Here is a 72,089-nt window from a genome sequence, read left to right as displayed (position 1 = left end):
TACTTTACACCATGTTGCACTAACACTTTGTCTCCTACTTCACTTTTTATGAGGTGCTGTGCACACGAAAATTCATAGAACAGTTCGTCTTCATCGACAGGAAAATTTGGTACAATACTTTTAACAAAAACACAACAGTCCTGAATATTATTTCTCTGTAGCTGCTCCTTTTCAGTATTAACCCAGTCACATGCTTTAAAAGGTGTGAGAAATGGTAAACACCATTCTTTAATATTTAAAATTACTTGCGATTTTTGACAGTTCGGTACGTGTTTGGGGTGTGCTGAAAGTCATCACACGCCTCCTAGCGCTAAATAATTGCGCAGTTAATGGCTAGTCAAACAACAAGTAATGTAAAATACTCTAGCCAAGCGGAATCATAAAAAAAGGGGACATTTGAGCGTCCCCAAAAAAACTTTCGGGACAGCGGGACATTTTGGTAAAAAACGGGACTGTCCCGGGAAAAACGGGACGAATGGACACCCATATATATATATATATATATATATATATATATATATATATATATATATATATATAAAAGCTTGAAACGATGCCAATATGGCGCCTCACAACTCTGTACCGAAGGGAGACGGCGTGCGTGTGACGTAGGTGGCATTGCGCCATCTCATTGGTCAACGCTCAGAATATCTGACATGCCAGATATTGCTCCGCACCTTCGGAAAGACTCACGAACGTGCTATTCCACGCTATGACGTCAGAAACTCGGCACGCTCTACGCTCAACGTTCAGATGCACGGTCCGTGTGCCGACGGCTTTAGACCACACGGCCAACATGGCGGATTTAGTCGATTACTTCTGTTGCCTATACCTAACGCGTAACTTGCCTTTGGAAAACGTAGAGACACATTGTATGACGAAGTGTGCCGAGCGAACAATGCAACGGGAGGTCTTTGTTTCAGGGCGGCCCAGCTGAAGTACGAGAAGACGGGTGGCTACGCCACCGGCGAAGGCGACCGTTACGAGGAGCGCTGCTTGGCCCTGCTGTTTCTGAGGGGCGTCCGGGAGGGCCTGCAGTTCGCCCTCTCGGCCAACGACGCCGCCGGCGGCAAGTTTGACGACGCCATCCTCTGCTGGAGCAGCAACCAAAGCCCCGGCGCGTGTACTCTGCTGGCGCAACTGAAGCACAAGACGTCCGCTAAGCAGACAACAGTTACCAAGGCGAGCCTCACGAGCCCCAAGGGGAACAAGAAGGGCGGTAAAGATTTCTCTATAGAGGCGTACCACGAATCTTACAAGAACATCAGGAACTCTTTAGAGGCTGCCAGTTACGCACTTGTATTGTCTACAAATCTCGACATGGACGAAGACGCACGGCATATGTTTGTGGAACACGAGGCGAAATCAGTTCCTGGGTTGCAACTTCTTCAAGCGGGCGGTTCTTCCTACAGACTCAGAGCAGACATCAAGGATGTCAGGAGTGTAGTGCACGATGACGAGCAATTTCTGCAAAACTTTTACTTTTTCTTTCGTCAGAGCAACGCTACAACAATAGAGAGCTACATTTATGAAGAGTTGAAACAGTTGCTCGGCGCCGGTGAAAGCTCCTGCGTACGTATGTGTGGAGATTTATGCAGAAGCGTAAGGGAGTGGATGAACGTGGAGAGCGTTTGTCTCACCGCCGACTGGAAAAACTGGCACAATATTGTTGGGGCGTACGTTAGGAATGACGTGACAACTTGCAACAGCGTAGTGACTCGAATAAAGTACGACTGTGTAGGACCTCTTGAGGCGCACATCATGGGTTGGAATCCAGCTTGGATCAGGCCATTGGCCGAGGAAGTGTCGCCGCTCACCGCAACCAAAGTTCATCAAATAATCTGCGGTGAAACACACGTCGTGGTCAGCGCGACGCGTCTGAGAGAGTTGGAAGAAAAAATTCTTTGTTGCTGGGGCCCGTTCAGCCGATGGCTGGTAAGTTTCAGTCTTGTGGTGTCCGTACTGTAAGACCTTCGGTACACACACCATCAGATTATTTGACTTGTCGCTCTACCGAAGTAGGCGAGTGTCAGCAATATGTCTCGTGGTCTTATCGTGACGTGTTTATCTTCTGCCGTTAGGTCAGACGATAGAAATGCCACTTGCACGCTTAGAGTAGCAGATTGACGGTGATCAACTTTAAACAGAACTTGATTAATTTTCACACACATTTATTAAAATAATAAGCATAAAAATTACTTAACTTGGTTCTGGATGCTATTTACAATTGACAATCTGAAGTTCCTTTGGTATTGGCACGTTAATCTTATTCTCACATATCTCTGATTCTTGACAAAAGTGTCTATACATTTATCTTCATGACTGTGTATAGTAATATGGTAACCTTATTAGGCACAGACTGAAACTAGACTATAGACTGGTACAGGCTAATGCAGACTCGTACAGACTGGTGAAGACAAATGCAGACTGACTAATCAGAGGTCTGTACACTCGTTATAATACCTCGAGCGTTCAGGTATCACTGCACGAGTGTGATCCGCGAAGAGAAAATGTTCTACGTTAGCAGCAATCTCCCTGGCTACATTACATATTAATACGCGGATCGGCGGAAGCAGAATTTGGTCCGTCTCTAAGGCAGTGCCATCTCGTAGTCCAGAGACGGACGAGCGCTGCGCCTGCGCTGTTGTGCTTAGCGGGGCGCCCTCTAGTGGGAAAGTTGTGTACGCGCTGACTACGCGGAACTACACTCCTGGAAATGGAAAAAAGAACACATTGACACCGGTGTGTCAGACCCACCATACTTCCTCCGGACACTGCGAGAGGGCTGTACAAGCAATGATCACACGCACGGCACAGCGGACACACCAGGAACCGCGGTGTTGGCCATCGAATGGCGCTAGCTGCGCAGCATTTGTGCACCGCCGCTGTCAGTGTCAGCCAGCTTGCCGTGGCATACGGAGATCCATCGCAGTCTTTAACACTGGTAGCATGCCGCGACAGCGTGGACGTGAACCGTTTGTGCAGTTGACGGACTTTGAGCGAGGGCGTATAGTGGGCATGCGGGAGGCCGGGTGGACGTACCGCCGAATTGCTCAACACGTAGGGCGTGAGGTCTCCACAGTACATCGATGTTGTCGCCAGTGTTCGGCGGAAGGTGCACGTGCCCGTCGACCTGGGACCGGACTGCAGCGACGCACGGATGCACGCCAAGACCGTAGGATCCTACGCAGTGCCGTAGGGGACCGCACCGCCACTTTCCAGCAAATTAGGGACACTGTTGCTCCTGGGGTATCGGCGAGGACCATTCGCAACCGTCTCCATGAAGCTGGGCTACGGTCCCGCACACCGTTAGGCCGTCTTCCGCTCACGCCCCAACATCATGCAGCCCGCCTCCAGTGGTGTCGCGACAGGCGTGAATAGAGGGACGAATGGAGACGTGTCGTCTTCAGCGATGAGAGTCGCTTCTGCCTTGGTGCCAATGATGGTCGTATGCGTGTTTGGCGCCGTGCAGGTGAGCGCCACAATCAGGACTGCATATGATCGAGGCACACAGGGCCAACACCCAGCATCATGGTGTGGGGAGCGATCTCCTACACTGGCCGTACACCACTGGTGATCGTCGAGGGGACACTGAATAGTGCACGGTACATCAAAACCATCATCGAACCCATCGTTCTACCATTCCTAGACCGGCAAGGGAACTTGCTCTTCCAACAGGACAATGCACGTCCGCATGTATCCCGTGCCACCCAACGTGCTCTAGAAGGTGTAAGTAACTACCCTGGCCAGCAAGATCTCCGGATCTGTCCCCCATTGAGCATGTTTGGGACTGGATGAAGCGTCGTCTCACGCGGTCTGCACGTCCAGCACGAACGCTGGTCCAACTGAGGCGCCAGGTGGAAATGGCATGGCAAGCCGTTCCACAGGACTACATCCAGCATCTCTACGATCGTCTCCATGGGAGAATAGCAGCCTGCATTGCTGCGAAAAGTGGATATACACTGTACTAGTGCCGACATTGTGCATGCTCTGTTGCCTGTGTCTATGTGCCTGTGGTTCTGTCAGTGTGATCATGTGATGTATCTGACCCCAGGAATGTGTCAATAAAGTTTCCCCTTCCTGGGACAATGAATTCACGGTGTTCTTATTTCAATTTCCAGGAGTGTATGTACACAAGTCTAGCATGCATTTATGACTACTCAGTTAAATAGAGTCACGTAAATGGAAAGTGTTGCACCACGAGGCACCAGTCTCGGGTTTCTCGAGCTTTGTGGAGATATTCATCACTTAATGGGCACTACATGATTAAGTGTCAGTGTCACATCTGGGCCCCACAGGCAAGAATACAGCCTCGTATTCTTCGTGCTGCGGAAGCCATCCGCCTCTGAATGTCGACTTGAGGAATTCTTGTCTTGCACGAAACATGTACCGTGTCTGTACGTGGAGAGGGCTGTCTCCCCATCGCTTCCCACTTGTGATTCGTGTGTTACAAATCAGGCTACTCAGCAGAAAAAAAAATAAAAAATAAAAAAAATGGCTTTGAGCACTATGGGACTTAACTGCTGTGGTCATGTGGTCATCAGTCGCCTAGAACTTAGAACTGCTTAAACCTAACTAACCTAAGGAAATCACACACATCCATCCCCAAGGCAGGATTCGAACCTGCGGCCGTAGCAGTCACGCGGTTCCACAATGTAGCGCCTAGAACCGCACGGCCACTCCGGCCGGCGGTACTCAGCAGACCAGTCGAGTATCTGTACACTCCTCGAGCATTTTGGTCTCTCATTATCCTGCTGGAATATGCTATTTTGTATACTACTGACTGACAAGAGAGTTTTTTTTTAAATACTTTATTGATACAACACAAGGTATTAATACAATTGAAAACAAGTATTATGATACAACATTATGTTATACACACTAACCCACCACCTTATTTAATTACACAGGGTGGCGCACCGGAACGGGAAATTTTGAACGTTACAGTTGGCAGCACTGTAACGCCGGCAGAAGTTCGAAACTTTGCACAATTGATGTGAACGCATTGCCATTTAGTAATCATGGAGAATTGGACTGGTGCGGAATGTGCAGTAGCTTTGAGATCGTTTTACAGAAACGGTGATAGTTCGACTGCCGCGCAGAGAACAATTCGACAGCATTACCATCTTGGACGTCATGGGCGTGTCCCATCTGCGCATGCGATTACAACGTGGGTGCGTAATTTTGAACAAACAGGATCTGCCTTGAAAAAGAAACCTGCAGGTGGCATTCCAACGGTACGTACCCCAGAGAACATTGCAGCTGCTAGAGCTGCAATTGAGAGAAGTCCTCGCCGCTCCGTTCGACAGCACGTATCTGCGCTAGGGATTAAGCGACGAAGCTTACAAAGAATACTGCACGAATTAGACTTCCATCCCTATAAGTTGCAGGTTGTGCAACTCACATGAACGAGACCCAGCGTCACGTATGGAGTTTAGTAGCCAGATATTGGCTAAAATCAACGAGGACGCGAATTTCCATTTCCACCTGAACAAACAGAATTTTTGTTACTGGGCGCAGGACAATCCTTGTGAGTTTCACCAGCGACCTCTACATAGCGCCAAGGTCACAATATGGTGTGCTGTATCATGTCATAGTGTTGTCGGCCCTTATTTTTTTGAACGTGAGGATGGTAGTGCAGTGACGGTAACATCCGCTCGATATGTTGAAATGCTTCAAACATTCTTTACACCGAGACTGTACGAGCTTAATCTTAACGTCGAAAACATGTGGTTTCAGCAGGACGGAGCCACGTCACACACTGCTCGACAATCGATGGCAGCAGTTCGTCAATTGTTTGGAAGACGCATTATTTCACGTAACGGTGGCATTGCATGGCCTGCGAGATCCCCTGATCTTAGTGTGTGCGACTTCTTCCTGTGGGGATATCTCGAAGGCAAGGTGTACCGTACACGTCCTGCAACAATCCATGAACTGAAGGAGAACATTGAAAACGAAATCACTGCCATTCCCCAAGATTTGCTACACCGCGCATTCCAGAGTTTTCATAACAGGCTGTGAACGCCGAATGGGAACACATCTTTCCGATGTCATCTTTAAAAAGTAAGCCGGCCGGTGTGGCCGTGCGGTTCTAAGCGCGTCAGTTTGGAACCGCGTGACCGCTACGGTCGCAGGTTCGAATCCTGCCTCGGGCATAGATGTGTGTGATGTCCTTAGGTTAGTTAGGTTTAAGTAGTTCTAAGTTCTAGGGGACTGATGACCTCAGTAGTTAAGTCCCATAGTGCTCCGAGCCATTTGAACCATTTTTTTTTACAAAGTAAAGAGACACTTTTGGACATTTTGATTGTAAAGACGTACTGAATAATGGCATACTGAATACATTCACATTCGTTAATAAATTACTAGTTTCGTGAATTTATTCATGGAAATGACGTTATTTCGAAATTTCCCGTTTCCCTGCGCCACCCTGTACATAACAAAGCAGCTTATACTAATTGGTTAATGATGGCACTTGCTATGGACAGGGTTAATCTAACTGTTTGGCTACACTGGGTTATTCTGAGACTATCTACCCTGCAGCGTTGCAGATGTGCCAGATGATGTACAAACCTACTATTAAGGCCTGCTCACAGAGCTAATCCAAGTGAGCGAGCCCCCAGCATTGGGCTGGCCATCTACTTTAAAATCGCTGCAGTCCCTACCAATGTTAGTAATGTTAAGAGTTTACCATTCGTGCGACATTCTGGCTATAATTCAGCCTCCCCGTCAACAATTACCGCATCAGTCCTGTTGACACATCCAGCACCCCCCGCTGCGTGACTGCACGGGATGGAGCGGTATGGGCATCAAGAATCAACCAGTTATTCTACAGGCACGCTGACATGGATCTGACAGTCAGCAGTTGAACCGAGTTTCATCTTCAAAGACCACAAGATGAAATTCAGTGTGCTAGCTGAGTCTGGATCCACACGTTGAAAGATTTTGTTGCTTGTAGTCTAGTGTGAGTGGTTAAAGTGCCATACCACCCAGTTTCCGGTAATCTCTTCCCGATAGTTCATGGTGACACTCTGCTTGTAATCTCTGCCTCGATTTCAGCTGTTGTCAACCATCTGCTCGTCAGTCAGGCAAACAATCGTACAGGGTGGCCCACTGGTCGTGACCGGGCCAAGTATCTCACGAAATAAGCGTCAAACGAAGAAACTACAAAGAACGAAACTTGTCTAGCTTGAAGGGGGAAACCAGATGGCGCTATGGTTGGCCCGCTAGATGGCGCTGCCATAGGTCAAACGGATATCACCTGCGTTTTCTTAAATAGAAACCCCCATCCACGATATTTCGACTGGGGCTCTCCGCCTAAGTACTTCTGATCTTTTAGCTAGTTTTGACGTGGTGTCTCTTTTTACAAAGGTACCTCTTGCAGACTCCTTGGCACTGATTGGCAATAAGTTTCAGGTGGGAATCACTGCTTTGTTTCGCCACGCTCTCTCCTCAACATATTTTATGTTCAACCAAAAATATTTTGAACAGATTGACGGCGTCGCCATGGGTAGCCCCTGGTCTCCCTTGGTGGCCAAGCTTTTTATGAAGGATTCTGAGGAGAGAGCACTTGAATGAGCAGCCCTCAAACCAACTGTTTTTTGGAGGTACGTGGATGACACTTTCGTAAAAAAATGGCTCTGAGCACTATGGGACTCAACTGCTGAGGTCATTAGTCCCCTAGAACTTAGAACTAGTTAAACCTAACTAACCTAAGGACATCACACACATCCATGCCCGAGGCAGGATTCGAACCTGCGACCGTAGCGGTCTCACGGTTCCAGACTGCAGCGCCTAGAACCGCACGGCCACTTCGGCCGGCGACACTTTCGTAGTGTGGCCTCATGGAGAAGAAAAATTAATGGAGGTTTTAGATCACCTCAACTCCATTCATGAGAACATTCGGTTTACCATGGAATTCGAGAAAAATGGTTGCCTCCCTTTCTTGGATCTGCTAGTTAGACGGAAGAGTGACGGTTCTCTGGGGCATTCGGTTTATCGGAAGCCCACACATACTGATTTGTATTTAAATTCGTCCAGCTGGCATCACCCATCGCAAACAATGAGTGTACTTAAAACACTTGTACGCAGAGCTGATGTAGTGTCAGATGCAGATAGTTTGCCTGAAGAGCTTGCCCACCTGAAGAGGGTTTTCAAAGAGAATGGATATTCCACCCGGCAAATTAGCAAGGCACTTGCAATTAAGCCAAAGAAACAGGGAGTGGAGAAAGAAGAGAGCACTCCTACTAGAGCTTTAGCTTTTCTTCCCTTTGTTGGCAACATTTCCTTCAAAATTGCAAGAATCCTCCACGGTTTCGAAGTGAAAGTAATTTTCCGTCCACCATCGAAGATTTCCGACCTGCTGGGATCAGTGAAAGACGATCTGGTATTGCGGAAGGCGGGAATTTATAAAATACCTTGTCAGTATGGCATGCCATATATAGGACAAACATTGCGAACAGTGGAAGAACGTTGCACTGAACATCAACGCTGTACTCGCCTTTTGCAGCCTAGCAAGTCTGCAATTGCTGAGCATTGCACCTCCACTGGACACTCAATCGATTATGAGAAGGCCACAATTTTGGCCACAGCAACATCCTTTTGGGACTCCGTCATAAAAGAATCAGTGGAAATTCGCATGACAGACAATCTTATCAACCGTGACAATGGCTACCAGATAGATAATTCGTGGAACCCCGTCATCTCTGAGATCTGCTCCAGACGAAGACGTCAGAGTACTCCGGCGGTCGCGGCAACTGACAACGCCGAAGGCAGCTGAGTTCTGCAGCTCCACCAGCGAGGGCGCTGCCGGCGGGCGGTGTGGTTCGTCTGTCAATACGATTGTGACGCATGCGCGGAATACTCGCTGCACGCTATATATTACGGAACGGAGGGCGTCTTCGTCGGTCTTCGATGGCTCACCCGAGGATGGCTGGCAGGTGTCCAGTCGAAATATCGTGGACGGAAGCTAACGACGACCGGCTGCAAGCCCGAAATCTTTTTGAATACTTCGTTCGCCGGGAAAAAATTTTAATTTTCGCAGAAACCCCCATTTTTTATTACATATTCGTGTAGTACTTTTTTTCGCTTTCTGATAGATGGCCTTTTAATAGTCACAAACACATGGCTCACAATTTTAGACGAACAGTTGGTAACAGGTAGGTTTTCTAAATTAAAATACAGAACGTAGGTACGTTTGAACATTTTATTTCGGTAGTTCCAATCTGATACATGTACTTTTGTGAACTTATCATTTCTGAGAACGCATGCTGTTACAGCGTGATTACCTGTAAATACGACATTAATGCAATAAACGCTCAAAATCATGTCCGTCAACCTGAATGCATTTGGCAATACGTGTAACGACACTCCTCTCAACAGCGAGTAGTTCGCCTTCCGTAATGTTTGCACATGCATTGATAATGCGCTGACGCATGTTGTCAGGCGTTGTCGGAGGATCGCGATAGCAAATATCCTTCAACTTTCCCCACAGAAAGAAATCTGAGGACGTCAGATCTGGTGAACGTGCGGGCCATGGTATGGTGCTCCGACGACCAATTCACCTGTCATGAAATATGCTATTCAATACCGCTTCAACAGCACGCGAGCTATGTGCCGGACATCCATCTTGTTGGAAGTACATCGCCATTCTGTCATGCAGTGAAACATCTTGTAGTAACATCGGTAGAACATTACGTAAGAAATCAGCATACATTCTACCATTTAGACTGCCATCGATAAAATGGGGTCCAATTATCCTTCCTCCCATACATTAACCCTCCAAGGTCGCTGATGTTCCACTTGTCGCAGCCATCGTGGATTTTCCGTTGCCCAATAGTGCATATTACGCCAGTTTACGTTACCGCTGTTGGTGAATGACCCTTCGTCGCTAAATAGAACGCGTGCAAAAAGTCTGTCATCGTCCCGTAATTTCTCTTGTGCCCAGTGGCAGAACTGTACACGACGTTCAAAGTCGTCGCCATGCAATCCATGGTGCGTATAAATATGGTACGGGTGGAATCGATGTTGACGTAGTATTCTCAACACCGACGTTTTTGAGATTCCCGATTCTCGCGCAATTTGTCTGCTACTGACGTGCGGATTAGCCACGACAGCAGCTAAAACACCTACTTGGGCATCATCATTTGTTGCAGGTCGTGGTTGACGTTTCACATGTGGCTGAACACTTCCTGTTTCCTTAAATAACCTAACTATCCGGCGAACGGTCCGGACACTTGGATGATGTCGTCCAGAATACCGAGCAGCATACATAGCACACGCCCGTTGGGCATTTTGGTCACAATAGCCAAATAGCCATACATCAACACGATATCGACCTTTTCCGTAATTGGTAAACGGTCCATTTTAATACAGGTAATGTATCACGAAGCAAATAGCGTCCGCACTGGCGGAATGTTACGTGATACTACGTACTCATATGTTTCTGACTATTACAGCGCCATCTAACACAAAGCGAAAAGAGTGGTCCAACTAAAACATCCACATTTCTTTACGTACTGCACGAATATGTAATAAAAATGGGGGTTCCTATTTTTAAAAAACGCAGTTCATATCCGTTTGACTTATGGCAGCGCCATCTAGCGGGCCAACCATAGCGCCATCTGGTTTCCCCCTTCAACCTAGACGAGTTTCGTTCTTTGTAGTTTTTTCGTTTGACGCTTATGTCGTGAGATATTTGGCCCGGTCACTATGAATGGACCAGCCTGTATAGTCCCGTCGTTGTGCAATCCATTTGGAAGCACTTGTGTCTGTTAGTCCTGCCAGGCTGCTGTCCTGAGTTCGTTTCGTCACCAACCGTTGTAGAGTGATTCCACTGCAGACAACTGTCTCTGAGATTTGTCTGTGTGACACCGCCTTCCTCGCCCTTGCCCCCACCCTGCAACGCTCCCAACGCCTTCTCCAATCCCATCTTAACCGGTTCACCGCTTGGTGCAACCAGTGGTTGCTCAAGGTCAATCCCTCCAAAACCCAGGCGATCATTGTAGGCAAAACCACCCCTTCCTTCCGCCTCCTTGATTTCTATCTCACCGTCTATGGCCGTCCTATCGCCCTCACTCCCACCCTTAAGTACCTTGGCGTCACCCTCGACCGTCGCCTCTCCTGGACTCCCCATCTCCAGACAATCCAAGCCAAGGCACGTTCCCGACTCCGTCTCCTCAAGCTCCTTTCCGGCCGCACGTGGGGTCTGGACCCCTCCACAATCCTCCACACCTATAAATCCCTCATCCGCCCTATCCTTTGTTACGCCCATCCAGCGTGGATCTCCGCCCCCCCTACCTTCTATAAATCCCTCCAAATCCTTGAACGCCATGCTCTCCGCCTTGCCTATCGCATCCGTCTCCCCTCCCCCACGCGGATCCTGTATGATCTCATCCCCTTCCCCCACCTCCTCCTTTTCCTTGAAAGGATACGTATCCTGTACACCTCACGTAAACTTGATCCTCCTCACCTGCTCATTTCCCCGATCCTCTCCCACCCCCGCCCGCTGCCGCGCCTGTATTCCCACGTCCCACCCGGTCTCCATCTCTCCACTCTCCATACCCTCTCCCAAGGTGGCTTCCGCCAGCTCCCTCTCCCTGATGATGTCCTCGTCCCCTCCATCTACCCCTCCTATCAACTTTGACCCTGCCCCGCCCCCCACTTCCCGTGTCCTTTCCTTTCGGCACCCTCCCTCCCTTCTCTTCTCTTCCCTTCTTTTTCCATCTCCCTGTCCCCTCCCTTCCCCCTCTTCCCCCGGGCTTCCTCTCCCCCTTCCTCCCTCCCCCCTATCACCCCTGCCCGTGGCATCTCTGCTCTCCCCTCTCGCTCTCCCACTCCCCTTCCTCCTCCTCCTCTCTGGGCAGGTCCCCGGACTCGCACACGTATAGTGAACATTCGCGTGCCGGAGATCGTCGCCTTTTGTGTCTCGTGTGTGTGACGTCGTATAGTGTTTTTGGTGTCCGCCGTCCCACTCCTACGTTCACTTGTGCCGTCGGACTCATCAGTGTTTTGTGCGCCGTGCCAACGTGTTTTCAGTGTCGTTATCGTCACATGTGAACGACTCCGTGTTTTTTATGTCTCTGTGACCTCTCTCTTTTGCCCGTCACTTTGTTCATTGTCATTCACCATGTTTTATACTCTTGTAAAACGCTATGGCTGAAGAGCGGCGTAGTGTGCCACTGCCAGCCTACCTGAGTTGTACAGGTTTTAAAATAACAATAAAGTAAAAAAAAAAAAAAAAAATTGTCTGTGTGAAGCTCCCATGTCCACTATGCCAATCAACCAACATGCCAATGATCTGCGCCTTTACAGCCACCGGACTTTTTGTGAAACAATCTCTACCTGAAAAGTAACGTAACGTGATACACACCCATTAGCCATCACGCACTCTCTCCTTGCTTCATCCATAGGAATGACTATTTTTTTCTGTATTGAAAGGCTTGAGCCGTCCGGAGTGACCCAGCGGTTCTAGGCGCTACAGTCTGGAATCGCGCGACCGCTCCGGTCGCAGGTTCGAATCCTGCCTCTGGTATGGATGAGTGTGATGTCCTTAGGTTAGTTAGGTTTAAGTTGTTCTAAGTTCTAGGGGACTGATGATCTCAGCAATTATGTCCCATAGTGCTCAGAGCCATTTGAACCATTTTTGAAAGGCTTGAAATATACGCTCGTAAGGGTGAGATTTTGGTCAACACATCCCTCAGACACGGAAATACGACAGTATCAGTTTGCAGGCGTTCGGTCAGGGTGTTCACGGTGTAGCATTGTCCATTTTCATCAGTGTTTAAGGGGACAACGCGTGAACGGGCTGCAATTTTAGCTTCATGGTGCAACTGACCTATAAATGAGAGGTAGCTCAAATCTCTTACACACCGTTAGGGTCATTAGTCAATGCATTTACCAAAAACTCACTGTGATATTTATTATATTTTGGTACTGACAACAATATATATAATAGTATAAAAAACGGAACACTATTTCACAGCAGTACCATTTTCTTTGGAAACACTGACTGCACAGCTTGGAAAAAGAGGCAGAGTACAGACAACATTCACAAAAGTGTTTTATACCTCCAGTGTCCTTCCCTGACGCTGATCTGTGAGAAAGACAAGTAATTTATTTTACTACAACAAAAAATATTTAAAAAATGTAGCTCAAATCTGACCGACATCATCATCATGTTATAAATTTTTCAGGAAATTGTAGCCAAGGGAGGTAGAGGAGGACATTCTAAATATCTGTACCAATTTTTGTGAGTTTAACTTTAGTCATTTAGGAGAAAAGTGTACCTGAGTGATGAAAATTCAAGTTTTCGGTAAATCGCAAAAGAAGATTTACAGATTTATTAACTTATCACTATACTCGTTTAAAACATTCCAGCTGCACACTCCAGTTGTCCTCCTGTTTCCCTATCCTTCATACTCTTTCTCTTCGTTTTTTTCTTTATCCTCGACTCTTCCGCTTCTGCAGCTGTCTCTGCTTCGGTTACCCGCCGCTTATCCATAGCAGTTAGAGCTGAAGCCATATGCCTTCCCCTCTGGATATTCAATTTCTTCCTAACATTGATCCTTGAAATTGCACCATCATTGATGTTATTATTGCATCCATTTCACCAGCGCTGTCAGCCCAACAAATACAGTTTTGGGTATTCTCTCCCTCATACAGCTCCTGAAGCTTTCATTTGCATTCTGAGAGAGACCGTGCAAACATTTCCTAAGTAGATTTTTATTTGCCACTTCCCTATATACAGGGTGTTACAAAGAGGTACGGCCAAACGTTCAGGAAACATTCCTCACACACAAAGAAAGAAAATATGTTATGTGGACATGTGTCCGGAAACGCATACTTTTCATGTTAGAGCTCATTTTATTACTTCTCTTCAAACCACATTAATCATGGAATGGAAACACATATCAACAGAACGTACCAGCGTGACTTCAAACACTTTGTTACAGGAAATGTTCGAAATGTCCTCCGTTAGCGAGGAGAAATGCATCCACCCTCCGTCGCATGGAATCCCTGATGCGCTGATGCAGCCCTGGAGAATGGCATATTGTATCACAGCCGTCCACAATACGAGCACGAAGAGTCTCTACATTTGGTACCGGGGTTGCGTAGACAAGAGCTTTCAGATGCCCCCATAAATGAAAGTCAAGAGCGTTGAGGTCAGGAGAGCGTGGAGGCCATGGAATTGGTCCGCTTCTACCAATCCATCGGTCACCGAATCTGTTGTTGAGAAGCGTACCAACACTTTGACTGAAATGTGCAGGAGCTCCATCGCGCATGAACCACATGTTGTGTCGTACTTGTAAAGGCACATGTTCTAGCAGCACAGGTAGAGTATAACGTGCTCCATTGAGCGTAGGTGGAAGAACATGGGGCCCAATCAAGACAACAATGCCTGCCCAAACGTTCACAGAAAATCTGTGTTGATGACGTGATTGCACAATTGCATTCGGATTCTCGCCAGCCCACACATGTTGATTGTGAAAATTTACAGTTTGATCACGTTGGAATGAAGCCTCATCCGTAAAGGGAACATTTGCACTGAATTGAGGATTGACACATTGTTGGATGAACCATTCGCAGAAGTGTACCCTCGGAGGCCAATCAGCTGCTGATAGTGCCTGCACACGCTGTACATGGTACGGAAACAACTAATTCTCCCGTAGCACTCTCCATACAGTGACGTGGTCAACGTTACCTTGTACAGCACCAACTTCTCTGACGCTGACATTAGGGTTATCGTCAACTGCACTAAAAATTGCCTCGTCCATTGCAGGTGTCCTCGTCGTTCTAGGTCTTCCCCAGTCGCGAGTCATAGGCTGGAATGTTCCGTGCTCCCTAAGACGCCGATCAATTGCTTCGAACGTCTTCCTGTCGCGACATCTTCGTTCTGGAAATCTGTCTCGATACAAACGTACCGCGCCACGGCTATTGCCCCGTGCTAATCCATACATCAAATGGGCATCTGCCAACTGCGGATTTGTAAACATTGCACTGTGCAAAACCACGTTCGTGGTGAACACTAACCTGTTGATGCTACGTACTGATTTGCTTGATGCTAGTCATGTAGAGCAATGAGTCGCATGTCAACACAAGCACCGAAGTCAGCATTACCTTCCTTCAATTTGGCCAACTGGCGGTGAATCGAGGAAGTGCAGTACATACTGACGAAACTAAAATGAGCTCTAACATGGAAATTAAGCGTTTCCGGACACATGTCCACATAACATATTTTCTTTATTTGTGTGTGAGGAATGTTTCCTGAAAGTTTGGCCGTACCTTTTCGTAACACCCTGTATAGGCCTAACTGCCTCCATTACATCAAGTAGTAAGGAATGCTTGTGGGTATATTGTATGCCTGTAGCATTGCTCAACCAGTACGTGCACCACGAATCTTCCCCTTTTGGAAACAATCCATGTTGTGGGGTTTCATCTGTTGACACTCTCTCGAAACCATTTTGCCCAAACAGCTCGTCTCATGTTCTCCAAATCTCCTACATTTCTCCTTATTGATAGTCCATAATATTGAGTCAAACAATCAATTTCACTTTTTGTAAGAAGACCTGGACCACCTATGTGTTTTCCGTCTGACGGTTTTTTTCCACTGAAGTCTTTACATAATTTTCTCAGCGGAACTCCCACTCTTGTTAGTAGTACATGCCCAACACATTAAAACTTGTCTGTCAGACCATACGGTCTGTCATTAACAACAGGAGTGTGTCCTTTATAGTCTCCATCCCCAAGTAGCCTACATACTTTGCACCATGACTGACCTAAAAATGTTCAGAACTTGTTTCGTTTCCATGTTTCCATTTGGGCCATCAAAGTTCTTTACACAAACGTGGTTGCCAATAATTTGCACTGTAATGTCGACTATCAGTTACTGGCGATGTCATAGTATCACTGTGCTTCTTACACGAATTACAGGCAATCACTAACCGTCTTCAAAAACCTTTCCTTGCTGAAATGTCCTCGGAAACGTCAATACTATCTTCACAATTGCAGTACTTACATTTCACAGCACTCTTCGAAAGTCTTGACAGGATATTTAGGTTTACAATAACATTTCCGTCGTTATTACTGCTCACAATACTACTAGACTTGTTCTTATTACATTCAGAAAGCGAAAGTTTACGTCTAGAAACACTGCCTGTGGACACAGTTTCCACGGGCATCTTTTGAAGCAACTGATGTGTATTATTCGGTTGGAATTGGTTGCAGCGAAACTTTCGTCTGATGCTAAATTTCTTTACTCTCGGCATTTGTAGCACGGGAAACACACACGCAGAAACAAAACAACACACAATAACTACAAAACCACACGCGTATATTCTTAGATCTCTGTTTACATTGGAACTATACCTTCTAGACACGCCTGTACTTTCGTTCCTGGAGTCAGTGCCTTCTAGAATACGCCTGTGTTAACGATCCATAACTAACGGCGGAGAAAACGGAAGAACAAAATAATGCATCACGTATTCTGAGGTACTTCGAACTGAGAGATGGGCGTGGCCCCTGTGCAACATTACGTTCAACCTCAATTTTAGAACGAACGGAAAACGATAATGCCCGTGAACTATACATTTTTGAAATCAGCACGAAATGTTCTTTTCTATAGACCAAGAAATTTTTTTTTCAAATTTCTGGTCATTTTCACGAGCATGTCCCCTTAACTGTATGTACTTGACATACACAGGAGTCTATCAAAATTATCGAAACGTCAATGTTTGTGGCGCTAATAATTCTATTTTGAAACTTCTCTATTGGTCCGTGTTCGCATACGAAAACAACAATATGGGAATTGGGTCAACCTTAAATACCAAAACACTTTTGATATTTATTTATTTATTCCCAAACTAGTTTCAGCGACAAATATCGCCGTCATCAGTAGCTTCTTTGATTCTGAAAGAACCACTTACCCATCACACACAGAGACACAAATAAGCAACAGAAGTCGTCAGAACTGCCCCTACAATTGTCATAACCTTCTCGCAGTATGCGATACATTTCTGGCGACACACGCGAATAGCAGGTTGGCATAAGAAGGTGCGAAAGTTGTGTCTTTCTGTGTCTAAAAGTAGCTGCAGGCCGCCCAACGATTGTGAGTACATGGCGCACGACCTAGTACGCACCAAAACTGTCTCCACAACACTACGGCAATCCCAGTTGTACAACTCTGACAAAATACATAAGGTCACGTTTTTATATTTGTTTACCAACAACCGCTCATGCGGCTGCAGATGACATGATGTACGCAAATAAAAACGGGAACAGCAAAATGCAGAAAACATGCCGGAGACAGCGGTAACAATCGCAAAAAAACATGCTGTAACGCACAGTAAATAAGATATTATGAAGTTTTTCCAGAAAACAATGTTTTCAACCGAACAGGCATGTAACAATATTTTGCAATGCAATATTTGTCGCTGAAACTAGTTTGGGAATAAATAGGTAAATAAATAACAAAAGTGTTTTGCTTCAATCAGGACCCACAATCCCATACTGTTGTTTGTGGCACTATTCGTTGTTCTGTTAATTCACTAGCCACACAAACGTATTAAAAATTGGATATCTACATACATATGGGATCAGAAGGTAATCAATGCATTTTAACATATGTTGTTTTCACATTTTTCTAATGAAACCAAAATCCGTGAATTTCACGTGACAATGAAGCAGTGACAAGTTGTACACCGAAACTGCACTGCATGGGTGTGGTCGCAGCCCTAACTCAGTCTGCGGGTCGTTGTTTGAGACCATTGCAGTCCTCACCCTTAGCGTACAGCTGATGTTACCTGTATGTTTGGAAAAGCCTCTGTATCAGACTATTCCTTCCATGTTTCCAGTCTCCTTTGGCAGTCAGTGGATGTGCTCCACAAGCCTAATTTGGCATGCAGTACTTACGTAGCCATCAGAATTAAAGCTAGCTCCGAACTGTCTTCCGCTTCTTAATCATCTGTGTTTCATCTCTGCATGAGCACGTATCTTCGCAACCCCAACACCAGTAAGCGCTGAGGTATGTCATGTAACCCTGCTGGGGAGTACTGGTTATGTTCAAGAATGGTTCAAATGGCTCTGAGCACTATGCGACTTAACTTCTGAGGTCATCAGTCGCCTAGAACTTAGAACTAATTAAACCTAACTTGTAAGGTGTCAGGCAAATCCAACACCTTCCATGAAAACCCTGACATGATAAGCGAATCCAGTAGTATGTCACATGTTGCGACATCATATCGTATTATTTCAGCCCAATTAAGGTCTGCAGTGAACAAAGTCGGTTGCAAGAACAGTTGCAATATCATACTTTTTCTTTTCTTCCAGGTTATTGTTGAAGATGCGGAACACAGCTGCGACACTCTACTTCGCATGGAGCAACTGGCTGGACCCGAGCGACGCCTTGTAATAGTGTCGTATAAGAAGGACGACTCGTTTCTAGACTCATGCAAGTTAGGTGATATTAGTGAAGAGAGCTGGAAGGAGCTCATAGATGTCTCTGTCAGACTGAACAGTGACCAACATTCGTGCTGTCTGGCAGATCTCTGTGACGAAGAAAGTCTCAAAAAGATCTTAGATGGGAAACCTGAAGCAATACTCTCCCTATCGCAGCTGTCAGGCCCTTTGAGGATGGGTCAAGACTTGGATCCACTACCAGTGAACCACATTCCCAGAGAGCTCACATTTCGGAGGCGTGAAAAACACGAATTTTTCTCATTACTCGGAGACAGGGAAGTGTGCATCATGGATGAAGTCTCCTATAAGCTCCTCACCGAGAAGTCTATTTTGAAGAATATTATCAAGTTTGAAGACTTTGACAACTACCTCCGTGATTCAGACCCACTCTGGCCTCTCGTTGCCGTTACTAACAACATCGATCTTTCTGCAATTCGAATGATATGCAGTATATATGCAGACATACGTGTGTATGTTCTAAATAACCTAGATGACGAATGGCTATACGTTGAAGAGCAATCAAGAAGCGTATTGCAAGTTCTGAATAGCTCGAGTAATCGAGTTATCGTTGAAGGGAAACCAGGTATAGGGAAATCTACTATGTTGCTAGATATGGCAAGCCAGCTGAAGTGCCAGGATCCTTCGTGGTGGATCCTGAGAATAGACTTACTGAACTACTCGGAAGTCTTAGATAGTTGCATCAGCGGTCAGGAAGCCAGTAAGCTTATTTTGGAACGAGTGTTATACAACGAGAGAAACCTGGGCGTGCTGGAACGCTCACTTCTTCAGTACTGTCTGCTGGAGTATCCTCGTATCATCTGCATGGTGGACGGCTTCGACGAGGTCTGCCCAGACTACGGAGACAAATGCTTACAGGCTCTGCAGGAGTTGGCTCCACGCCATGGGAAGCTGCTGGTGACGACTCGACCCTCCGTGACGGGCCGCCTCGAGGCTGCCCTGTATGTTTCGGCGCACACGCTGCCTGCTCTCAGTGATGACCAAGTGGACGAATTCCATAGGGGGTCCAGCTCAGATGTAGTAGTTACTGGTGTGGTTAGAGATCTGTTGAAGATCCCTCTGTTTTCAAAAATGTATGCAGACTCATTGGAAAGTGGAGCTGAGGTAGAGGACATTGTGAGCCTTTATGAAGCTTTTTTTGAAAGGAAATTGAAAAGACTGCACGAAGAGAAGTGGGGTGATAATTTATCCACACCTGGTAGAAGGAAAAAGATGAAGAGGGAATGGCAGGAGCACGAGAAGCTGTTGGGGTTTCTTGCAGTGACACACCTTCTGCCTAGAATTGAAGTACCTAGGCGAGAGCAACAGTCCACTGTAGATCGAGATGATCTCGTGAAGGCTGGAGTCATTTACCGATTTATTGATGATAAGCCAGTTTTCATTCACAGGACCTTTGCTGAGCATTTCTTAGCCAAGTGGTGCTTTACCGACGATGCAGCCAGTCAGTGTAGAAATGTGTACCGCAGTGCTCTTGCCGACAGCAGCTTGGAGTTTTTCGTCGAGTCTTTCGACAGAATAGCGAGTAGGGGCCGACCGCTCCTGACGGCAGTGCTCAACGGCAGTGAGAGTGACGTGAAATCGCTGCTAGAGAAGGGCGCTGAGCCCATGGAGAGGGATGAGATGGGACGCAGCTCACTGCACCTGGTACCAGCCTACACTGGCGACTCTTCGCTGCTGCGGCTGCTTGTAGAACGGCTGGAGGTGGCGGCGCTGACGAGGGAGGGAGGATCGGCATCAGGGGCAGCAGAAGCAGCAGTGTCACGGGGAGCCGCGGAGGCGAAGTCAGTATCCGAGGTGGATGAGGCGCTGAGATCCGTCGAACCCCACCGGGTGGCGACCGACTCGGATTCGGCAGAGGCATCGGGGACACCTGGGGCGTTGGGTGTTGGGGAAGAGACGGGAGCAGTTGGTCCACTACAGTATGCGAAGGCAGCGAAGGCGGTGTCTGTGGCGATGGCTGCGGAGGACGGGCTGCTGCACTGGACGCCACTGCGCTACGCTGCGGAGCGCCGGCGCTGGTGGGCAGTGCCTGCGCTTCTGGAGATGGGCGCCGAGCTGCGTCACCTGGGAGACTTCCAGCGCGGCGTGCACACACCTGAGGAGCTGTGGCGCGTTTTCAAAGAAAATGGATACAGAGCACTGTTCGATCATATACTTGGCAAGAATCAGTCCGAGATTGTCAAACAGACAAACGAAAACAAGAGGCTTTTAGAGATCCAGGTAAAGTACACATATTTACTTTTTTGGGTTAACACAAAGCCTATTCCACAGGCTCCACAGAGAATATTCTATGAAGAGAAACAAATAAACCACATTTTAGGGCTATCTGCATCTGCATTACATAAAGATTTAACATATATCCTCTGCAAGCCAATGTGAAGTGTTTAGCAGAGAGTACTTAGCATGGAAGCGCATGTTTCTTCCCATTCCAGGCAGGTATGGACACCAGAAAGAATTTATGCTTAAATGCCCTCTATAAATGGTGACATTACTCTGATCTCGTCTTCACGGTACGGGAGGGATATCTTGGGAGCTCAAGATTATTCATTTATTCTTCCTTTGTATAATGTCTGGAAGTACTGTAATTGGGCTTTCGCGGGCTAATTTTCATCCTTCTTCAAGAGTCTGCAATATCAACTCTGTCAAACAAACCTGCGATTATTCGTGCCTCTCTTCTCTGTATACGTTGAATAACACCTGCTGGTCCTACCTGGTATGGGTCCCATACACTTGACTAATATTCTAACATAACCCTCACAGTTGACGCGTATGCAACATCATTTGCTACATTTCTGCCATTTTCATACCAATGAACGAAAATCTGCTACCATCACTACCTGTGTCTGATCGTAAGTTATCATTCCGCTTCACATTCCAACAATTTGTTACACCCAGGCATTTGTACAAGTAAAACCACTCAAGCTGTGACTCACTGATATTGTAGTCATAGGATACTATTTTCCTGAATTTTACGAACTGCACAATTCTACACTACCTCACATTTGAGACAAGTCGCTAATCCTTGCACCACTTTGAAATCTTATCAACATCTGACAGGATGTCAGTGTAGCATATTTCACACAGTACTTTGCTGTAAACAAATGCATCATCTGCAAAGAGATTAGTGCCGTCTTGCAGTGTCAACGACGTGGGCCTCAACATATTTCGCTGGACCACATCTAAAGTTGTCTCTACTTCTGCCAATGACTGTCGATCTGAGGCAACATATTACATCCCTCCCACCAAGAAACCCTCAATCTAATAACAAATTTCGTTTGATGCCATTCTATATGCATTGACGTAGTACCGAATCCAAAGCTTTTCGGGCGTCAAGAAGTACTACATTCGACTGGTTGTCTGGGTTCATAGCTTTCGGGGTATTATATGAGAAAAATGCAACTTGGGTTTTTCATTATCAAATCGAAATCCATACCATAGACAGACACAATATCACAAGATAATGTATCAGTAAGGTGCAAATTACGAAGTCCTTTGGGTTATTTGTTGCAAGACTTTTTGGTCAAAATTTTACAGGTGTTGGGGGATCCCAAAATGAGTATCGCTGAGTGGGGATAGAGTTTTCAGAAATAAATATTTGGAATTTTATTGACACAAACGAGTTGCGCATTATACCATCAACTTAAGCCCGTGCTGACTGTTGTAAATGAGCACCGTCAGTCCTGTTACAAGCATTACACCCCGCTCCTTGCTGCACATTGTGACAGGAGGCTAGAATCATGCCAGGCAGCTACTTTACAGGTTCTGTTAGGGTGTTCATACGCAAACGTTTTCATTTAAACTCACAGAAAAAAAACATGCATGGGAGTAGGATCTAGTGGTGGTGTGAGAAAGAGAAAGTCCACCCCCTTCGAATCCAGCAAAGTGTGTGTTTGTTGCTTACACAGTAATATGGAAGTGGGATGGTGCAGCCTCCCACTCACGCCACATCCTCTCCATCCTCTCATGGACTACAAGAGGTACGACCTCCGACAGCTGAGGCACTACATATCGAATGAACAGCAGGTAATGTCCCCCTGCGAAACAGAGTGGTAACTAATAAAATCCTATTAGTTATTGTTCTACAACTGCGACTCACAATTTCACTGTTGTTAGTTACCCCGAACAGAATACGATATCGTTGTGCATAATTTTCCATTTATATATATATATATATATATATATATATATATATATATATATATATATATATATATACAGGGTCTTACAAAAAGGTATGACCAAACTTTCAGGAAACATTCCTCACACACAAAGAAAGAAAATATGTTATGTGGACATGTGTCCGGAAACGCTTACTTTCCATCTTAGAGGTCATTTTATTACTTCTCTTCAAATCACATTAATCATGGAATGGAAATACACAGCAACAAAACGTACCAGCGTGACTTCAAACACTTTGTTACAGGAAATGTTCAAAATGTCCTCCGTTAGCGAGGATACATGCATCCACCCTCCGTCGCATGGAATCCCTGATGCGCCGACACAGCCCTGGAGACTGGCGTATTGCATCACAGCCGTCCACAATACGAGCACGAAGAGTCTCTACATTTGGTACTGGGGTTGCATAGACAAGAGCTTTCAAATGCCCCCATAAATGAAAGTCAAGAGGGTTGAGGTAAGGAGAGCGTGGAGGCCATGGAATTGGTCCGCCTCTACCAATCCATCGGTCACCGAATCTGTTGTTGAGAAGCGTACCAACACTTCGACTGAAATGTGCAGGAGCTCCATCGTGCATGAACCACATGTAGTGTCGTACTAGCACATGTTCTAGCAGCACAGGTAGAGTATCCCGTATGAAATCATGATAATGTGCGCCATTGAGCGTACGTGGAAGAACATACTGACGAAACTAAAATGAGCTCTAACATGGAAATTAAGCGTTTCCGGACACACGTCCACATAACATCTTTTCTTTATTTGTGTGTGAGGAATGTTTCCTAAAAGTTTGGCCGTACCTTTTTATAGATATTCTCTTTGTCGGAATATGTGGCGAAATACACATCGGGTTGAAAAACATGTGGTAATAAACGTAGAAGAGCGACATCCATTAACATAATGCTCGAACCCCCTACACCCGCCCCAGGGCGGAAGGGATGCAATCTTAAAGTGGAACCCTTATATTTTATTGGGGATTCGGATTCTCCGTGAAAAGTGAAAAAATATGTAATTTTTCTATGAAAAATTTCTTTCATTTCTTAATATATGGCGCTGTAATCGGTAAATATGGAAATGAATTGAGAATTGTTGCAAAACGATTATGACAATTGAAGTCCTTATTTGATATTTTTGATAATGCTATTATGTGAGACGTTCCACAGTCGAATGCAGTACAGAGAGTGATCATGCACTGAGTACAAGGTCGGACTGTGCATGTTGCTTCAATGTTAACGATTGCAGGGAGGGGAGATATCATTGACGCGTATTTTGAGGCTCAAAGAAATGTTGACGAAGCTCAACAAAGGTATGCTACTCCGTTCCCCGATAGGAATGTTCCGTCTGCAACGACGTTTTGCCCTATTGTCCACCTGTTTACTGAAACGGAAAGTGGTACAGCTAGAGAAAGAGTCCGACTGCTGCCTGTGACAAACCAAACTAACGCAGTGGATGTCTTAGCTGAGGTTGCTACAGATCCTCACATCTCGGCAATTTGCGCGAGGTTCAGGAATTTCGCAAAGAAGAGTTCTACGCACACTGCATGCACACAGATGGCATCGATTTCATTTATCGGTGCGCCGAGAACTGCATGGTGACGATTTTCATAGCCGCCTGAACTTCTGCAACTGGACACAGGAACTACTGGCAGTCAATGAGAATTTCATTTCACAGTTACTTTTCGCAGGTCAACCCAATTTTACGAATCGTGCTCAGGTGAAGCGACATAATATGCATTATTGATCAGTGGACAATCGCCACTGGGTAAGGCAAGTTGAACATCAACGCCCGTGGAGTGTCAACGTTTGTTGCGGTATTTTAGGTACGCAGGTAACTGGCCCATACTTCATAGAAGGCAATCTGACTGCTCAAATTTACAGCGAAATTGTGGATAATGTTTTACCGATGCTAATGGACGATGTTCCACTTCAAACGAGACCGGATGAATGGTTTCAACACGATGGATGCCCAGCGCCTTATTCACGACTACCTCGAGAAGTTTCTAATCGAATCTATCTTGGTCGATGGATTGGACGAGGAGGTCCTCTAAAGTGGGCTGCGCGACACCCCATTTGACTTCTGCCGATTTTTGCATCCGGGAATGACGAAAAGAGACAGTTTACATGGATGTACCAACAACTTCCGAAGATATGCGGCAGCGAATTAGCAATGAATGCGCAAACATTAGCGCAGAGACACTAATACAAGTCGGATTGTCGTTCATACACAGAGCTGCAGTGTGACAATTAGAGACTACAGACAACATTTAGAAATATGCTGCACTGAAACACTTGTAGGAGGCAAAGGGACTCACAGTAACCAAGCACCCCGAGATAGTGGGAGGCAATGGGACTCCCAGAAATTAAGCATCCCGACATAGTGAGAGGCAATGGGACTCACCAAAATCAAACACCTGATATTGTGAGAGGCAAGGGGGCCCACCAACATCAAGCACCGCCAGATAGCGAGAGGCAAGGGGAGTCGCAGTAATCAAGCACTGCGAGATAGTGAGAGGCAATGGGACTCACTAAAATCAAGCACCTAAGATAATGAGAGACAAGGGGCCTCACCAAAACCAAGCACCCGAGATAGCGAGAGGCAATGGGACTCACCAAAATCAAGCACCCAAGATAGTGAGAGGCAAGGGCTCTCACCAAAATCAAGCACCCGAGATTGTGAGAGGCAAGGGGTCTCACCAAAATCAAGCACCTCAAGATATTGAGAGACAAGGGGACTTGCAGTAATCAAGCACCCCCACATAGTGAGAGGCAATGGGATTCACCAAAATCAAGCATCTGAGACTGTGAGAGGCAAGGGCTCTCACCAAAATCAAGCACCCGAGATTATGAGAGGCAAGGGGTCTCACCAAAATCAAGCACCTCAAGATATTGAGAGACAAGGGGACTTGCAGTAATCAAGCACCCCCACATAGTGAGAGGCAATGGGATTCACCAAAATCAAGCATCTGAGACTGTGAGAGGCAAGGGCTCTCACCAAAATCAAGCACCTGAGATTGTGAGAGGCAAGGGGTCTCACCAAAATCAAGCACCTCAAGATATTGAGAGACAAGGGGACTTGCAGTAATCAAGCACCCCCACATAGTGAGAGGCAATGGGATTCACCAAAATCAAGCATCTGAGACTGTGAGAGGCAAGGGCTCTCACCAAAATCAAGCACCCGAGATTGTGAGAGGCAAGGGGTCTCACCAAAATCAAGCACCTCAAGATATTGAGAGACAAGGGGACTTGCAGTAATCAAGCACCCCCACATAGTGAGAGGCAATGGGATTCACCAAAATCAAGAACCTGAGATTGTGAGAGGCAAGGGGGTTCACCAATATCAAGCACCTCAAGGTATTGAGAGACAATGGGACTCGCACTAATCAAGCACCCTGACATAGTGAGTGGCAATGGGACTCACCAAAATCAAGCACCTGAGATTGTGAAAGGCATGGGGCTCACTAAAATCGGGCACCCTAAGATAATGAGACTCAAGGGGACTCGCAGTAATCGAGCACCCCGACATAGGCAATGGGACTCACCAAAATAAAGCATCTGAAATTGTGAGAGGCAAGGGGTCTCACCAAAATCAAGCACCTGAGATAGTGAGAGGGAATGGTACTCACCAAAATCAAGCACCTGATATAGTGAGAGGCCATGGGACTCACAAAAATCCAGCACACCACGACAGTGAGAGGCAAGGGGATTCACCAACATCAAGCACCCCAAGACACTGAGAGGGAAGGTGGCTCACCAAAATGAAGTACCTGAGACTATGAGAGGCAAGGGGTCTCATCAAACTCAAGCACCTGAGATAGTGAGAGGCAATGGTACTCACCAAAATCAAGCACCTGAGAGTGTGAGAGGCAATGTGATTCACCAAAATCAAGTACCCAAGATAGTGAGAGGCAAGGGGACTCACCAAAATCAAACACCCAAGATAGTGAGAGGCAAGGGGACTCACCAAAATCAAGCACCCGAGATTGTGAGAGTCAAGGGGGCACACTAAAATCAAGCACCCCATGATAGCGATAGGCAAGGATTCTCACAGTGATCAAGCATCCCGAGATAGTAAGAGACGTTGGGACTCACCAAAAGCAAGCACATAAGGTAGTGAGAGGCAAGGGGCCTCAGTAAAATCAAGCACCCAAGGCTGTGAGAGGCAATGGTACTCACCAAAATCAAGCAACTGAGATAGTGAGAGGCAATGGGCCTCACCAAAATCAAGCAGCCCAAGACGGTGAGAGGCAAGGGAACTCACCAAATACAAGCACCCGAGATTGTGAGAAGCAAGGGGTCTCACCAAAATCAACCACCCCAAGATAGTGAGAGACAAGGGGACTCACAGTAATGGTTCAAATGGCTCTGAGCACTATGGGACTTAACATCTATGGTCATCAGTCCCCTAGAACTTAGAACTACTTAAACCTAACTAACCTAAGGACATCACACAACATCCAGTCATCACAAAGCAGAGAAAATCCCTGACCCCGCCGGGACTCACAGTAATCAAGCACCACGAGATAGTGAGAGGATTTTGACTCACCAAAATCAAGCACTTGAGATAGTGAGAGGCAATGGGACTCACCAAAGTCAAGCACCCAAAATAGTGAGAGGCAAGGGGGTTCACCAAAATCAAGCTCCCAAGATTGTGAGAGGGAAGTGGGCTCTTCAAAGTCAAGCACCCCAAGATAGTGGCAGGCAAGGGGACTCGCAGCAATCAAGTACCACGAGGTAGTGAGATGCAAGGGGGCTCACCAAAATTTCGTGAGTCGATCCTTGGCACTCGTCCAGGGTATCGTCATGAAAACGTCATGGCTGAAACATACAATTATTGCGTAGCAAACGACGGAAGCCATGACGAGGCTTAGAGAAGCCAATGCGCCAGGACGTGAGATGTATGTGGCCAGTGAAGGGTTGTGATGTTGTCAGCGGCTGCTGTGGCGACTCTCAGCGTCGCACGGCCGCTGGAACGGTGACGGCAGTAGCTCGCCGATGACGCTCCCTCCATCAGGCGGGGGCGGGCTAGAGACTTTGTAAAATGTAAACTTTCACGGCCGGAAATGACACATAAAATATTGCTGGCCATTTCGTCATCATTTTCGAAGGACACTTTCATGGCGGACCGCAGCTTTTTTCGGGTTTATTCGATATGCACCCTCGCTCGCTGCTCACTGCAGCAAAATTCTTTGCTCCTGTGCAGTGGTGTGCCGTCACGTGGTTTGAACATAAGAGTGCAAATGGGCGCTATTGGTTGCCGTTCTCCGCCATTGATAGGACACCATGGTGGAAAACTGGTACACGTCCTCTTCAGAAGCCGGATCCAGACGTCAACCAATTTCACTCTCTCCTCCGTCCTGTTGAAATATCTGGTGCATATGACAATGTCTATGGCCTCTTTGAATGGCCTTTCATGGAACCCGCTTGTCGCTGTGAGTACTTGAGCCCTACCAAAATGAAAGTAATGGTCTTTTGGCTGCAAAACATGTTCCGCAAATCTCTTCCCGCGATTGCGACCATGATTGGCCAAGTTTAGGTGATTCTGCATCTCCCGGGTTGATTTCCAGATTACCGCGATGTTCTGTTTTTTCACGATTTTCCCTTTGCGGTCAGTAAATTCCCTACTGAAAGGCAGGAAAACTTTCGATTTCAAAGGATCGCTCTCACGTTTGCCTGGCGGTCTCCAGGATCTTTTTACCTCTCATTATTCTGGAGCAATACGTTGCTGAGGTGTTTTAATCCCCCGTAAGCAGGTCTGGTTCACAGATGTTCCTTGCTTTATCCGACAATGTTTTTATAATGCCACGCTTTTGTCGTCGATCGTGGTTCGAATCTTGGTGTCGGTAACAGTCTCCGAGCGTGGGTTCTCTGTAAACTGTGTGGCCTCGGCTACCATCTTCTCCCTTGAAAAGTAGCACACCAAGAGAAGTTAATCTTCTGCCTGCAGCTTCCTCCATGGTAAATGGAAATGAACGTTTGGCGTCATTGGCCGGGAGGCCCCTTACGGGGCAGTTCCGGCCGCCTTGGTGCAGGTCTTACTACATTCTACTCCACACTGGATGACCTGCGCGCCGGATGGGGATGAAATGATGATGAAGACAACACGGCACCCAGTCCCTGAGCGGAGAAAATCTGCGACCCAGTCGGGAATCGCACCCGGGCCCGGAGGACGGCAATCCGTCACGCTGACCACTCAGTTATCGGGGCGGACTTTCCTCCATGGTAAACTGAATCTTCTGATTAACACCGTTGAGGTGTTTGTGAAAATGAGCTAGTTCCTCTCCGCCATGCCTCCACAAAACAAACATATCATCTACGTAGCGGAACCAAATATTCGGTTTTTTGTTGGCACCTTCCAGTGACTACTTCTCGAATTTTTCCATAATAAAATTCGCTATGGTTGGATTTGATGGTCTCCCTATAACCACGCCATTCAGCTGTTCATGGAACTCATCGTTCCGTTTGAAATAGGTGGTCGTGAGGTAAAATTTAAACAGCACTGCAATTTCGGGGCGAAAACTCCGATTCAGCTGTTGTAACATCTCGTTGAGATGAAGCATAGTAAATAACGATGCAACATCAAAATTAAGTATTCCCGAAATCTCATAGAACAACTAATGTGTCCTCTGGCTGGACCACTATGCGAATTAATTAACTGATAAAATGTGCCGAATTCTTGGTATAGGAGTCCGGCCGGCCCACGTATGGTAGTAATAATGTTATCAAAGACTTGACAATTAAATATGTGTGTTAACCAATGGCACTCACTATAGGTCCCATCGGTACATGTTTTTTGATTTTTTTTTGTTTTTTTTGTTTTTTGTTTTTTTGCGTCCTCGGCAATCCATAAGCTGGCGGTGGTGGCCAACTGAACTGAACTGACACTTCTGTACGCTCTGTTGGACAGAGGACGTTTTATCAGCCGTGTAACAGTTCTAATAACTTTGTCAGTTATCTCTACGTCTGCGGATCTACTAAGTCGTTAATCTTACTACAGTAGTTGGGCACATCTAAAACAAGCCTCGCATTTCACTTGTTAGAGGGGAAAATGATAGTGCTGTCGTCCTGATTCAAGAGTTTATGGCATTCCTCTCACCCACAGTTAAATTACTTTTTGGAGGCTTTGCGTTGGCCAATACTTCCACAGCACTGCGAATGCCTGCTTCCACACTGGCCTTTAGTTCTTCCGTGGGCACAACTCGCGGACTGATGGCAATGGCAAATCCGTTAATCATATCAACAGATTTTCCATAACTGTCTTATCTTTTCCTTTTAAATACTGTACTTTTTCATGTAATACAGATGCATTGATGGATACCTTGTGGAAAAGGTCTCCACTCGCTCCCTCTCAATTAGGACACCCAAACTGACAATCAATAATCCTTTTCACAGATTCACTTTGTCATGGCCAAAATTACCCACAGCCACCAGAAGGGTGAAATCTCCATTTACTTCCGGCATAAGTGCAATGCTTCTATGTAGAAAACAATGTGAAGTATCTATTTCGTCACTGTGTTCCAATTCCTCTATAATATACAAAACATCATTTGGTAGATCTGTATCCACACTCTATGAGAGCAATTTTCCCATACCTATTGATACGTTATCATGCAAACTGAGCTTTAATGAACGTGAATGCAGTTTACTTGGTTCCACCTTCATGACTTCAACGGTGTGCAGTAGAAGATCAACTTTTACATGATGCTCATACATACAATCCGGCCTTAGGATTGTACAGTACACCCCCCCCTCCCTCCCCCCAATTGCGTGGGGCAATACTTCCATATATTCCTGAACACTCCCTACTCTAGTAGAGAAACCGTCCAATGTTGCTACGAGTGATGCCACAAGATTGTCCCCTACTCCACACAATCTATATCATGGAGAACTCATTCCCTCCCTACCCAGCAGGTCTAGAGTAGTCGCTGACACATGACTTCCTGTGCCCACTAAAAACTTACGTTGCATTCCTTTCATCACACCGACCAAGTAACAATCTTGCCTTTGCATACGCCTTTGCAGCATTATGCTTTACTGGTAATGTCATCTGGCAGTTTATGAATTCCTGTTGCCGTTTAACGAACTCTTACATCATTGTCCACTTTGCATTTTATGTCAGGAACCAACACCTAATGCACCCCCCCCTACCCCCCCACACTCACAGTATTGTGATTGGCAGAATTATTTCCGAATACAGACCACATGTCCACACCTATAAAAACTCTGTTTATCCTGCATCCAAGTTGTTAAGTCAGCTTCGGTCAGTGCCATAGCAGTCTTAAGGGGGGTAGGACATCAAACGGGCCGACTTGGAGCAGGAGACGCACCACAGGACATTTTATTTTCTACTGTCTATACTTTTACAAATAAATTCATAAAACTTTGTCAGCATGACCAGGAAGGATTCAGAATTCACACTCATTGCAGTGGAAGTGCAAAAACATAACAATATAATTTTTTTTTAGATATGAAATTTCATCATTTTTTCACTTACTGTTGGCTGCATTTGTTGCTATAGGTGCATTTTTCTTCACAAGTAAGCGAGATTCTTTGATGAATTTTGCACAGCATACAAACCATACTTACAGGTGTATGAAACTCTAGAATTTTCCAAATCTATTAAAAACTGTGGTGAAAATTTAGATAATTAACAACAAAATTTGATTTTTTTCTAAACATAAAGTTTAAAACGTAACAGCTCATTCATTTTTTCATAAATTAAATAGATTCTAGAGTTTCAGACACCTGTAAGCATGGTTTGTATGCTGGGCAAAATTCATCGAACAGTCTCTCTTACTTATGAAGAAAAATGTACCTATAGTAACAAATGCAGCCAATAGTAAGTAAAAAAATGATGAAATTTGACATGTAAAAAAAATTATTTTGTTATGTTTTTGAACTTCCGCTGCTACGAGTGTCAATCCTGAATCCTTCCTGGTCATGCTGACAACGTTTTATGAATTTACTTGTAAAAGTATAGACAGTGGAAATTAAAATATCCTGTGGTGCCTCTCCTGCTCCAAGTCGGCCGGTTTGACGTCCTGTCCCCACTTTAATGGCAGTAGCCAAATCCTTTGGATTCTCCATCTGTAGCCTCCTCAACAAATCAGGTGAAAGTCCTCTCAAAAACACATCTAACAGTCTGTGTTCTGCAGGTTGCAGAATTATTTTATCCGCATCCTAGGTTATCTAATAAGTTGTGCATTCATTTGCCTACTTGTGTCCAAGAATATTTCCACTGACTCGTTTCGCTTTTGGGGCATCTCGTTAAATTATTCCCTAAATAATCTAGTATTATGCTGGCTGCAGAATCGCAATTGGAGTCCATTCCTGAGTTGTTCAGTTGTGTATACCATATTCAGCCCTTCATGATACATGTATGCCTTTGCCTCACTCAGTAGCTATATATAGCTTGGTGATGTGCAAATGTACGTCATCTGACCAACTACCCAGACTTCCAGATAGTGACACATCCTCAGCCAGTTTACTCCCCCCTCCACCCCCCTCCCCCAAAAAAAGAGCCACTGTTCTTGTTGCAATAGGAACGAGAGAAGGTACACAAATGAAGTTCTTACCTCTACTGCCCCAGCTAGTTAACCCTGTATCATGATTGGTCATAGCCCATCTAGACTCCGATAACGTGCCTTGTACCCACACTGTCAGCTTGCGCTACACGCTTCCTGCATATACTGGGTGATCAAAAAGTTAGTATAAATTTGAAAACTTAATAAAGCACGGAATAATATAGATAGACAGGTAAAAATTGACACACATGCTTGGAATGACATGGGGTTTTATTAGAAACAAAAAAAAGTATTGCTAGACGCGTGAAAGATTCCTTGCACGCGTCGTTTGGTGATGATCGTGTGCTCAGCCGCCACTTTCGTCATGCTTGGCCTCCCATGTCCCCAGACCTCAGTCCGTGCGATTATTGGCTTTGGGGTTACCTGAAGTCGCAAGTGTATCGTGATCGACCGACATCTCTAGGGATGCTGAAAGACAACATTCGACGCCAATGCCTCACCATAACTCCGGACATGCTTTACAGTGCTATTCACATCATTATTCCTCGACTACAGCTATTGTTGACGATTGATGGTGGACATATTGAGCATTTCCTGTAAAGAACATCATCTTTGCTTTGTCTTACTTTGTTATACTAGTTATTGCTGTTCTGATCAGATGAAGCGCCATCTGTCGGACATTTTTTGAACTTTTGTATTTTTTTGGTTCTAATAAAACCCCATGTCATTCCAAGCATGTGTGTCAATTTGTACCTCTCTATCTACATTATTCCGTGATTTATTCAGTTTTCAAATTTATACTGACTCTTTAATCACCCGGTACATAGCGATATGTGTGCCAAATTACGATTTTGACGCTTCACTGGTGATAAATAGTACTCTGCACAATAAACTGTAACAAATCTACAGGTCCCTCAGGTTTCACTAAATATGCTTTGAAATTCCTAACACGTCAATTCTATCCACTCTAGTAGTGTACAAGAACAGAGAAACAGAGGCTACAAAAATATCAAGCCCACTTACCAAAACATTACTGTTGAAATGTACATTGCAGTTGGAGATGACGTCCTGAATGCAACTGCAGACATCAGTATTTTTAGTGGTACAATTTAAAGAGGCCAGGAGTGACAGGCCTCTGTGGTGGGTGTTGGAACTGGGTTGGCGGAGGTCAGGCAACCAGTAGAATACCACCACATCGTTGCTAAAACATTCATTGACGGCTCAGCAAACTACAGCTGACGTATGCCCGTAGAGGTCGATGCCCCGGAACTTAAGCTGTGTATGGCTGGAAAATGGGTGAAGGTGTCGGCAGACAGCCTGGCAACACATGTCCAGCCAAACAATGATGGCGAGGACGCTGACTCCGGCAGCTGGAGGCACCCTAGAAGAGGGAGCCTTGCTACTCAGACCGGACATGTCGAGGCATGCGGATCCATGGTGTCGACCCAGTATGAGTGAGCCGGCTCCCGGAAAAAGTGTCTGCGCATGCGAGTAGAGGAAGGCAGCGAGGAGTTTGCTCGTACAGGCGATAGCGACTGAATTGCTGCACGAGCCCGGGCTCAAACTGCAGACCACCAGGGCAGGGTGGCAGCAGTTGAAGCAGGCGCGCAGTTGGCATGCCGGCTCGAGGTCGCAAAGTCACCAGCGTGCACCTCAGTTCTCACAGCAGGGCCACATATAGCACTGGCAGAGCCCGGACGTGGTGATTTGTTGATCCACATAGACATAGACTGTCACAGGTTCTCCCTTGTAGCTGGTGGCTAGTGGATTGTAATGCACCTGTCTAGAAATGTATTGTATTTACACTGACATGACAAATGTCAGGGGATGCCTGCTAATATCTTTTCCGACATCCTTCTGCCTGGCACAGTGCTGCAACTCGAAGTGAAATGGACTCAACAAGTCCTTGGAAGTCCCCTACAGAAATACTAAGGCTCCGCTGCCTCTATAGGCATCTATAACTTCGAAAGCGTTGCTGTGGCAGGATGTAGTGCGCGAACTCACCTCTCCACTGTGTTCCAAAAATAATCGATGCGTTTCCATGATGGGCGATGAGGGATGCCAAATCATTTGGTCGAATTGTTTGGAATGTTCTTCTAACCGTTCGTGGTCAATTGTGGCCTGGTGAAATGACGTCGTTGTCTGAGAACACGGAGTACATGAAGAGCCACAAGTGGTCTGCTGGTAGCTGAACAAAAGCATTTCCAGTAAATGATAGTTTCAGTTGGACCAGAAGAGCTGGTCCATTCCATGCAAACTCAGCCAACACCATTATGGAGCAAACAACAGCTGCACAGTGCCTTGTTGATAGCTTGGGTCCATGGCTTCATTGTGTCTCCGCCACACTCCAACTCTACCATTACCTCTTACCAACTGAAATCGCGACTGAACTGACAGTTGTTGCTACTCTATCCTGTACAAGCTTCTTCATCTCCCAGTTCCTACTGGAACTTACATCTTTCTGAATCTCTTTAGTGTATTCATCTCTTGGTCTCCCTCTACGATATTTACCCTCCTGCTGCCCTCCAATACTAAACTGGTGATCCCTTGATGCCTCATAACATGTCCTACCAACCGATCCCATCTTCTAGTCAAGATGTGCCACCAAATCCTCTTCTCACGTATTCTATTCAGTACCTCCTCATTAGTTACATGATCTGCCCATCAAATCTTCAGCACTCTTCTGTAGCACAGCTTCTATTCTCTTCTTGTACAAACTATTTATCGACCATGTTTCACTTCCATACATGGCTACGCTCCATACAAATACTTTCAGAAACGACTTCCTGACATTTAAATCTATACTCGATGTTAACAAATTTCTCTTCTTCAGAAACGCTTTCCTTATATTGCGAGTCTACATTTTATACCCTCTCTACTTCGACCATCATCAGTAATTTTGCTCCTCAGACAGCAAAAGTCACCTACTACTTTAAGTGTCTCGTTTCGTAATCTAATTCCCTCAGCATCACACGACTGAATTCGACTACATTGCATTATCTTCGTTTTTCTTTTGTTGATGTTCCTCTTATATCCTCCTTTCAAGACACTATCCATTCCGTTCAACTGCTCTTGCACGTCCTTTGGTGTCTCTGACAGAATTACACTGTCATCGGCGAACGTCAAAGTTTTTATTTCTTCTCCACGGATTTTAATACCTACACCGAATTTTTCTTTTGTTGCCTTTACTGCTTCCTCAACATACAGATTGAACAACATCGGGGATAGGCTGCAACCCTGTCTCACTCCCTTCCCAACCACTGTTTCCCTTTCATGCCCCTCGACTATTATAACTGCCATCTGGTTTCTGTACAAATTGTAAATAGCCTTCCGCTCCCTGCATTTTACCCCTACCATCTTTAGAATTTGAAAGGGAGTGTTCCAGTCAACCTTGTCGAAAGCTTTCTCTAAGTCTACAAATGCTAGAAACCTAGGTTTACATTTCATTAATCTATCTTCTAAAATAAGTCGTAGGGTCAGCATTGCCTCACGTGCTCCAATATTTCTACGGAATCCAAACTGATCTTCCCCGAGGTCAGCTTCTACCAGTTTTTCCATTCGTCTGTAGAGAATACGCGTTAGTATTTTGCATCCGTGACTTATTAAACTGATTGTTCGGTAATTTTCACATCTGTCAGCACCTGCTTTCTTTGGGATCGGAATTATTATATTCTTCTTGAAGTCTGAGGGTATTTCTTAAGTTCTCCATTACTTTTACTTTTAAAATTAGTCAGGGCTCTGACGGCATGGGACATTCCGTTTCGGAAATCGTTAGGAAACTCAATACTCCGAGATCCACAGCGTCAAGAGTGTGCCGAGAATTCCAAACTTCAGGCTTTGCCTCTCACCACGGACAATACGGTGGCTGAGGTCCTTCACTTAACGACCGAGAGCGGCGGTATTCGCGTAGAGTTGTCAGTGCTGACAGACAAGCAATACTAGGGACGTACGGCGAACGTATCCGTTTGAACGGTGTGAAGGAATTTGGCGCCTTGGGCTACCCCTGCAAATGACCGACGCGAGTGCTTTTGTTCATAGCACGACACTCCGTGCAGCGCCTCTCCTTACTTCGTAACCATATCGGTTGGACTGCAGACGACTGGAAAACGATGGCCTAGTGAAGAGTCCGACAGAGCACTGAAAGACCTAAGTCGAAGGAACAATTGACAGTCTTCGGAGAGCCAGCCCTGACAAAACTCTACCACCTGGTGAGCAAGATGTGTGAGACACTTTATTCTCTACAGACGAATGGAAAAACTGGTAGTAGCTGACCTCGGGGAAGATCAGTTAGGATTCCGTAGAAATGTTGTAACACGTGAGGCAATACTGACCCTACGACATATTAGAAGCTAGATAAAGGAAACGCAAACCTACGTTTCTAGCATTTGTAGACTTAGAGAAAGCTTTTGGCAATGTTGACTGGAATACGCTCTTTCAAATTCTGAAGGTGGCAGGGGTAAAATACAGGGAGCGAAAGGCTGTTTACAATTTGTACAGAAACCAGATGGCAGTTATAAGAGTCGAGGGGCACGAAAGGGAAGCAGTGGTTGAGAAGGGAGTGAGACAGGGTTGTAGCCTCTCCCCGATGTTATTCAATCTGTATATAGAGCAAGCAGCAAAGGAAACAAAAGAAAAGTTCGGAGTAGGTATAAAAATCCGTGGAGAAGAAATAAAAACTTTGAGGTTCACCGATGACATTGTAATTCTGTCGGAGACAGCAAAGGACTTGCAAGAGCAGTTGAACAGAATGGACAGTGTCATGAAAGGAGGGTATAAGATGAACATCAACAAAAGCAAAACGAGGATAATGGAATGTAGTCGAATTAAGTCGGGTGATGCTGAGAGAATTAGATTAGGAAATGAGACACTTAACGTATTAAAGGAGTTTTGCTATTTGGGGAGCAAAATAACTGATGATGGTCGAAGTAGAGAGGATATAAAACGTAGACTGGCAATGGGAAGGAATGCGTTTCTGAAGAAGAGAAATTTGTTAACATCGAGTATAGATTTAAGTGTCAGGAAGTCGTTTCTGAAAGTATTTGTATGGAGCGTAGCCATGTATGGAAGTGAAACATGGACGGTAAATAGTTTGGACAAGAAGAGAATAGAAGCTTTCGAAATGTGGTGCTGCAGAAGAATGCTCAAGATTAGATGGGTAATTCATGTAACTAATGAGGAGGTATTGAATAGGATTGTGGAGAAGAGAAGTGTGTGGCACAACTTGACTAGAAGAAGGGATCGGTTGGTAGGACATGTTCTGAGCCATCAAGGGATCACCAATTTAGTACTGGAGGGCAGCGTGGAGGGTAAAAATCGTAGAGGGAGACCAAGAGATGAATACACTAAACACATTCAGAAGGATGTAGTTTGCTGTAAGTACTGGGAGATGAAGAAGCTTGCACAGGATAGAGTAGCATGGAGAGCTGCATCAAACCAGTCTCAGGACTGAAGACCACAACAACAACAAGAAATACAGGCCCTAGCGTTTGATGTATCTTTAGTATATTGAAAATTGGAGTGAAAATGTCACGGAAAACTTATGAATTATAGTCTCGGGAATGCAATAAGCATACTAAACTGATAGCACAGAGGTTTATGGCTGCCTGGCATCACATTGTACTCTGTAACTTGAGACAAGCTGACATCTCATCTTGCACGTGTTTATCTGGCTTCTCCGAGGAGCATTAAATATAGCTCAAAAGGAATTCTAAAGCAGCTTTACTTATTTATTTATCTTTTGAACACTTCGTCTTCTGTCGACAGGACTTTTATTAACTTTTTGAAAAGATGAGACCTCGTCTGCTGTAAGTCCTTCATCCACAGGCCTATAAAAAAGGGAATTGGAGCTAAAGCGGTCTTTTCTTCGGCACTGTGTTGAGTCCAGTGCCAGCAGAAAATTGAATCCCTTTTGTGGAATCACTTGCTGGGCTCCGTGGGAGGTGTGGGTGTATGCACGTGCGAGATGTCGTTGCCTGTAGAAATGTCGCTTAGCAAGGGCCCACTTGTCTTTTTGCGCTATTATTATCAGGGCGTTTCATCTTGTTCAAAGTTGTCGGCAGATGTCCATGAGTGACGGACTGCGCGTGTAGAATTCCTCAAAAACGTAATGACCTTTAAAGCAGAGACGAATACCATGCTAGCACATTTTACAATATTTCTCGTTATATACGTATATGCGGTCACATTTCTTTCGCCAGATGAAAAGTAAGTGGGAACATTTGGTATAGTACCATTTGCAAGGCTGTTATATTTGAGTTTCACAAGTACAAAAATAACTCCCAGACAATATAGGTTGGTCGTAGATGTCTTCACTTAATTTCTCTTTGACGCCTGCTTCTCTTAAAATTCTTCATCAAAGTGGTGGTTGAAATCTGCTGCTGAGGCAGTGCGAATTCAATAGCTAATCCTTTTTTTTTTAAATTTCACTGAACCGAGTTCAGTGTCCAAAGGACCTCACTATGTTGATATCTTTGCTACGCAGGTTGGAGTATCTATCGTGTGTGTGGACATGTCTCTAATGCAGTACATAGTAATCGGGCTTGAAGCTGAAAGAAATCCTGATGCTGAGGTAAGTCCAAACTAACAGCAATGTTCTCGTTCCAGACTAAATGATATTCTTTATGCTGGCTTTTAAATGAAAAATTCACTTTGCCAAAAAAAAAATTATCATGATGTGAGTATTGACTGGTGAATACGCCTGATATTTGTCGTGAGCAACTAGATAGCCCCGCTTTCAATCTTAGTTAAGTGGTGAAGACTTTGTTATTTACAGGATGGGGCAAATGAAAGAGGCCCCTTGCGATTGGACGTGAGTGTATGCATATAACCACACCCTGTGGCGCGCACACCACGTATGCACCGGCCAAGTCATTCACACCGATTCATAGCGTGGTGCGGGCCGCGTCGTGGAAACTGTGTGGTCAGTTGTGTGCTGAGAAGTTTGACTGTGTCAAAGTGCTAGTAAAGAGTTGCCATGCAACGCTAAGTCCGAAAATGGAGTCAGACTGGATCTGTTTTGAACAAGTCAAAAGAATTCCGAAACGTGCTCACACACCAGAAAATGTGGCTGCAGTTCAGCTGAAAATGCTCCAGAGTCCTGCCTAATCAACCCGACGCCTTCCGCAAGAGACCGGCATATCACTTCGATCATGCGGACGAATACTCCACCTGGACCAGCACACGCATTCCTACCCAGTGTCTGTTGTCCAAGTACCAAAAGCAGCAGGTGTTCCTCAGGAGCGCCGGTTTTGTGAGTGGCTGTTCAGTGAGATGATAATGAATGATTTGGACGTGGATCTGTTCTTTATGTCTGATGAAGCCCGGTTTCACCTGGGTGGTTATGTCAACTCACAGATTACAGGTTGTTGGCAGCGGGAATCCGATTGACTTCCACGAGGCACCATTGCATCATCGGAAGGCTGGGGTTTGGTGTGCAGTTTCTGCACGCTGCATTGTTGGTCCCATCTTCTTCCATCAGACGCACACTTACATCGCCAACATTTTGAAACCATTTGCGGCGGCACTAATGGAGGAGCGAAAGAGCTGCAGTTACTTCCAACAGGACGGAGCAACTGCCCACACAGCCGCCCGCACCTTGGAGCGCATTTACACAGGCTTCACGCCTGACAGAGTTGTTAGCAGGGGTTAGTCTAGTCGCGGCTCTAGCTGGCCCCCCCAGGCCACATGATCTGTCAATGTGCCGATTACTTTGTGTCGCGAGACCTCAAGTGTAAGGCATATCGAAACAAGCCTGACTGTCTTCCAGAACTGCAGCAGAACGTTTCGGGTGAGACCGCAGCAATTCCAGCAGTGCAGCTTCGATCTGCCTTCAGCAACTTGCTGAAGGGGCTCAAAAGTGCCAATACATGAATGATGGTTACTTTCAACAGCTGCCGTAGTCAGCCCTGCATTTCCTTTCCTCCTCTCTGTTTCTTTATACTGTGGAACTCTGTTCTCTGGGCCATTTTTATTTGCCCCACCCTGTACTTTTACTAATGATAAACGCCATTGTGTTTCACTGCAGCACCTGCAGTTAGGTTTAGGTGAACGAGTTACAGAAATATAACTAAATTATATTACAACCACGGTCATTGAAAATATGTCATGTTTTAAGCGACAGCTAAATTTATTTCTGTTTACATTAGCAAAATATATTAGGAAACAACTGATACCTTTCCATGAGCCACTACGATAAAAAGATAATAAGCAGCCAGTTTCCAGAGCGCTTGTGATGATATTCGCTATTACTTTGAGCCAAGTGGAGCGTTGGCAGGCAGACTCGTTACGCAACTGGTTCGTGCATCTCATTCTGGCTGTGCACGCTACGTAGTTTCACAAGAGACAATGGAGGACATCAGACAAACGTTTCTCATAAGCACATGTAAGTCAATTCGTCAAGCATCTAGGCAACTTGATGCACCTCGATCAACATTGCATCGTGTACCTCACCAGCGTCTTCGTATGCGTGCTCACAAAGTTCAGATTCTGCAACATCTGACATCGAACGACAAACCACGCCGACAACAATTTGTGCGGATATGCAGCAGCGTATTGATATTGTTGCCAGCTTCCTGGAAAGATGTTTCTACTCAGATGGGACAACCTTTCAGTTAAGAGGGAGGGTTAATAGGCATAATGTTCGGGTTTGGGGTTCGCAAAATCCGCACGTTGTCATTGAACATGTTCGAGATAGCCCTAAACTAAACACGACACGACACGATTGTTGGACCTTTCTTCTTTGCGGAACAAACAGTGAATTGGTCAGTGTATCTGGACATGTTGGAACAGTTTGTGTACCCTCAGATACAAGACTTGCAACCCAACATCACTTTTTAACGAGCTGGAGCTCCGCCGCATTGGCCAACGGCTGTTCGCAAGTTCCTGGATAGGAAATTCCTCAGTCGTTGGATCGGACGCGGAGGACCCATTACCTGGCCACCATGTTCACCCAACATTACGCCACTTGATTTCTTCATGTGGTGATTCGTGAAGGACGCGTGTATGCGACCAAAGTAGACGATATTCCTATGTTGCGACATCGTATCACTAATGCGATTGCAACAATAACAGAGGAAATGTTACAAAGAACTTGGCAAGAAATTGAATATAGACTCGATATTCTTCGTGCTACAAATGGTTCACATGTAGAGGTGTGTTGATGATAAATAAATAAATTGTTTGAGATGCTCTACAATGTGGTGCATTTTTCATTGTCTTCATTGTCGTATCTACTGTGTTTTTAGTTCGTTCCTGGGTCTTTGAAATCAGGGAGGTTTGAGTGGGACACCCTGTGCTAATGTTAGTAGCTTTGTGTGCTAATGTTAGTGTGACCTCTGTATTACAATTATTCTTTGATACAACATCTATGTAAACGTTTTGTTAATAATTTATATCACCGTAATCAATGCACGTATATAATTTCAAAAGTTATGTTCCGTTAAAGTCTTGGAATGTTCAAACTGTTCTTGTCGAACTGGTTCATCGACAGGGCAAAGTGTTCACATCTTGTGCGCTGAAATATGCAAGAAGAGCAGAAAGGTTATTTGATATGGCCTCCGATGTGAGAGAATTTTGACTTAACATTCATGGGGTAAATAGGTTAGCTCCGAAGTACGAAAATCAGACGGTAAGAAGAAAATTTCAAAGCTTGTTTTACACCATAGCCATAACGATTTCGCCGCCTTTTTTAGTAGCCACAGAAGATATCCACAACCACCGCCTGGGTCTTAACTAATCAAGTCAGAATTGTATAATTGCATGTACGAGTTACGCGGTTTCTTTTTCCATTACAAGTTGGTGTTATTTTAACTCTGTGTTGAACACCTATATCCTTAGTCATTTACCTAGACAGGGCTGCAGTGTTTCTGAGTATCCTGTTTTACTGAACTGAAAAGTAATTGCTTTCCTTCATAATGAGAAATAGTTCACGTAGAGTAATAGATTTCTTTACTATTAGTGAGTTTTTTTTCTGAAGTACTCCACGCGTTTCTTTATATGAGGTTACTCAGTGTTTCACCAAAGAACAATTACGAAGAAAAGATCTAAGGTGCTTTGCTTAAGTATTAATCTTATTGAAATTTCAGAACAGTATTAAAGTTACATTCACAAAACTGTGATAATTCGGAGTAGTTACTGACTAGTAAACTTGAAGGGCGAGCATAAGGAATAGTTCCTGTACAGCTTTGTAACAATGTTCTCCATTTGACGGACGAGGTCATCCATTTGAAAGGCATGCGGCCATACAGACTTGACACGGACCAGTAGTAATTCCATGGAAACGTCTTGATCCCTATAAACTTTATTTATGACGCGTTTCGAGTAATCATCATCGTTATTACTGTGGCAAAATTTACACAAAAGGAAATTAGAAAAGTTTATACATAAATATTACAAGGCCAGTGTAACATCAGGAACGAAAGTACATACCAATTACAAGGACACACAATGTGCTTGGGAAGCCTCTTAGAAGTATTCTATTTCTCACTTGTATGAGCTTTCCTAAGCCTATTGTAAGTACCTGTAACCAGTATCTACTTCCGTTCCTAATGTTACATTTTCCTTTTAATATTTATGCATGTTGTTGTTGTTGTTGTGGTCTTCAGTCCTGAGACTGGTTTGATGCAGCTCTCCATGCTACTCTATCCTGTGCAAGCTTCTTCATCTCCCAGTACTTACAGCAAACTACATCCTTCTGAATCTGTTTAGTGTATTCATCTCTTGGTCTCTCTCTACGATTTTTACCCTACACGCTTCCCTCCAATACTAAACTGGTGATCCCTTGATGCCTCAGAACATGTCCTACCAACCGATCCCTTCTTCTAATGAAGATGTGCCACAAACTTCTCCCCAATCCTATTCAATACTTCCACATTAGTTATGTGATCTACCCATCTAATCTTCAGCATTCTTCTGTAGCACCAGATTTCAAAAGCTTCTATTCTCTTCTTGTCCAAACTATTTATCGTCCATGTTTCACTTCCATACATGGCTACACTCCACATAAATACTTTCAGAAATGACTTCCTGACACTTAAATGTATACTCGATGTTAACAAATTTCTCTTCTTCAGAATCGCTTTCCTTGACATTGCCAGTCTACAATTTATATCCTCTGTACTTCGACCATCATCAGTTATTTTGCTCCCCAAATAGCAAAACTCCTTTACTACTTTAAGTGTGTCATTTCCTATTCTAATTCCCTCAGCATCAACCGACTTAATTCGACTACATTCCATTGTCCTCGTTTTGCTTTTGTTGATGTTCATCTTATATACTCAGGGAGAGACTACAACCCTGTCTCACTCCCTTCCCAACCACTGCTTCCCGTTCATGTCCCTCGACTCTTATAACTGCCATCTGGTTTCTGTACAAATTGTAAATAGCTTTTCGCTCCGTGTATATTACCCCTGACACCTTCATAATTTAAAAGAGAGTATTCCAGTCAACATTGTCAAAAGCTTTCTCTAAGTCTACAAATGCTAGAAATTTAGGTTTGCCCTTCCTTAATCTAGCTTCTAAGAGAAGTCGTAGGGTCAGTATTGCCTCACGTGTTCCAACATTTCTACAGAATCCAAACTGATCTTCCCCGAGGTCGGCTTCTAACAGTTATTCCATTCGTCTGTAAATAATTGCTGTTAGTATTTTGCAGCTGTGACTTATTAAACTGATAGTTCGGTAATTTTCACATCTGTCAACACCTGCTTTCTTTGGGATTGGAATTATTATGTTCTTCTTGAAGTCTGAGGGTATTTCGCCTGTTTCATACATCTTGCTCACCAGATGGTAGAGTTTTGTCAGGACTGGCTCTCCCAAGGCCGTCAGTAGTTCCAATGGAATGCTGTCTACTCCGGGGGCCTTGTTTCGACTCAGGTCTTTCAGTGCTCTGTCAAACTCTCCACGCAGTATCATATCTCCCATTTCAACTTCATCTACATGCATAAGCTTTCCTTATTTTTCTTTTGTGTGAATTTACCAGAGTTATCCGATGATGATTACTCGAAACGCATCATAAATACAGTTTTTAGCGATCAAGACGTTTTCATGGAATTACTATATGCCAAATTCTAAGAATGTTTATATTTTATGTATTTGCAGCTAAACGTGATTTTCATAATGTGTTTTAACTGAAATTTTCAGCTTTGGAATGAATTTCTGATACAATAATGTTTTGGGCCGCAAGGTTAGTTGTTGAGCCAGTGTTGCAATCCATACTACAATAACAGTATAATGAAGTGCTGTTATCAATTTTATAACATTTGTGTGCTTCAATAAGTAACTGGCTGCAACTGTTCTATCTATAGTTGATTCTGGTGCCTCGTGTTTCATTTGTGCGCCAGCTAGTAGAAGTAAGTGAAAGCTTCCTGATAAACGAAATGGTGATCGGTACACGTAATATGACTATCTGAAGACTGTTCCAATCCCAGTGTCTGTCAATAATTAAACTGATAAAAAATTCTCATGTCCCAGTTAGCGGTACTCCACCATCAGCAATTAATTGCCTATGCTGATCATTAACTTCTCTGCTTTAATATACAGATAGTAAGTGTTACTCAGAGCCAGTTGTTGTTAAAACGTTTCTGTATTCGTTCTGTGTTGTGCATACCACACCACCGGTACAATGCTTGCTACAATGTGCTACTGTCTCGAACCCTCATGTCCCAGTTAGCGGTACTCCACCATCAGCAATTAATTGCCTATGCTGATCATTAACTTCTCTGCTTTAATATACAGATAGTAAGTGTTACTCAGAGCCAGTTGTTGTTAAAACGTTTCTGTATTCGTTCTGTGTTGTGCATACCACACCACCGGTACAATGCTTGCTACAATGTGCTACTGTCTCGAACCCTATGTGCAAAACAGAATATCAGTACCAAGTAAAGTCATTTCTAGCAGTTAACATACTTTACTAACAGTGCTACTATTTGATTACAATTTTTCCTAATTAGGGTGTCGGCCATTGTCTTTTGTAGTTTGCACAAAGCAAACCTTGTTTCTGGCAGAACCTTGGTTCGAGTCCCGTTTGTTCTGCCTCTGCTTCCTTTCATTAGAATTCTTTTGAGAAACGAAACATAGTCCGAATGCCTCTCCATGACGCACGATAGCGGTCAAATCAAAATTCCTTTCAGAGAAGTAAGACTGTCGGCATATTGCTAATTTAGTAGAGCGGGTAGTGTTACAAGACCTGCACAGTTAAATCTCCCAGCTGCGTTTAAATAGTTTCATTATCCGACCGACGTTCGCACGTAGCCTATAATCGCGGAATGAAACATTTAGTTTACATCTGGTTTAGATCATTTCATTAGAGCGACCTAATCTGGCGTTTATGTATACAACCAGATTATGGGCTGGTCCGATAATAAAATACATTACATGCGGCTGAGAGGTGTTGCTCTGTAAACACGATCTTGTTAGGAAATTCGTATTGTCTGATGTTTCTTTTCTGTTAATGTAAATAGTGTATGTTTTCTGGGAAACAAAGATTTGTTCATGATGTTTAGGCAACTTGTATAGCACAATGCTCCAAAATGTTTATGAAATACAGGGTGTTTCAAAATGAATGTACAGGTTATAAGGCACTGCGGCAGATATTACATTCACCTTACAATTGTAAATAATGCACCAAATGAAGGAGAAACGCAAACAGTTTTTCTTACAGTTATTCAGTGTGAACACAGATCACACATCGGGTCGATAGGCGAATTGTTCCGAAACCTTGATCAATCTGTCAGGAGTAACCTTTGCAATAATACAGTTTCTAAAGCCGGATAGGTCAACTGATACCGGAGGAACACACACATGATCGCGTCAGATCGTGCGTGAATGTGGAGGTCATGCATAAAATGCTGTGTCAACCGACCCTTGCGCCGAATCCACCCGTCGGGTACGGCGCCGTTTAACCAGCCGCGTACTAAGTTATGCCAGAGAGGCTCTAACATTCTGCGTGGTGTCTGTTTGATCTACGTCGTGTCTCCCTACGTGCGTTCATTACCTTGCTGTTGGCTAGTCAGCGTCAGGGGGCGGCGGGCGGTGCAGCTCCACACACCTCGCTGTCTCGGTAACAACTCTCTCGAACTTCTCTTTACTACAATTTACTGAAGTGGGTTTAAGAAAAATGTATCTGGCTGTGTTTTCAACTGACCAGTCAGGTCAATGTTAACCTTAAACTCCGCCTACAAAAATTCTGTCTATCCAATGAGAAACGTTATACTTTTCGTGGTGGCAATGTTTTTAAAGTTTGCAACGTAACAGAGACGCGTATAGTCTCACGCTAAAACGTGCAGCTGGTGTGGCCCTTTTAGTGTTATCGTAAGATCTATACTGATCTTCTGGAGGGCTCTATCTTTTAACGTGGGCTGTGGGGTGGTCTTGGCGGTTGGCGGGAGATGTGGGTGTCCCTTATTGTGGGGCCTTCTAGCTTACACGACTCTGCTCTCGGCTTCTGTTCTCGTTTCTCCCCTCGGAACTGCGTCTGTTTCACGGTGGGAAGGTATGACATGCATTTAGGCCTTCTTGTGTTAGTCTGTGGTATTCCATTTGCTCACTCGTTGATCGTATTACTTTGGATAATTTAACGTCAGGATTTATTCGGAGCTATGTGTCATACTGCCGGATTTGCTATCATGTCAGGGTTTTCATGGAAGGTGTTGGATTTGCCTGACACCTTACAAGGCAGCGCACCATCTTGCTCCCAAATGAAGATGTGTTGATTAACTTCTTCCACAGCTGTAGGACATCAAGATAAGAAACATGTTACAGTTTAATCACCGAAAAAGATAGCCCCTTTAACATTCAGCCCCCAAGGGCTAAGTGTGAAAGACTCGCACTCGTTCAACACGTTTTTCAGTCACTATTTTGTCATTCCATACTCTTCCCATTGTGCACCGGTATACAAACAAAACTGTTTCAGTTGCTCTTTCAATTTGTGTATTACACTACTGGCCATTAAAATTGCTGCACCAAGAAGAAATTCAGATGATGAACAGGTATTCATTGGACAAATATATTATACTAGAACTGACATTTCATTACATTTTCACGCAATTTGGGTGCGTAGATCCTGAGAAATCAGTACCCAGAACAACCACTTCTGGCCGTAATAACGGCCTTGATACGCCTGGGCATTGAGTCAAACAGAGCTTGGATGGCGTGTACAGGTACAGCTTCAACACGATACCACAGTTCATCAAGAGTAGTGACTGGCTTATTGTGACGGGCCAGTTGCTCGGCCACCACTGACCAATTTTCAATTTCAATTGGTTTTCAATTGGTGAGAGATCTGGAGAATGTGCTGGCCAGGGCAGCAGTCGAACATTTTCAGCATCCAGAAAGGCCCGTACAGGACCTGCAACATGCCGTCGTGCATTATCCTGCTGAAATGTAGGGTTTCACAGGGATCGAATGAAGGGTAGAGCCACGGGTCGTAACACATTAAACAAAGTGCCGTCAATGCGAACAAGAGGTGACCGAGACTTCTAACCAATGGCACCCCATACCATCACGCTGGGTGATACCCCAGTATGACGATGACGAATACACGCTTCCAATGTGCGTTCATCGTGATGTCGCCAAACACGGATGCGACCATCATGATGCTGTAAACAGAACATGAATTCATCCGAAAAAATGACGTTTTGCCATTTGTGCACCCAGGTTCGTCGTTGAGTACACCATCGCAGCCGCTCCTGTCTGCGATGCAGCATCAAGGGTAACCGCAAGCTGTGGTCTCCGAGCTGATAGTCCGTGCTGCTGCAAACGTCGTCGAACTGTTCGTGCGGATTGTTGTTGTCTTGCAAACGTCCCCAACTGTTGACTCAGGATCGTTGCAGCCATGCGGATAAGATGCCTGTCATCTCGACTGCTAGTGATACGAGGCCGTTACTATCCAGCACGGCGTTCCGTATTAGCCTCCTGAACCCACCGATTCCATATTCTGCTAACCGTCAGTGGATCTCGACCAACGCGAGCAGCAATGTCGCGATACGATAAACCGCAATCCGACCTTTATCAAAGTCGGAAACGTGATGGTACGCATTTCTCCTCCTTACACGAGGCACCACAACAACGTTTCACCAGGCAACGCCGGTCAACTGCTGTTTGTGTATGAGGAATCGGATGGAAACTTTCCTCATGTCAGCACTTTGTAGGTGTCGCCACCGGCGCCAGCCTCGTGCGAATGCTCTGGATAGCTAATAATTTTCATATCACAGCATCTTCTTCCTGTCGGTTAAATTTCGCGTCTGTAGCACGTCATCTTCGTGGTGTAGCAGTTTTAATGGGCAGTAGTGTATTTACAATTGTAAGTTGAACGTAAGAAATGCTACAACGCCTTAAAACTGGTATGTTCATTGTGAAACGCCCTGCAGTTTACACAAGTAAGAACAATTATGTATCTGTTAGAGAAGCAGTCGACATTCTTTGGTGATCAGAAGGTGATAAAATGTGTCTAAATTAATCGTTAATGTCGTTGTATTCAGTCTAAGAGCTCAATACAATTTACAGGTGGCGAAGCTCTCTGCGTTTAAGACACTAGACATAGTCAAAAAGAGACTAAGTGATGGATGTACAGCACAGGAGGTTGAGCTAGACCAGTGGAGAGAGATACTTCCTGAATCTGTGATTGACAGTATAGTGCAGCAGCTGACAACAGCCGGTGACGATACCACGTATCGCCGTGCACTTGGTGCGGCGATGTTGTACGGCGCAGTAGTAACAGGTGATGCAGAATGTGTACCACTGCTGATCCAGGCTGGGGTTGACCTCAATGTACAGGTCAGTAGTGGTGTGACAGCTACACATGTGGCAGCAGCTGCTGGAAATGTCGACTGCTTAGAGTCGCTACTCTCTGCTGGTGCTGACTTCAATGTGAAAGACAAGTCAGGTCGGACTCCCCTGCACTGCGCAGCAGAGATGCGCAGGGCTCAGTGTGTGAAGGTACTGCTGCGGGTCGGCGCAGACGCGCTTGCGCAGGACTCGGAACGGAAGAGTCCGCTGCATGCTGCAGCCAATGCAAGGGCTGCGGAATGCGTCAGGCTACTGGCCAATTCAGCCAAAAACCTGGAGGTTAGAGACCTGAAAGGCGCCACAGCACTGCACTACGCTGCAGGGAATGGCGATGTTGAAAGTGTGGAGCACTTGTTACGTGCAGGGGCTCACAGCAGCCCACTGAGTGACACCGTGGGCACACCTCTGCACGGGGCAGTATTGAGAGGCAACCTCGACTGCGTGAGGCGGCTGCTGCAGGCGGGGGCCAATCTGACCGCGGGAACTGCTGGTGGTTTAACTGCGCTCCACTTGGCCGCGCGGGGAGGCAACCCAGACAGTGTGAGGCACCTCCTGAAATCTGGTGCGAATATCCGGGAGAAGGATGATTTCGGTTTGACTCCGCTTGCCATTGCAGCAGCATTCCGCAGACCTACTTGCGTGAGGGTACTGGTGGAAGAAGGAGCTGACGTAGATGAGAGGGACAGCAATGGTTGCACACCACTACACTATGCAGCATCCAGGGGCGAGACTGAGATTGTGAAGCTACTGCTGGACGCTGGTGCAGATGCACTTGCCCAGGACTCGCTAAGTAGGACACCACTGCATGTAGCATCGGGCAAGGGGAATGCAGAATGTGTCAGGCTACTGGTGAAGAAAGGAGCTGATGTCGACAAGAGGGACAGCAACGGCGTAACACCACTACACTATGCAGCATCCAGTGGCGAGACTGAGATTGTGAAGCTACTGCTGGACGCTGGTGCAGATGCACTTGCCCAGGACTCGCTAAGTAGGACACCACTGCATGTAGCATCACACAAGGGGAATGCAGAATGTGTCAGACTACTGGTGAAGAAAGGAGCTGATGTCGACAAGAGGGACAGCAACGGTGGAACACCACTACACTATGCAGCATCCAGTGGCAAGACTGAGATTGTGGAGCTACTGTTGGACGCTGGTGCAGATGCACTTGCCCAGGACTCGCTACGTAAGACACCACTGCATGTAGCATCAGGCGAGGGGAATGCAGAATGTGTCAGGCTACTGGTGAAGAAAGGAGCTGATGTCGACAAGAGGGACAGCAACGGCGTAACACCACTACACTATGCAGCATCCAGTGGCGAGACTGAGATTGTGAAGCTACTGCTGGACGCTGGTGCAGATGCACTTGCCCAGGACTCGCTAAGTAGGACACCACTGCATGTAGCATCGGGCAAGGGGAATGCAGAATGTGTCAGGCTACTGGTGAAGAAAGGAGCTGATGTCGACAAGAGGGACAGCAACGGCGTAACACCACTACACTATGCAGCATCCAGTGGCGAGACTGAGATTGTGAAGCTACTGCTGGACGCTGGTGCAGATGCACTTGCCCAGGACTCGCTAAGTAGGACACCACTGCATGTAGCATCACACAAGGGGAATGCAGAATGTGTCAGACTACTGGTGAAGAAAGGAGCTGATGTCGACAAGAGGGACAGCAACGGTGGAACACCACTACACTATGCAGCATCCAGTGGCAAGACTGAGATTGTGGAGCTACTGTTGGACGCTGGTGCAGATGCACTTGCCCAGGACTCGCTACGTAAGACACCACTGCATGTAGCATCAGGCGAGGGGAATGCAGAATGTGTCAGGCTACTGGTGAAGAAAGGAGCTGATGTCGACAAGAGGGACAGCAACGGTGGAACACCACTACACTATGCAGCATCCAGTGGCAAGACTGAGATTGTGGAGCTACTGTTGGACGCTGGTGCAGATGCACTTGCCCAGGACTCGCTAAGTAGGACACCACTGCATGTAGCATCAGGCAAGGGGAATGCAGAATGTGTCAGGCTCCTGGTGAAGAAAGGAGCTGATGTCGACAAGAGGGACAGCAACGGTGGAACACCACTACTCCATGCAGCATTCAGGGGCGAGACTGAGATTGTGAAGCTACTGCTAGAAGCTGGTGCCGACCCGCTTGCGGGGGACTCACATAGGTGCACACCACTGCACTACGCAGCCTTCAGGAGGAATAAAGTGTGTGTCATAATGTTGCTGTATGCAGCCTGGGTCAGACACAGAGCAAGCAAATGAAGCTGGCCATAGACCACTCTACTGCCCAGCTACGTCTGCTGTTGAGGTCAATGTTCCGGCGACGCAAAGTTCATGTGAGTGAGGTGTTCAAAATTTACTTCTCGTCTAAAGGTCGTTTAAAAGACGCACTGAGCTGTGCATTCAGGGAAATCAGCACTCGTTTGAACACCCTTCTCCTACCAGAACATCAACCTCAACGCAGCTTATGGTAAGCTTGTACAGTCCAACCGAAAACTCAGAACGTTTCAAATTCAGTAAATAAAATTTTAAAAGCTTTGATGTAAACTCATTTGTACACAGTTGGTTTAAATACATAAAGTGCCTGACAGAGAAAATATAATGTTGTGTTAAAAAAATTGTAGCTCGTTGCTGTACTCCCACAAATAACTAAATAAACTATGTTTATATTCTGTAATAACGTTCTTTACCTTTACCTGTCTACAAAAATATTCCTTTAACTTTTTATTTTGTAAGTTACAGAGAAATACGTCTCTGACTACCTAAAAGAGCCTGCATGTTACGGTAAGCACATTGTTAGTTACATATGATACAGAATACAACATCAAGAAATTAGCCGTGAAAAGCACGACAGTACACACAAACCACAGGAAGGCAGAATTAATCTCTGATCCCTGGCTGGGAGAGGAAATTATGAAACACAGCCAGTGCAGATAGGGGAAAAGAAAGTGATGTCACTGACAGAGAAATGGAAAGTGAAAGAAGCGCAACTGGGAAGACATGCGACCATTTGGTTTACTCTTTGCACTAGAACTGACTGCATTCGTTAATATTTCGTGACCAGACGCACTTTCCTGTAGGTTTTCAGCCATGTCACTCACAAATTATTTTCGTCTTGATATGTCACTGCAATTTACTTCGAGCATAAAGTATACACGAAAGAAAAGACTTAAGATTTAGGTTAACTGTTCCTCCATTCGTCTCTCTGCACAGTTCACATATAGGTATTAAAAAAATCAACTTTCGCACTCTCCTCTGTGTCTTTAAACGACAAACCACCCCTTTGCCGCCCACTCCCTTTTCCAACGACGCATTGCTCGCTCGCACTCTCCTCTACAATCGCACCCCAATGATGTCCCGATACAATGGAAGAGATATCTCCCAACGCGAGACGCTTTCAAAGTATACAGCAACACATTTGTTCTCAAAGTAGCCGACACAGGCGCACTGGTGGAACGATTGGTCGCCCCACAGGAGACATCTCACAAAGAACGTCCAATGCCGCCTCAAGCTTTGACACTGGGTTCACCTCGGCCCAAAAGAGAGTCCAGAGGTCCATTCTTGAATGTCATATCCCATTGAAGCCCTTCCTTGATGATTAGACCCCGAATTTAAATAATACTCGTGTCAACAACTTTTCTAAGTATTAACAGATATTTTCTACACTGCCGAAAAAAATTAACACATCTGGTATGATGATTTCGATTTCGATCCCATGACGGCATATTGCACTAGGGGTTTAGTACATCTACTGATAGTGGGTTCAACGCCGCCCGGCAGCATATAGCGCCCTGGCAGAGCTACCAGAGCTGAGTCTGCTCTATCAGAGAACTCCCACAGCCAGAAGGCCCAGCTTGGTGCAGACGTGTGAAGCAAGCAGGCAATCGTGCCACAGACAGGCACCCGTGCTTCCGACAGCCAACTGAGCGAGTTTGAAACGGTGCAACGTCCCCTTAGGAAAATTAAGAATGACTGTGCTGGTAAACCTCTTACGTTATTTGAAATTCGAACAGCTGAGCAAAACAGGACGTACTCAGACATTTCCCTCTTTACTTCTCCTGATCATCACTAATCTGACACGCAACATTTTTTAGCGCGACGCAATCTGACTTTCAATAATCCCTACAAAAGAATGGCCCTGACTAACACTAACCTATACCTTTCGTGAATCACTCACCTCACAAAAATCTTCGTTACTCAAACTGCTGCAATACAGCGAGCGCCACTACTGCCAGCTGAATAAAAGATTCTAACGACTGAAGGCACTAACTACTGATAGGCGTATAGATAGCAAATGAAAGATTTTGATAGAGAACAAACAATGTATTAACCTTACTAATGTTGAAAAGTCATCATATACATACAGGGTGTTACAAAAACGTATGGCCAAACTTTCAGGAAACATTCCTCACACACAAATAAATAAAAAATGTTATGTGGACATGTGTCCGGAAACGCTTAATTTCCATGTTAGAGCTCATTTTAGTTTCGTCAGTATGTACTGTACTTCCTCGATTCACCGCCAAGTGGCCCAATTGAAGGAAGGTAATGTTGACTTCGGTGCTTGTGTTGACATGCGACTCATTGCTCTACAGTACTAGCATCAAGCACATCAGTACGTAGCATCAACAGGTTAGTGATCATCACGAACGTGGTTTGCAAACAGTGCAATGTTTACAAATGCGGGGTTGGCAGATGCCCATTTGATGTATGGATTAGCACGGGGCAATAGCCGTGGCGCGGTACGTTTGTATCGAGACAGATTTCCAGCACGAAGGTGTCCCGACAGGAAGACGTTCGAAGCAATTGATCGGCGTCTTAAGGAGCACTGAACATTCCAGCCTATGACTCGCGACTAGGGAAGACCTAGAACGACGAGGACACCTGCAATGGACGAGGCAATTCTTCGTGCAGTTGACGATAACCCTAATGTCAGCGTCAGAGAAGTTGCTGCTGTACAAGGTAACGTTGGCCACGTCACTGTATGGAGAGTGCTACGGGAGAACCAGTTGTTTCCGTACCATGTACAGCGTGTGCAGGCACTATCAGCAGCTGATTGGCCTCCACGGGTACAGTTCTGCGAATGGTTCATCCAACAATGTGTCAATCCTCATTTCAGTGCAAATGTTCTCTTTACGTATGAGGCTTCATTCCAATGTGATCAAATTGTAAATTTTCACAATCAACATTTGTGGGCTCACGAGAATCCGCACGTAATTGCGCAATCACGTCATCAACACAAATTTTCTGTGAACGTTTGGGCAGGCATTGTTGGTGACGTCTTGATTGGGCCCCATTTTCTTCCACCTACGCTCAATGGAGCACGTTATCACGATTTCATACGGGATACTCTACCTGTGCTGCTAGAACATGTGCCTTTACAAGTACGACACAACATGTGGTTCATGCACGATGGAGCTCCTGCACATTTCAGTCGAAGTGTTCGTACGCTTCTCAAGAACAGATTCGGTGACCGATGGATTGGTAGAGGCGGACCAATTCCACGGCCTCCACGCTCTGCTGACCTCAACCCTCTTGACTTTTATTTATGGGGGCATTTGAAAGCTCTTGTCTACGCAAGCCCGGTACCAAATGTAGAGACTCTTCGTGCTCGTATTGTGGATGGCTGTGATACAATACGCCATTCTCCAGAGCTGCATCAGCGCATCAGGGATTCTATGCGACGGAGGGTGGATGCATGTATCCTCGCTAACGGAGGACATTTTGAACATTTCCTGTAACAAAGTGTTTGAATTCACGCTGGTAGGTTCTGTTGCTGTGCGTTTCCATTCCATGATTAACGTGATTTGAAGAGAAGTAATAAAATGAGCTCTAACATGGAAAGTAAGGGTTTCCGGACACATGTCCACATAACATATTTTCTTTCTTTGTGTGTAAGGAATGTTTCCTGAAAGTTTGGCCGTACCTTTTTGTAACACCACTATATATATATATATATATATATATATATATATATATATATATATATATATATATATATAAATTCATGACATCCAAATTTCCTTTCTCTGACGGACACACGTCCAGATCGTCCGCTCTTAAAATTCTGCCATCTCTCTCTACACATCCCCCACTGCTGGCGCCTCACCTCCAACTGCGCAACACAACGCGCTGCTCACATCCAACCGGCCAACACTAGAATAGCGAATATTCCGACAATACCAACCTCTCACAGACCAGACACAGCACAGTCAGTGATTTTCATACAGCCTACTTACAACGGGTCACACTGTTGCCTTCGCGTCCTACCATCCTGATTTAGGTTTTCCGTGATTTCCCTAAATCGCTCCAGGCAAATGCCGGGATGATTCCTTTCAAAGGGCATGGCCGACTTCCTTCCCCGTCCTTCCATAATCCGATGAGACCGATGACCTCGCTGTCTGGTCTCCTTCCCCAAACAACCCAACCCAACCCAACTGTTGCCTTCCGAGTGTTGGGAAGGTGGTTGCTGAGAATTCCTACACAACTTGGACGTGTAGTGCAATGATGCTGTTGACAGTGGTCACGTGAACATCCTCAAACCCATACACGAGGTTCTGGTCGTCCACGCAGCCAGGACGCCCGCCAGGATCGTGGTATTGTGAGGCCAGCAGGGGATACCGTAGAGCTATCACAGCACAGGTAACAGGGTATGTCCATTATAATTATCCGGGCTGTTATGCCGTGGTCGGTTGATGAATTCCGTGTTGATTTCCAACGTTTCGTCTCCGACTGCGGGGGACAACTTCAAGGGGGTCTAGTGGGTGTGTTGGACCTTCCATCGAGCTACGGACCCCCTTGAAGATGTTTCCCGCAGTCGGAGACGAAACGTTGGGAATCGACGCGGAATTCATCAACCGAACACGGCATAACAGCCCGGATAATTATAATGGACATGATATTTCCGGCCGTGAAGGTCTACATGTTAGTAACAGGGCATGTCAGCACTAGCGTGTCAACATGAACTGTCGCTAACCGGCTATTAGCAGTGGGAGCACAGGCACACACAGCTTTGGACAGTCTCCCACTCACGCCACTCGGCTGCTGACGTCAGAGGATCACTTGCAATGGCGCTCTGTCGTCTTCAGCGATGAAAGCAGATTCTGACTGCACGGAAGTGACGGTCGCCTGTGAGTACGACGTGGACCTGGTGGGCCCTGTCTCGCAGAGTGCATTCGTCCGAGACACACGCTGGCCCCTTCGCAGGCCTTATGGTCTGGCGTGTTGTAACCTCCCCCTCACTTATCGACCTTAATGACAGTGAAAAATTAAACCGCGTGTACCTAATGGAAATTTGGGAAAAGCAACCGTCACCGAAGTTAATCTGTCGGTAAAGAGGGAGGAAAGGGTTACATCTAAATGAAAGGAAAAATGCAAATGAAACTGGTGGGAATTAATTTTTAAAGGGGTAAAGTTAATAAAGAATGTAAATGTGCGGCCGTTACGTTAAGAATTAACTAGCGGTAATTAGATATTTGAGATTTGGGGGAAATTACGGCCGCCAGTCCTATGGACAATTGCTATAATAACTGAAAATGAAAGATTAATGCACATATAATTAGCACTAAAAGCGTGGCAACTGAAGGTTGACACGTGTTGTTTGAAAACTGAAAGTTTGTCAGAAGTAATAAATTTCGCTACACTCTGACTTAATTTAGCAAAAGAATTAATAAAACCGGAAAATCGAAAGTTAATTTAGTGACTGAAGTTAATAGTGAGCTTTCTTTTTGAAGCATATCGAAATTCAGTGAAATACAGTTAGTCTTGGGCTACCTCAACAATCATTTCAAAAGCTACTTGAATCCACGCAATTTAGAAATAAGAGATTTAACTTCGAACTTGAATTAAATGATTCTGAACAATTAACAATAGTAAAATTTAGTACGTACCAAGCTGAGCTGCAGGCACAGGTAAGCTAAAATATGCTAACAAAACTCGCACTCTTAATTTGTGCTCGTGTAATCTAAATATTGTAGCCAGCTATGAATACTTTAACTGAACTTTGAAATTAAAGCAGTGAAATTGAATTATATTATTTTAATGCTGGCGTTTGAATTTCAACGACACTCGGGTTCATTTCGGAAAAGGAAGGGACCCTGCTTGGCAATGCAATTGGGACAATGAGCAACAAAGGTTCATGCTAAGTTGCTGTAATTTTGTGATGCAACCATTTTAAAAGCTGAGGTCTGCCATACAGTTCTAAAATTTTACGTGGTTCCAGTCTTCCTTATTGGTTGATCGAAGGTTTGAAGCCGTCGATCGAGGAGGTGGCGACAGTCACTCATTGTCGGCCGTCGCTGTTGCAGAAGCTGGATGTTGGCGCGCCTTCTTCTCGACACGGTCACCAGACGAAACAGGCTCTTGATGTGCGCCAGCTAATGCTTCCCGTCCGCGACACCATGTCAGAAACTATCATCGCAAGTCGAGCGCAATTACATGCTGCCAAATCCCGAAAGCCGGCAACTCGCCGGAGCTTCACACAACACACCTGCTCAACCGCACTACTCCAGCCAGACTCCTCTCGCTGCCCGCGCTCCACGCGGCAGAGTTAACACTACCGAACATCCTACACACTTTCGTTCTTCACACGACCTATCGATGTATTCGTTCGACAGCATAGTTTTCCCTAGGCAAGACCCAGCGTAAAATACAAATAATATTTACAAAACAAGCCAATTATACATCGACATAAATGCATAAATATATATATACAAATAGTAAAACAATTACAATATATAAAGACACAGAAATGTCATATCTTCAGGTGACAAAATAACGAAAAAATTTATAGTACAATAGATGGAAATAGGATATGCATTTCCGGCGTTACAGTGTGATAAACATCAGCTCTCGTTCACCTTTGGTGTTTCCGGAGGAGACGCTAACCAGCGATAGGTACGGTCAGAACGTTGTTAGACCCATTCTTTTGACGGTCTTGCAACAGGAAGGTGATGTGTTGTTCCAACAGGATAACGCTCGCCCACAAGCTTCCCGTGAAACTCAGCTTCTCTGCGAGAGGTGTAGCGACTTGCCTGGCGAGCACGATCTCTGGAAGTGTCTCCAGTCGAGCAAGTGTGTGTTATGATGGGACGAGAAGTGACCCGTATGACTTGTCAAGCGACAAATCTTATAGAACCGGCTGAACAGGTCGAGCGGGCGTGGACTAACGTGTCCCAAGACACTATTCGCCGTGAGTAGGGTCGGCTGGATGCCAAAGTCAGCCCTTGCATTAGAGATGGGCAAACTCGTTCATCCTTGGGAACTAGTTCGCTGCTGGTCGTTCTTTTTACGGAACCGTTCATTTTTACTCGTTCACCGTTCATTTGTGCTTGGTATATGGTTCTTATGAAAAACTGAAAACTAGTAGTGTAGGTGACTGAAGGATAGGGGGCACCAAGAGGGGGCACTTGCCTCCCCCCTGAAGTATAGTTTTTTATTCATTACAGAATTCTTACACACTTTTAGATTTCTGTGATTCTGCACAACCTCTCATTTAGCCAACCGTAGCCTTGTGTGGCTGATCGCAGGGAAATAATATAGGATGGCGCACGGAAAACCGGCCCCGAGTACAGACTGCTCGCCAATTACGGACTATGTGTTGTCCGTTACGAGCAGATACAACAAACAGACAAACATGTAATAATAAGGCAGTGAAGAAATAACAAGCGAAAGATGGCAACAATTGCGAAACAATCGATGACGATGTGTAGAGAGCTGGAGAAGAGAACATGAAAATCTCACGCGACGCGCATGGGCTATAGCTCGTGTAGTCTTGTAAACCAGTTGGTGGCTGTTTCCCAACTTAATAGACCACAAACGTCTTATATAAAATTCTTCGTTTCGACTTCCACTACATAGCTATGCCACGTTGTAAACAATAATCGTTTACACCCTGTATATACTTCATGTTGTCTCTGAGTTCGTAGGCGAATTAGAGACTTTATGGAAGCATAAAACAAAAATGTGGTTTTCTCATACTTGCGTCACACGCTTAGTAAAAATTAGGTTTTTACTTGCATTATTAAAGTTAATGCAGCAATAATAATAATAATTAAGTTCGCAGTAATAAAGTTTTTGGTTTGAAAGCTCCTTCTGAACAAATGTTTTTGAGATAATAAGTAAATAAGATTTTATGGCAATGTAAGTCTTTTCAAACGGAGGGGCACCGCTTTTCCTACTCAGCCAAAATGACCCAGAACCCATTTTTTTTTCAAAGAAACCACACTAGCAGGTAATGCAAACTGGAAACAATCAAACTTAAAAACAATTAGAGCCTTCCTAAATGTAATGTTCTGTACATGAAAGATACACGAAAACCGTTTTATATGAATTTTCTTACACTGAAGATTAAGCAAATTACTGAAACTTAGCTGCTAAATCAAGTCGATGAAACCAAAAAAATATATCAATAAAAAAAAACTTGCCTTGTTATAAGTATGTCTTCTGCTGTTCATCGATATAATGAAGTGAGCTGATGTGCCCTTTTGTTACCTGAAAAGACGTACCTATCACATACAACGTAATTTTTATGTAATTTACGTAACTATAAAACACTTTTTGATTACCGGTCGTGGACGCTGAATAGCCAGAATCAAGCGCAAGTACAGTCTGGAACACATGTAAAATGGGCGAGCGCAGTCAACGAAACGAACAACTGGATACTGAACTACCGAGGAGCAGTCGGCAGTGGAACTGAGACAGGTGGTCATGCGAAGAACTACGAGTGCGGCCGAGGGAGACCGAGACTGAGACGGGCACGCGACCGAGGCTGGAACGAGAACTGCCGAAGTGACCGCCGCGACCGAAGCGAACTAGTGAACTATGAACCGATCGTTCCTCGTTCCCCGGAAATATAAGTAGACCGCCGCGACCGAAGTGAACTATGAACCGATCGTTCCTTGGAATTCGTTCCTCGGTCCTTTCGTTCATCTTGGTGAGCCGTTCCTTTGCACCCGTTCGTTCGCGAACTACCCATCTCTACCCTACATTGCCGCCCGTGGAGACTACACCACTTCTTAACATTGGTGTTTCTGCACGGTCGATACCTGGTACCTCACAACCGCTTAATTTGTGTACGTAAGGATTTCATGTAATCCATATGCACTGTTGCAACAATAAATTTTCAGTGAACTAGAAACCTCTAAAAGAGTGCACTATTTTCCTTTCTGGCAGTATATCTGATTAAGGCTCCAGAATTTAGCTGGCCATTCAATGTGCAGTGGAGTGTTCATCAAACCATAAAGCTGTGTGGAGCTCTGTGAACTCGGAAGTTGTCATGTTGACTGGCGGTAATGTCTACACCGTAAGATGTAGAAGGGCGGTCAACACTTCGTCACCGAGAATTAACATGCTGGTTCATGTTCACAGTAATTAGGATGTATGGACCCAAATCACGGTACAAAAACCGCCTCTGAACTTCCGCAGACCCAAATTCCGTCTGAACTGCACCCTACCCACACACACAATGCGGTTTGAACGCCTCGTTACGCCGTCGGTGCACTCCTTCGCACCATTCGAGAAGAGCCAGCCAGTCTCTCGCGTGACCACACTAGACGCCTCCAGTCACCTACTGGCCAGTGCCTGCATTGTTTGGAACAATGAGGACGTGCAACCTTCCGTGTCGCAATGAGCAAGTATGCGTCTCCAGCTGTCCATTTCACGCAGGAAGTGTTTCGGGACGACCTGAACTGACTCCTGTCTGAACTGAAAGCGGCTGCCACTGATGACGCGTCACGTTCGCCTTTGTTCCCCGTCAGTTGGGGTCCCTCTTCGACCACTATTGTAAGACCACGTTACGTGGATGCGAGTCCAGACAGGTTACCCCGTTTCTGCGAATCTCTCACGTCAGCACGTCGCTACTCTTTCCTTCCATGTTTCCTTACAACCGACTGGCAAGTACACACCACTACACTGCCGTGGCTCTTGTCGGCGATGGATTACAAAACTGCTGCCTGCTGTCAGTTCCACACCGTGCTCCGAAGCCATCAGTGTGCTCCTTTAAAGACGTGACCCATCACCTCCGCACTGAGCTTACCGAAGAAATGGAGACTTGAGACTGAACACCACAGACACAACGCAACGCAGCGAACACGACGCGCCTAATTCAGTCGATCAGACATCTACCATCTGGCATGCGACACATTTCCCTCAGTGCCTATTAAGTCAGACATCGTGAGCCCAGATATTCCTGAGGCTCAGGATCCACTAAAGCACAGCTCACATTCGACACTTTCCGCCGACGTAACTGCTTACGACGACTACCCAGCCCAAATAGAAAGCTGTTTATCAATGCTCAAATGCGGCCTCAACCGATTCCGGCAAAGTACCGCTGAGAAGAAACTTTCTACATAAAAGAAGTAAAGGTAAAAGGAGCAGTAATTCTAAATGAACACGCACAACTATGTAATGGAATACTACTCGCATTGGAATACTGCTCGGAAAGTGAAAGATGAGATATAGAAAGGCGGAAGGATTGAGACGAACACACACACACTCACACACAATTGAGGAATACGAGGTGCATTCAAGTTCTAAGGCCTCAGATTTTTTTTCTAATTAACTACTCACCCGAAATCGAAGAAACTGGCGTTACTTCTCGACGTAATCGCCTTGCAGACGTACACATTTTTCACAACGCTGAAGCCGGCCGCGATGGTCTAGCGGTTCTAGGCGCTCAGTCCGGAACCGCGGGACTGCTATGGTCGCAGGTTCGAATCCTGCCTCGGGCATGGATGTGTGTGATGTCCATAGGTTAGTTAGGTTTAAGTAGTTCTAAGTTCTAGGGGACTGATGACCACAGATGTTAAGTCCCATAGTGCTCAGAGCCATTTGAACCATTTTTTTCACAACGCTGACGCCATGATTCCATGCCAGCGGCGAAGGCTTCTTTAGGAGTCTGCTTTGACCACTGGAAAATCGCTGAGGCAATAGCAGCACGGCTGGTGAATGTGCGGCCACGGAGAGTGACTTTCATTGTTGGAAAAAGCCAAAAGTCACTAGGAGCCAGGTCAGGTGAGTGGGGAGCATGAGGAATCACTTTAAAGTTGTTATCATGAAGAAACTGTTGCGTAACGTTAGCTCGATGTGCGCGTGCGATGTCTTGGTGAAACAGCACACGCGCAGCCCTTCCCGGACGTTTTTGTTGCAGTGCAGGAAGGAATTTGTTCTTCAAAATATTTTCGTAGGATGCACCTGTTACCGTGGTGCCCTTTGGTACGCGATGGGTAAGGATTACGCCCTCGCTGTCCCAGGACATGGACACCATCATTTTTTCAGCACTGGCGGCTACCCGAAATTTTTTTGGTGGCGGTGAATCGGTGTGCTTCCATTGAGCTCACTGGCGCTTTGTTTCTGGATTGAAAAATGGCATCCACGTCTCATCCATTGTCACAACCGACTAAAAGAAAGTCCCATTCGTGCTGTCGTTGCGTGTCAACATTGCTTGGCAACATGCCACACGGGCAGCCATTTGGTCATCCGTCAGCATTCGTGGCACCCACCTGGATGACACTTTACGCATTTTCAGGTCGTCATGCAGGATTGTGTGCACAGAACCCACAGAAATGCCAACTCTGGAGGCGATCTGTTCAACAGTCATTCGGCGATCCCCCAAAACAATTCTCTCCACTTTCTCGCTCATGTCGTCAGACCAGCTTGTGCGAGCCCGAGGTTGTTTCGGTTTGTTGTCACATGATGTTCTGCCTTCATTAAACTGTCGCACCCACGAACGCGCTTTCGACACATCCATAACTCCATCACCACATATCTCCTTCAACTGTCGATGAATTTCAATTGGTTTCACACATCGCAAATTCAGAAAACGAATGATTGCACGCTGTTCAAGTAAGGAAAAGGTCGCCATTTTAAGTATTTAAAAGTTCTCATTCTCGCCGTTCGCGGTAAAATTCCATCTGCCATACGGTGCTGCCATCTCTGGGACGTATTGACAATGAACGCGGCCTCAGTTTTAAACAATGCGCATGTTTCTATCTATTTCCAGTCCGGAGAAAAAAAAAATTGGAGGCCTTAGAACTTGAATGGACCTCGTAATAAAACAATAACACCGGAAACACCAAGTCTCCACGACACGTCTTTGGCAGTAATTTATAACACAAAGATTTTTCACCAGCTTCGACATAGTCATGTATATGAACTGTGTTCCAATACTGTGAAATGTTTCTTTATCCCAGTCTTCGATCACAATATCAATCCTTTTGACGACATTGTGATCAAAGACTAGAATAAAAAACATTTGACAAAGATCTTTCTCATTTTTTCGATTATCGTCATAAAAACATCTGGTTTCTGGAGATACGAAGCTGTACAAGCATTTAATGAATGTTGCACAATACTAAATTAACTAGTAAGTTCATCGATGACAGCGTGTGTGTTTATACAGTGTCTGCATCTTCAGAATTCAGTGTCCTTCAGTCGTGCACGCATCTTAACCATCAGTGATGTACAGACGCCCTCAAGGGCCAAATAGGTGATATAATGTTGGTCTCCGGTTGCGGAAACTACGAATTCTGCGAGCAGAGAGGCTGGGGCAACGAGGCTTGTGGGAGTCTGTGCCGGTGCTGGAGGCGAGGGCGGACAGCCGAAGTTGTTGAAAAGTAGCAAATCCGGGTTCGAGACCCGGTCCAGCACATATTCTCATGTGTCGCAAACAGCTGGTGTCAGCGCCCTGTCGCGGGATATCTCTACAATGACTGCTGAACCACTTCCCGGCTGCATAGCAGGTAAGCCAATGTTTACAATTTTCTCTTAGTGCTGATGGTTTTGTCGTCATTCTACAATGTCCCACTCTATTCACATGGAACGTATTTAGGCAACCACTTACGTGAAAGGGTGTTGCAAGTGTAAAAAGAAGACAATAAGCAGTCATATTTCATCAGAATGAACACGATGATCATTCGTCTACTCACAAGGGAACCTCCCCATCGCACCCCCCTCAGATTTAGTTATAAGTTGGCACAGTGGATAGGCCTTGAAAAACTAAGCACAGATCAATCGAGAAAACAGGAAAAGTTGTGTGGAACTATGAAAAAATGAGCAAAATATACAAACTGAGTAGTCCATGTACCATATGGGCAACATCATGGATAGTTTGAGCTCAGGAGCGTCGTGGTCCCGTGGTTAGCGTGAGCAGCTGCAGGCTGAGAGATCCTTGGTTTAAATCTTCCCTCGGCTGAAAAGTTTTACTTCTTCATTTTCGCAAAGTTATGATCTGTCCGTTCGTTCATTGACGTCTCTGTTCACTGTAATAAGTTTAGTGTCTGTGTTTTGCGACCGCACCGCAAAATCGTGCGATTAGTCGACGAAAGGACGTGCCTCTACAATGGGAACCGAAAACATTTGATCGCAAGGTCATAGGTCAACCGATTCCTCCACAGGAAAACACGTCTGATATATTCTATACGACACTGGTGACGGCATGTGCGTCCACACGACAGGAATATGTTGTCGACCCACCTAACTTGTACACTTGGCGAATGGGTAAAAAAATTCTTCTACCGTGCCCGATTTAGGTTTTCTTGTGGATGTGATAATCACTCCCAAAAAAGTGATGGAAAAACAAGCGTTTGTCACATAAACTGAAAATAAAAAGTTAAACTTTTTAACTGAGGGAAGGCTTGAACGAAGGACCTCTTGATCCGCAGCTGCTCACGCTGACCACAGGACTCCTGCTCTTGCTCTTTCCATGTTGTTGCCTATCTTGCGCATAGTCTACTCAAGTTGTATATTTTGCTTATTTTTGCATAGTTCCACACAACTTCTTCCTGTTTCCTCGATTGATCTGTGTTCAGTTTTTCAAGGCCTATCCACTGTGCCAACTTATAACTAAATCTGAGGGGGGTGCGATGGGGAGGTTCCCTTGTGAGCACCAGCGTTCGCTAGGAGCACTGTAGCAGTAACAGAGTCATCTCCGCGACAGAAAGGAATGATGTTTAAGCAGTAATTCTTCTACTTGTAATGGATTAACAAATTTGACAAAGAAAATATAAGGTTCGGTGTCAAAATACGTTGTGTATACCTGATGCGAAGTCAAGCCAAAAGTATCTATGTTGTGTACATAGTTCAGCATAGTCAGCGCGTACACAACTTTCCCACTAGAGCACGCCCTGCTAAGCTCAACAGCGCAGGCACAGCGCTCGTCCGTCTCCACACTACGAGATGGCGCTGCCTTAGAGACGGACCAAATTCTGCTTCCGCCGATCTGCGTATTAATATCTAATGCAGCCAATGAGATTGCTGCTAATGTAGAACCTCTTCTCCTTGTGGATCACATTCGCGCAGTGATACATGAACGTGCTCCCTACTTAGCGATCACATTCAACTGCTCGCTCACCGATAGATCTGTACCTACAGATTGGATAATTGCGCAGGTCGCACTAGTGTTTAAGAAGGGTAGTAGGAGTAATCCATCGAACTACAGACCTATATCATTGATGTCGGTTTGCAGTAGCGTTTTGGAGCATATACTGTATTCAAACATTATGAATCACCTCGAAGGGATAGGCAATCAGCACGGTTTCAGAAAACATCGTTCTTGTGCAACGCAGCTAGCTCTTTATTCGCACGAAGTAATGGCCGCTATCGACAGGGGATCTAAAGTTGATTCCGTATTTCTAGATTCCCGGAAAGCTTTTGACACCATTCCTCACAAGCGACTTCTAATCAAGCTCCAGGTCTATGGGGTATCGTCTCAGTCATGCGACTTGATTCATGATTCCTGTCAGGAAGGTCGCAGTTCGTAGTAACAGACGGCAAATCATTGAGTAAAACTGAAGTGAAATCAGGTGTTCCACAGGGCAGCGTCCTGGGACCTCTGCTGTTCCTGATCTATATAAATGACCTGGGTGACAATCTGAACAGTTCTCTTAGGTTGTTCGCAGATAATGCTGTGATTGACTGTCTAGTAAGATCATCCGGAGACCAGTATCAGTTGCAAAGCGATTTAGAAAATTTTGCTGTATGGTGTGGCAGATGGCAGTTGATGCTAAATAACGAAAAGTGTGAGGTGATCCACATGAGTTCCAAAAGAAATCCGTTGGAATTCCATTACTCGATAAACAGTACAATTCTCAAAGCTGTTAATTCAACTAAGTACCTGGGTGTTAAAATTACGAACAACTTCAGTTGGAAGGACCACATAGATAGTATTGTGGGGAAGGCGAGCCAAAGGTTGCGTTTCATTGGCAGGACACTTAGAAGATGCAACAAGTCCACTAAAGGGACAGCTTACACTAAACTCATTCGTCCTCTGTTAGAATATTGCTGCGCGGTGTGGGATCCTTACCAGGTGGGATTGACGGAGGACATCGAAAGGGTGCAAAAAAGGGCAGCTCGTTTTGTATTATCACGTAATAGGGGAGAGAGTGTGGCAGATATGATACGCGAGTAGTGACGGAAGTAATTAAAGCAAAGACATTTTTCGTCGTGGCGAGATCTACACTCCTGGAAATGGAAAAAAGAACACATTGACACCGGTGTGTCAGACCCACCATACTTGCTCCGGACACTGCGAGAGGGCTGTACAAGCAATGATCACACACACGGCACAGCGGACACACCAGGAACCGCGGTGTTGGCCGTCGAATGGCGCTAGCTGCGCAGCATTTGTGCACCGCCGCCGTCAGTGTCAGGCAGTTTGCCGTGGCATACGGAGCTCCATCGCAGTCTTTAACACTGGTAGCATGCCGCGACAGCGTGGACGTGAACCGTATGTGCAGTTGACGGACTTTGAGCGAGGGCGTATAGTGGGCATGCGGGAGGCCGGGTGGACGTACCGCCGAATTGCTCAACACGTGGGGTGTGAGGTCTCCACAGTACATCGATGTTGTCGCCAGTGGTCGGCGGAAGGTGCACGTGCCCGTCGACCTGGGACCGGACCGTAGCGACGCACGGGTGCACGCCAAGACCGTAGGATCCTACGCAGTGCCGTAGGGGACCGCACCGCCACTTCCCAGCTCCTGGGGTATCGGCGAGGACCATTCGCAACCGTCTCCATGAAGCTGGGCTACGGTCCCGCACACCGTTAGGCCGTCTTCCGCTCACGCCCCAACATCGTGCAGCCCGCCTCCAGTGGTGTCGCGAGACAGGCGTGAATGGAGGGACGAATGGAGACGTGTCGTCTTCAGCGATGAGAGTCGCTTCTGCCTTGGTGCCAATGATGGTCGTATGCGTGTTTGGCGCCGTGCAGGTGAGCGCCACAATCAGGACTGCATACGACCGAGGCACACAGGGCCAACACCCGGCATCATGGTGTGGGGAGCGATCTCCTACACTGGCCGTACACCACTGGTGATCGTCGAGGGGACACTGAATAGTGCACGGTACATCCAAACCGTCATCGAACCCATCGTTCTACCATTCCTAGACCGGCAAGGGAACTTGCTGTTCCAACAGGACAATGCACGTCCGCACGTATCCCGTGCCACCCAACGTGCTCTAGAAGGTGTAAGTCAACTACCCTGGCCAGCAAGATCTCCGGATCTGTCCCCCATTGAGCATGTTTGGGACTGGATGAAGCGTCGTCTCACGCGGTCTGCACGTCCAGCACGAACGCTGGACCAACTGAGGCGCCACGTGGAAATGGCATGGCAAGCCGTTCCACAGGACTACATCCAGCATCTCTACGATCGTCTCCATGGGAGAATAGCAGCCTGCATTGCTGCGAAAGGTGGATATACACTGTACTAGTGCCGACATTGTGGATGCTCTGTTTCCTGTGTCTATGTGCCTGTGGTTCTGTCAGTGTGATCATGTGATGTATCTGACCCCAGTAATGTGTCAATAAAGTTTCCCCTTCCTGGGACAATGAATTCACGGTGTTCTTATTTCAATTTCCAGGAGTGTATTTACGAAATTTCAGTCACCAACTTTCTCTTCCGAATGCGAAAATATTTTGTTGAGCCCAACCTACATAGGTAGGAATGATCATCAAAATAAAATAAGAGAAATCAGAAAGGTTTAGGTGTTCGTTTTTCCCGCGCGCTGTTCGGGAGTGGAATGGTAGAGAGATAGTATGATTGTGGTGCGATGAACCCTCTACCAAGCACTTAACCGTGAATTGCAGAGTAGTCATGAAGATATAGATAACGAGTGTACAGACCTCCGATTAGTCAGTCTGCATTAGTCTGTACCAGTCTGCATTAGTCTGTATCAGTCTGCATTTGTCTGCACCAGTCTGTACAAGTCTGCATTTGTCTGTACCAGTATATAGACAAGTTTCAGTCTGCGCCTAATAAGATTACCATGTTCCTGTACCTAACCATGAAGATAAATGTATAGACACTTTGTCAAGTATCAGAGATATGTGAGAATAAGATTAACGTACCAATACCAAAGGTACTTCAGATTGTCGGTTGTAAACAGCATGCAGAATCAAGTTACGTAATGTCTATGCTTTTTATTATTTTAATAAATGTGTGTGAAAATTAATCAAGTTCTGTTTAAAGTTGGTCACCGTCAATCTGCTACTCTAAGCGTGCAAGTGGCATTTCTATCGTCTGACCTAACGGCAGAAGATAAACACGCCACGATAAGACCACGAGACATATTGCTGACACTCGCCTACTTCGTTACAGCGACAAGTCAAATAATCTGATGGTGTGTGTACCGAAGGTCTTACAGTAGACACACCACAATCTACCAACCAACCAGTCGTGGATTTCTAGGGCCAAGGGTCGACTTATCGAAAGAAAAACTCACTGTACCTTTACGTGAAATAGACCTGGACGCCACGGAAACGTAAGAAGCAAACAACACCGCCATAAATAGCAGACCTAAACCAGCACAAACATAAATTGGAAGTAGGGTATTATAGCGTTATATACGCTAGCCATTGAATACAAAATGCGCCCACGTAACTTCACAACCGTCTAAAGCGTGAGATCAAAACATAACAAATGAAACATAATAATACTGTGGCATGTGGTGAAATTTTGTGTTTGTTTTTTTCTACATAAAATACATTTTGTAATCAAAATCATAATAAAAACGTTTGGACAGGGATTTTTTCTAAAGAGAACAAACGGACACGAACTCTGTACACCTTTTGCTGTAAAACAAATGATATTGTAATTAAATTATCGTCGCAGTTGTCTGGCGTCTTTTTTTCTGGCTCTTGCGGAGTAGGCACACAAGTTTCTACGTACCGCAACTTCAGATACAATATAACATGTTTTTGGAATACGTCGGGTTGCTCGGTAGGTTACTTTTGGACAATGATATCAGCAGTCGCTTCGGGGGCTTGATTAGCATCCTGTCTCGCGATATTAATAGGCAGTAACCTAATAATTACGTGAATATGTAATCCATGTCTTGTGAGAGTAATCATTAACTTCATTGATCTACATTTTTTGATCACGTTTCGCCGGCCGATGTGGTCGAGCGGTTCTAGGCGCTTCGGTCCGGAACCGCGCTGCTGCTACGGTCGCAGGTTCGAATCCTGCCTCGGGCATGGGTGTCTGTGATATCCTTAGGTTAGTTAGGTTTAAGTAGTTCTAAGTGGACTGATGACCTCAGATGTTGAGTCCCATAGTGCTCAGAGCCGTTTGAACCATTTTGATCAGGTTTTCCGTCTTTGAACGTTTCCCTCGCACCTCAAAGAACTGCATAGTAATCAGCATTTTTATTTGCCTTTAAGAACTGGGAAAAGTTTTCATAATACTTATATCTCAGAAATTTCTCTAGTACTACAAATTCTAGAGGGAAAAATTTCAATCGCGCCCAACGTGGGGCGCTGTAAATGAAAAATTCCATTAATGTCTTTGTGCAATGTTCCATTCTGTTACATGTAACTACCTGATGGAAGCCATTCATGTAAATCCAAATTGCGACGAAAAATTACAAGACGAAGGAGCTGTCCAAGTTATAATATCTTTTTGTCATCAGCAAAGCAAACAACATTATTGTATAAATTATGAAGGCGTAATACATCAAAATCATGTAAGGGCACCATTGATCTACGCTTCCATTTTTCCGTTGCCACGACTTTCAGACACTGCCATAAGCAGCCAATGGTTCAAATCTGCCTTTGCAATTATTTCAGATTTTTGAAGTAAGAAAATTAGTATTTGTAAGATTCATTATTGTAACAGTGGAATTCGAAGCCATTAAGCTTTATGCGAACAAGATGGATGGAGGTTGCCTGTGTTATGTTTCAGTTACAAGCATCCGTCTCGTTGCTGTGTCTTAAATTAGTTTTTCTTCGTGCTGTTGTTTCAAACGCTTCGTATACGCAGTGTGGCGACGTGCGTTGGAAAAATCTGTGGTTCTTTAGTACGTCAGAATCAGGAAAGCTAGACACGTTGATAACCCAGATAATGTTGGATATAATTCAGCTGTCGATGGCGATGATTCGGTCGGTGCGACAGTGCCCGGAGCAGATTTAAATAACGTACAACACGAAAAAAATACGCAGCCTGAATTAACAGAAGAAATTTTGGAGGCGAGGGCCGCTCACGACTCATCTAGTGCGTTGCTCAATAATTTGGCAAATACACACATCAAAAAAAATTTCTGCAATACCCCGGTTGCCAGAAATCCTGAAGATAGACGTTGACTGTGGATATTGTATCACAGACACAGTCCCTCCGACTGTTCAGAGATGTCACTAAACCCATCCAAAGACGTAAACAACCATGCACGAGCAGCGCCTATTAGGTGGAGGGGGTCCGACAGCCGATCAGTGGCTCTGACCACTATGGGACTTAACTTCTAAGGTCATCAGTCCCCTAGAACTTAGAACTACTTAAACCTAAATAACCTAGGGACAAGGTTTTAAACATGGCTGCAACAGCGACTGTTGAAATTCTTCACGATAAAGGATGACAGCCAAAACAGTTGCAGGATAAAATTTTTATTAAAATTCTTGACCAAGGTTTCGGTACATATAAATATACCTTCATCAGAAGTAAAAAATCCTGAACAGGAAGACAGTTTCATTAGAAAAGCCTTAGAATCGAAAGTGAGAAACACAAAAGCTTAAGAAACAGTGAAATTACCAGAGTAATACAGGCACAAAATCTTTTAGTTACTTACTAAAATTACATCATGCAATGGAGATTAATAAATCAATTGTGCCAAAGGCGTCGTCAATAATTAAGACATCTTCTCCATTTGTACAACATGACTATGGGCACAGGGTCAATGCGAACAGTTTAGCACCAGTACTTCGCCTATGAACTATCGAGACAAGAGTGTGAAAGCACTAGGGCAGACGGTTTCGCCGAGAGAGGGCACTTGTGGTATGTGCCAGACACTCGCCCATATTAAAAATCCATGAATACCTACATAAGCGCATCAAAAATTATTAAAAGTTGTGTTGATTCAAAATTTCTGTCATAATAAATAAAACATGTCAGACCATTTGAAAGCATTTATGTAAAATAGAAAATATGGAACTAATTTACCTGTGACCTAGTGTCAAACAGATGAAGCTTGCACTATGGAACACATCTAACGAGAGATGGCACTAGTGTAATGCGCGAGAATCTCGCGTAACGTAAGCGGTGAAATACATACTAGCGAAAACAACCAAAATGTTATAATAAACCGAAACCATCTTTCGTTGTGAATAAAAACATACTAGTCAATTAACCACACATACACATCGAAAATCACAAACAGCAAACATCAAAAACCTGTAAAATCCCAACAAGACAGGAAAAGCGCATTTCACCGTCATCAACAAGGAAGAAAACTAACTTCTAGTCAGCCAGACTATATTACATTAAGGCAAGGAGGGGTTTGAAACAGTCTAAAAAATTTTTTTTTCTAAGCTGCACCTGTTCATTAAGAACAAACCCATCTTTTAGAGACAGATGCTTGAAAATCTCTAATTCTTCGAGCAAGTCTAGTTTGTAACCCTTATTCGCTTCATGAAGCAACTCTATCTCGTCCAGTTCACGTGGCGTATGCTGAAAGAGCCATAGATGTTGGGCAAACGTGGAATTATGTACGTTTTCCCCATTTTTACCTAACATGTGTTCTTTATACCTTACTTTAATGGGTCTACCTGTCTGTCCAATGTAATAGTTTGGGCAGTCGTTACAAGTAATTTTGTAGACACCGGACTTAGTGCCGAGTTCTTCCCGTGCTCCAATAGTATGAATTACTCTTTGTTTCAGGC

The 72,089-nt window shown here is 45.2% G+C and overlaps 1 protein-coding gene across 1 annotated transcript; it reads left to right on the top strand.

The window, feature by feature from the left end:
- The first annotated feature begins 20,511 nt into the window (after nt 1–20,511).
- On the top strand, nt 20,512–51,214 carry LOC124716869 (serine/threonine-protein phosphatase 6 regulatory ankyrin repeat subunit C-like). The gene is made up of 2 exons (XM_047243422.1): nt 20,512–20,688; nt 48,659–51,214. The coding sequence occupies exons 1-2, from the start codon at nt 20,512–20,514 to the stop codon at nt 51,212–51,214; spliced, it is 2,733 nt and encodes a 910-aa protein (XP_047099378.1).
- The last annotated feature ends 20,875 nt before the right edge of the window (nt 51,215–72,089 follow it).

Source organism: Schistocerca piceifrons, chromosome 9, assembly GCF_021461385.2.
Source record: "Schistocerca piceifrons isolate TAMUIC-IGC-003096 chromosome 9, iqSchPice1.1, whole genome shotgun sequence".
NCBI lineage: Eukaryota > Metazoa > Arthropoda > Insecta > Orthoptera > Acrididae > Schistocerca > Schistocerca piceifrons.
Note: the sequence above shows the minus strand (reverse complement) of the source record. Positions and strands in the feature narration are given on the sequence as shown.

What these genes read in the sequence shown, in the direction of transcription:
- LOC124716869 (XM_047243422.1), top strand. Translation starts at nt 20,512, where the DNA reads ATGGGCGCCGAGCTGCGTCACCTGGGAGACTTCCAGCGCGGCGTGCAC. An exon ending in AGAGGCTTTTAGAGATCCAG is followed by an intron (nt 20,689 to 48,658) that starts GTAAAGTACACA and finishes TACAATTTACAG; the next exon opens with GTGGCGAAGCTCTCTGCGTT.